We start from the raw sequence: 72,089 nt of genomic DNA on the forward strand, positions 1-72,089 counted from the left end.
GGTACCCACAAAAGCTTTGTCTCGTCTCTCCTACGTGGATGGGCTGAGAAGGAAAATTAGGAGAAGTAGATGAAGAGTTTTCATCATGTTGGAGACAGGGAAGTGTTGGCTGTAGGGACCTTGGCATATATGGCAGCCTTTATATACCGCTACCTTTTCCGTAACCCTTGTTTTACATTAATCTTGCATAAAAAAGAGTACTGGTTGTTTACCTTGCTAGACTGATGATACAAAGAGAACTTTGCATCTTCATGAGGGGGAGAGGTCTTCTAAAATGGTGCTATACCAGAAGGCCATTGTGGAAAATATGCTGAAAAATTCCCATCAAACAACGCTAGCAGCAGTGGGCAAGATTTTGCCTAGCCAAGGAAGAGAGGCGAGGGAGACACACAGCAGAGGTAGGGATACACTGTCAAAGGCCTGGGCCAATTTCATGACACCCAACATCCATGCCCTGATGACCGGGTATTTTTAACAAGGAGGGAAAATATTTAAAGATGGTCAAGCAATACCTGACCAATAAAACCAGCGTACTCCCTAATTCCTAATTCGTCTACGACCTTCAGCTATTGGGTCTCAAAGCTGGACACCTGGCATAAGCTGTTCCTCTATGCCTTGGAGGTGTTGTGCTGTCATGCCAATAGCAACTTGTCTGAGCCGGTTTTTAGTGCCACCAGGGGGGTCATAACAGACAGGCACTTTCGCCTGTCAACATGCAGTGCTGACAGGCTCACTCTGATAACAATGAACAAAGCCTGGATTAGACCCAACTTTTCCACACCAACAGATGACAGCAGTACATAAAGCGTTTTTAATGTCCAATATTTGAATGAGGCCTGCCAGTTGTTACCTTCTAGGCTCTATGGATGACTGGATGGCCCTACTGATACATTTTTCCTGGCTTTACACTTTGCAGAAAGCCTTTATGAGTATAATCAAAAGTTGATCTGTAGCTTGGTACCATAATTGTATGTGTATCTAGAAAATTTAGCATTCTGCCTAAAGTACGTATTAGAGACTATAAAAGGAACAAGGATTTAGGATGTGAACACATAAAGAAAGAAACAGACGTACAAAGAACTGATTAGAAAATTAGAAACCTTTATTTAACATATCAGTTTAAAAAATTACAAAGGGGGGTGGCAGTAGGTAAATAGTGGCTAAAAGCCAATGAGTGGAGCACCATGGGTTGGCAGAGTACAGGAAATTCAAACAGTATGAGTGTCCACTCCACTCCTCACCAGGCTGTACAAGACATAGCGACCTTGGGCTCCATCAGGGGTTGATTGGGAGTTAGTACTCCTAGTCCCTTCTGTATTTCCCGCTGTTGTCTCTGAGTGCATATTTGGTATTTTCATTTATCCCTGTACATCCTTCCTTGTTTGTCTGGTTTGTGTATACAGTACAGACCAAAAGTTTGGACACACCTTCTCATTTAAAGATTTTTCTTTATTTTCATGACTATGAAAATTGTACATTCACATTGAAGGCATCAAAACTATGAATTAACACATGTGGAATTATATACTTAACAAAAAAGTGTGAAACAACTGAAAATATGTCTTATATTCTAGGTTCTTCAAAGTAGCCACCTTTTGCTTTGATGACTGCTTCGCACACTCTTGGCATTCTCTTGATGAGCTTCAAGAGGTAGTCACCGGAAATGGTTTTCACTTCACAGGTGTGCCCTGTCAGGTTTAATAAGTGGGATTTCTTGCCTTATAAATGGGGTTGAGACCATCAGTTGTGTTGTGCAGAAGTCTGGTTGATACTCAACTGATAGTCCTACTGAATAGACTGTTAGAATTAGTATTATGGCAAGAAAAAAGCAGCTAAGTAAAGAAAAACGAGTGGCCATCATTGCTTTAAGAAATGAAGGTCAATTGTAGCGCCCCGAGGGTTCGGCCGCTACAGGGGTATTGCACCTCTGCCAGAGGTGTGATATTCCACTCCCAGGTAAGGATGGAGTATGGACCAGGGCTCAGTTAGCTGCATACAGCACACACACCCCATTTCCGAGGGACAGCTCAACGGTGCTCCCACTAGACAGAAGTGCAGGCACGACCGACTATGTCCCTGTCTGGAGTGAGGAGGGGGGTGGAACACCCAGTGCTGTAGGGGCAGATAGGGGTTGGTTCCTGAGCGTAGGTAGGAGCCCATTGGTTGCTGGTCACCTGGGCTCATGGCTAGAGGGAAGTATAAAAGGGAGGAGCCATCTTAGATCTGGGTTCAGTCTGTGAGGAGAAGTTGAGAGGAGAGCTGACAGGGAGCAGCAGCTCAGGCTGAGTGCTGCTCCAGAGGCGGGCCTAGAGAAGAGGCCAGGACCTGAGAAGAGAAGGAACAGAGGAGAAGAGAAGGAACAGGAGAAGAAGGAACAGGAAAGGAGGAGGAGAGACAGAGAAACAGAAGGGCTCAGGAACAAGAAGGTGGAAGGGACCCTAAGAACCCACGAGAATCCAGGGTGCAGGGTCAGGCAGATTAAGGGTGCCGGATCCCAAGTTGGTGGAGGAGAAACTACCCTCAGCCAAAGACCGGACGTCGTGATCATTTATTGGTGCGACACCTCATCAAACCTGCTAGGAAGGCACCATATAGGACAGCGGGGAACGGGGCCCACGTTTACCCGCACAAGTCCGCGGCAGCTGGACAAAAGTGGGTCACTGGTGAGGCAGGCCAGAGAAAGGAAAGAAGGGGGTCCTGTGCCATATTCCTGAGCTGCCTGGGAGTTGACCGAGCCCCTCACCTGGTGGACGCAGCACGGCTCAGGCAGTCATTGCCAGCTGAAGTGACTTGGATATTAACCGTGAGTAAAGACCCTGGACTGCAGTACGTTGTCTGTGTGCTTTTTCGCTCCTCCGGCACTACCAGTACTGGGACTCTCACAACCATCACTCCCACCATCCACTACACTGCCCTGGGGCCGCACTCTTCCCGTGGGGAGTCACACCATCCCAGCTGCATACATCATCAGCCCCAGCGGACTGCCTTGCAGCGGCGGTTCCTAATAACCGCAATCCACGGGTGGCGTAGTCGGACATTATCTAAAGTACAACAGCAGACTACCATTGGTCTGACCACCCTGAGCCGCGGGATCGGGCCGCCACTACTACTCCCAGCGTCTCCCTATTGCCCGGTTCCGCGTGCCCCACGGCCCAGGGGGCGAGTCACAATCAGTGCGAAAAATTGGGCAAACTTTGAAAGTGTCCCCAAGTGCAGTTGCAAAAACCATCAAGCGCTACAAAGAAACTGGCTCACATGAGGACCGCCTTAGGAAAGGAAGACCAAGAGTCACCTCTGCTTCTGAGGATAAGTTTATCCGAGTCACCAGCCTCAGAAATCACAGGTTAACAGTAGCTCAGATTAGAGACTAGGTCAATGCCACACAGAGTTCTAGCAGCAGACACATCTCTTCAGCAACTGTTAAGAGGAGACTTTGTGCAGCAGGCCTTCATGGTAAAATAGCTGCTAGGAAACCACTGCTAAGGACAGGCAACAAGCAGAAGAGACTTTTTTTGGGCTAAAGAACACAAAGAATGGACATTAGACCAGTGGAAATCTGTGCTTTGGTCTGATGAGTCCAAATTTGAGATCTTTGGTTCAACCACCGTGTCTTTGTGCGACGCAGAAAAGGTGAACGGATGGACTCTACATGCCTGGTTCCCACCGTGAAGCATGGAGTAGGAGGTGTGATGGTGTCGGGGTGCTTTGCTGGTGACACTGTTGGGGATTTATTCAAAATTGAAGGCATACTGAACCAGCATGGCTAACACAGCATCTTGCATCGGCATGCTATTCCATCCGGTTTGCGTTTAGTTGGACCATCATTTATTTTTCAACAGGACAATGACCCCAAATACACCTCCAGGCTGTGTAAGGGCTATTTGACCAAGAGGGAGAGTGATGGGGTGCTACGCCAGATGACCTTGCCTCCAAAGTCACCAGACCTGAACCCAATCGAGATGGTTTGGGGTGAGCTGGACCGCAGAGTGAAGGCAAAAGGGCCAACAAGTGCTAAGCATCTCTGGGAACTCCTTCAAGATTGTTGGAAGGCCATTTCCGGTGACTACCTCTTGAAGCTCATCAAGAGAATGCCAAGAGTGTGCAAAGCAGTCATCAAAGCAAAAGGTGGCTACTTTGAAGAACCTAGAATGTAAGACATATTTTCAGTTGTTTCACACTTTTTTGTTAAGTATATAATTCTACATGTGTTAATTCATAGTTTTGATGCCTTCAGTGTGAATGTACAATTTTCATAGTCATGAAAATACAGAAAAATCTTTAAATGAGAAGGTGTGTCCAAACTTTTGGTCTGTACTGTATACATACAGTATTCCTCCCCACTTCCCTGGGTGGGGGAGGGGACAGAAAAGGGCTGATTCAGGATAACAGCAGGGTACGTGGGCCTAGCATCTTCACAATCTGAAGTAACCTGGGGAACAGAGATAGATAGGGTGCCCCTAGTGTTAGGGATAGGACAAAACAACAGCATTGTGACAATGAATTTAAGCCGTTTGGTTCATTAGCATTGAACCATTGTAAAATATCAATAGGTAGCTAATGCTGGTCTTAATTATAAAGTAAAGTGCTTTGTGCAAAACATTTAAGGAAGGATCAGTATAGATGGTATGGTAAAGCGACTTTCTCGGCTCTCCAGAGGCAGACATAGGACACACAGTTCGGGTAAAACTTCCTGCGGGTTTATTGTGCGTCATAAACTCCAGCAGCATCCCATAAAAAATAAACAGGCCCTCTCGGGGTTAATGGGAAAACAAAAGAGAAAGTACAGCAGAGTCTATTAGCAAGGCTCGGCCTGCTCCAGGTAGCACAGCGAAGTCTTCAGCAACACCAGTCCTCCAGTGTTGCTCCCTGGCTTCAGCCCAGTCTCCAGCCTGGAGACTTCACTCTCCAGGCCACACACTACATGGAGCAAACTACTGACTGAGTATTTAACCCTGCTCAGCCACACCCTGAGGGGAGGTAGGGGAATGGCCTCCCATCCTCTTTGTCATTCCCATAAAACCACACCCTTAAAGAGAGTTAACCCCCAGCATATAACATGCTGGCAGAAATTTAGTAGGTTTTAGTTCATACAGGAGAGCAACCTAAGTGACACATACCTCCCCTCGTATATCACATATTCCCCCCCTCTGCCCAAAGCCGGGGGTTTGGACACCTTACGATACCGGACAGGGAATCCAAGAGAGGGCATCAGAGTTCCTGTGTAACTTCCTGGGCCTCTGCTCCACGTGAAAGTTAAAGTCCTGAAGACCTACAGTGGGTACGGAAAGTATTCAGACGCCTTTAAATCTTTTACTCTTTGTTTCATTGCAGCCATTTAGTAAATTCTAAAAATTTAATTTTTTTTCTCGCTAAAGTAGACTCTGCACCCAATCTTGACTGAAAAAAACAGAAATGTAGAATTTTTGCAAATTTATTAAAAAAGAAAAACTGAAATATCACATGGTCATAAGTATTCAGACCCTTTGCTCAGTATTGAGTAGAATCACCCTTTTGAGCTAGTACAGCCATGAGTCTTCTTGGGAATGATGCAACAAGTTTTTCACTCCTGGATTTGGGGATCCTCTGCCATTCTTCCTTGCAGATCCTCTCCAGTTCCATCAGGTTGGATGGTGAATGTTGGTGGACAGTCATTTTCAGGTCTCTCCAGAGATGCTCAATTGGGTTTAGGTCAGGGCTCTGGCTGGGCCAGTCAAGAATGGTCACAGATTTGTTCTTAAGCCACTCCTTTGTTATTTTAGCTGTGTGTCATTGTCTTGTTGCAAGGTGAACCTTCGGCCAAGTCTGAGGTCCAGAGCACTCTGGAAGAGGTTTTCATCCAGGATATCTCTGTACTTGGCCGCATTCATGTTTCTTTCAATTGCAACCAGTCGTCCTGTCCTTGCAGCTGAAAAACACCCCCATAGCATGATGCTGGCACCACCATGTTTCACTGTTGGGATTGTATTGGGCAGATGATGAGCAGTGCCTGGTTTTCTCCACACATACCGCTTAGAATTATCACCAAAAAGTTCTATCTTCGTCTCATCAGACCAGAGAATCTTATTTTCTCATAGTCTGGGAGTCCTTAATGTGTTTTTGAGCAAACTCTATGCGGGCTTTCATATGTCTTGCACTGAGGAGAGGCTTCCGTCGGGCCACTCTGCCATAAAGGCCCGACTGGTGGAGGGCTGCAGTGATAGCTGACTTTGTGGAACTTTCTCCCTTCTCCTTACTTCATCTCTGGAGCTCAGCTACAGTGATCTTGGGGTTCTTCTTTACCTCTCTCACCAAGGCTCTTCTCCCATTATTGCTCAGTTTGGCTGGATGGCCAGGTCTAGGAAGACTTCTGGTGGTCCCAAACTTCTTCCATTTAAGGATTATGGAGGCCACTGTGCTCTTAGGAACCTTGAGTACTGCAGAAATTCTTTTGTAACCTTGGCGAGATCTGTCCCTTGCCACAATTCTGTCTCTGAGCTCATTGGGCAGTTCCTTTGAGGTCATGATTCTCATTTGGTCTGACATGCACTGTGAGCTGTGAGGTCCTATATAGACAGGTGTGTGCCTTCCAAATCAAGCCCTATCAGTTTAATTAAACACAGCTGGACTCCAATTAAGGAGTAGAACCATTTCAAGGAGGATCACAAGGAAATGGACAGCATGTGACTTAAATATGAGTAACTGAGCAAAGGCTCTGAATACTTATGACCATGTGATATTTCAGTTTTTCTTTTTTAATAAATTTGCAAAAATTTCTACCTATCTGTTTTTTTCAGTCAAGATTCGGTGCAAAGTGTACATTAATGAGAAAAAAATGAACTTTTTAGAATTTACCAAATGGCTGCAATGAATCAAAGAGTGAAAAATTTAAAGGGGTCTGAATACTTTCTGTACTCACTGTAGGAACCTTCTAGTCACCCTGGAATTTTTACCCTTCTTTTCCCTCAACCATCTCAAAGGGGCATGGTCTGACACCAACTTAAACTTTTGGCCTTGTAGGAAATATCTTAGAGTATCTACGGCCAACTTTATGGCTAAACACTCCTTTTCTGCTATTGCATAGTTCTTCTCACAGGATGCAAGCTTCTGGCTCAGATAGAGAATGGGATGTTCTTCTCCATTTATCTCTTGATAGAGTACGGCTCCTAGACCAACCTCTGAAGTGTCTGTCTGGACCACGAACTCTTTCTTATAGTCTGGTGCGACCAGAAACGGCTGCTTACACAGTGCTAGCTTCAAATGTTGAAACACGGTCTCTGTTCCTTCCATCCACTTCACCTTGGTTGATCTGGTGCCTTTTATGAGATCAGTCATTGGCGCGGCCATCATGGCAAAATTTGGGATAAACCGCCAGTAATATCCCACCATTCCCAGGAACGCTCTTACTTGCTTCTTGGAGAGCGGTTGGGGCCAGGTCTGGATTGCCTCCACTTTATTAACTTGCGGTTTTATTTCGCCTCTTTCGAAGACATAACCTAAGTACTTGGCCTCCTCTTTTCCAACGGCACATTTTCACGGATTTATGGTAAATCCCACCTTCCTTAGAGCATCCAGAATGGCCTATAATTTAGGTAGATGACTAGCCCAGTCGGGACTAAAGACCACAATGTCGTCAAGGTAGGCTGCGGCATACTTCTTATGTGGGGCTAAGATCCGATCCATAGCCCTCTGGAAGGTGGCTCGGGCCCCCTGTAGTCCGAACGGCATCCGAGTGTATTGAAAGCACCCATCAGGTGTCGAGAAAGCTGTCTTATCCTTGGTCGTCTGGGACATGGGGATCTGCCAGTAGCCCTTCATCAGGTCAAGCGTGGCGATGTACCTTGCCGGTCCAAGTCCCTCGATGAGTTTGGGTACGTGTCACACTTGGACACCTCATTCAGCCGGCGATAGTCATTACAAAACCTCCACTCTCCGTTGGGTTTTGGCCCGAGGACTATTGGGTTTCTGACTCTCCTAGGCTTTCATACTGGTACTAGACATGTGAAGTGACGTCACGGAGGTCCTGAACATCCGCCGCGTGCATAGCGCAGGTCCTTGCACATCACAGAACACCGGCACCCGGAGAAGCGGCTTAGGAGCAGCAGTTTCCGGCCAGGACCCTGCTCCTCCCCTCTCATACTCAAGACACAACCCTGCCACAGGATTCTTTGTCCCCCTACAGACCGCGGCAATCGGCAGACCGCGACCGCTAAACAGTGAGCTACCAGTCGACTATACTAGTCAAGTGCAGACTCTGAGACTAGCGCAGTCTGCACTAGAATTGGTTTATACTCCACCAATTCAGAGACTTATTGACTATAATCTGGGGTCAATCCCTATACTACTCTTTGTGTAATTAACTCCCGAGTGCCCTCCAGGCACATACTAATACTGGACTTTATTTTATTTTTACTTTATCTTATCCTTTCCTAAGGAACTCTATTTTCTCTTGGGTAAACATCATCACCCACAACGGGTACTACCTATATCCAGGAGGTATCACCTATACTTAGCCCGCAAAATCCAAGTCTGAAGGGATACATTCCCCAAGCTATTGCTTTAATATATCTCAAGCGGCAGTCACTGCCAAACTAATACAACACAGGTACTGTGACCCCAAACTTAAGCCCCCTTCACTGTTTAACTTTTATTCTACCTTTTCCACTACCATTTGTTACTTTTTTACAGATTATCTCCAACCAAATACTTTTGCCTAAGTGGTACGCGCCCATAATTGATACACCCTTCTCCCTGCATTTTGCTGTACCTCTAGAGGACTACAACTACACAGGTACAACATCTACCCTCCAAGTTTTGCACATCCCCACTCCTAGCAAACTACAAATTCTAACCGCTAATCTAATCACCCACAGCTCAAGGGAAATCCCCACAACAGACTGGACCAAAAACCCTTCTTCTTCCACCAATTAAGGTAAATTTACTCGCCAACAACCTGAAAACTATAAATCTAAAATATCTGCCTTTATTTTTAGAAAGGAATGCCCTTCAGGCCGAACCACCATTGATCTAATATATCCCTTTGACTCCTACTTACAGGTAAACATCCTTTCCTTTTTTTTTCTCCTGCAGGTCATCAACCCTAGCATTGTTATTTACTATCCTCCTTTTCCATAGGATATTATCTCTATACAGAACCAACCACTGCAATATTAAGAAGCTCTCTGCACTTTCTTTAGGACCATCAGAATCGCCCTACACTTACCTTCAGTATTTATAAATAATTTTATCCAGTTTTTATAATTGTTCTAAATAAATTAGTTTTTTATTCAACTGACATCTCCTCTTCTCTTCCTTGGAATTGGATACAGATACGTTATATACTTTGATACTAGAGCAGGTCTATTTATATTTTTTTATATATATTTTTTATTCAAATATATGGACAAGTTTCTTGGCTATGCATTTACTCGATGAGTTTCTTAGCGGCACCGCTTCTGGATACCGGGTCTCATAGTCCATGATCACCAGAGTGTATTGGCGACCTCAGGCTGATTTGACTAAGGGCCCTACTAGGTACATAGCAATCCTCTCAAAGGGGATCTCTATCACAGGTAGTGAAACTAATGGACTACGGAAGTGGGAAGAGGGAGCGGTTATTTGGCAGTTGGTGCAGGGCCTACAATAGTTGAGAATTTCTCGGTAATACCCAGGCCAATAAAACCTTCTTAAAATCCTCTCCTGAGTTTTCTCGACCCCTAGGTTTTCCCCCCAGAAAATGTGAATGGGCCATATCCAGGACCCTCCGTCTGTATAGCCCCGGCACTAACAGTGGTTCCACTATCTCACCACCCCTTAGTTTGTCCACCAGATATACCAACTCCCCCTGAACTGCAAAGTGGAGGAACCTGGTGTCGGCCCCCAGCTCTTGGATAACCCCATTACATACAGTAACCTGGTCAAAAGCCCCCTTTAAGGTCAGGTCCCGAATTTGAGCAGTCCCAAAGTTCTCTTCGGACACATCCAACTCAGGGAGGTCGGCCTACTCAGTCACTGTCTCACCCTCATCGCCGGCAAGAACTCATCCACTTGAGACTTCAGGGGTTCTTCTCCAGGGACCTGGTTTTTACCCACACTACTTAGTACGGTTCCCTTCCCCCACAAGTCCCAAAACAAAGGAAAATCATGGCCCAGTATGACGGGATGTATTAGGTTCTTAACCACCCCGACCTCGTGGGACTGAGCACCACAGTCCGTTTCCACTGTTACTTTGGCCAAGGAGTAGTCCTTGGAGTCCCCATGGATGCACCAAATGTCCACAGTTTTGGAAGGGAACAGCTGGTGGGGAAGGGTAGCTCTGACTAAGGTCACCAGACTCCCAGAGTCCAACAGTCCAAGTACCTTTACTCCATTAATGGACACGCACACTCCTGCGGCCCCTCACCTGGTCAACAGTCCACGCTGCAGACTGGATAAGCATAATAGGAGACCCGTCTGCCTAGGCTGCAGTTCATGGGCTCAGAGGACATATGACACCGGGCGGCCACATATACAGGGTTGTGACAAAGCCAACAGACTGTATCTTTAACAACAGTCATTGTGGCACCTCCAGTGGGAGTGGGACGCCCCCCAGTGGTGGTTCTAGACCCCTTCTGTGGTGAACCCGCCCCCTTTTGGGTATTCCAGAATGGGGAAGTGACTATATTGGCTTCTCGAGGGATTTCTCAACCACCTGGTACCTCTCTACCAGGCTAAAGAAGTCATCTGTGTTCTGGGGATCGCCCTGGGCACCGCAAGTCTGTACCGACTTGGGAAGGGAGTGCACGAATCTATCAATCATCACCCGCTCGACCATCTGGGCCGGAGTGGAGGACTCTGGCTGCAACCACTTCTGAATGAGATGCAGTGGGTCAAACATCTGCGAGCGAGGGAGTTTGTCGCTGGCATATGCCCAATGGTGGACTCGTTGGGCTCTCACAGCCATATTCACTCTCAGGCATGCCAAGATCTCTTTAGTTTGGCATATTCCTTGGCATCCTGCATTGACAAGTCATAATATGCCTTTTGGGGTTCACCCGACAAATATGGCGCCAGAACCTCCACCCACTGTTCTGGTGGAAGTCTCTCCCGATCAGCCACCCTCTCGAAGACTGTCAGAAAGGCCTCCACATCATCCCCGGGGGTCATTTTCTGCATGGCCCGTCTTACCGCCTTCCTGGCGTGGGAGTCAACAGTCGGCCCTGGGTGTGGGGTGGTTGCCCTGTATTGAATGGCGTCTGCCAGAAGCTGTATCTGCTGTTGCTGCTCCTGCTGGTGCTGCTGCTGCGCCTTTTGCTGCAACTGGATCTGTTGCAGCAACAGTTTGGTCATCTCCTGGTGCTGCTGCATGCTCTGCTGGTTCTGCAGGTGCTACTGCTGGTACTGCACTTGTTGTGCTTGCTGTTTCTGTAGCTGCTGCTGGAGCTGCACTTGCTGCTACGTTTGTTGCACCTGCTGGACCTGTAACAGATGCTTAAGCAAGTCCTCCATGCTGTCGGACTTCTCTGGCTGGCTGGCGACCTTTAACAAGGACATCCACTGTTCGTTGTGGCAGGTACACATGTTCCTGGAATCCTGCCCACATTCTCCACCAACTGTGGTAAATCAACTTGCTCGGCTCTCCAAAGGCAGACGCAGGACACACAATTTGGGTAAAACTTCCTGTGGGTTTATTGTGCGGCATAAACTCCAGCAGAATCCCATAAAAAAGTAAACAGGCTGTTAGGCGGTTGCTGGACCTGAAATTGGGTCAGAATCATCTGTGGTCACCCATTACTGGTCCAGCTGGGGCTGATGCTGCTTAGCATCACCATCAGTCCCAACACCTAGCCAGTGCACAAGAAGTACAGGCTGTCTCTTGGGTCCTTGTTCCTAGTAGTGTTAAGCATAGGTTGCGGAGGGGAACAAGGGCTGCTACAGCCTAAGTCCAGGAAGCACTGCACTGAGCATGCCCGTGACATGGCGGACCGTGAGTGGTGCTTTTGTGTCAGCTGATCCGGTGACCTGCACCGCCTGATTGGCCGCGGGTGACGTCATCAGTAGTGCGACCAATAATGCGACAGTGGGCAGGGCTTAGCCTTTAAATAGGCCGCCCACAAGCATGGCGGCGCGCTCTGATCATTGAGCCAAGGGTGTGTTCATGTGTGGACGCTTGTCTGTTTGAGCTCCACATGCTCTCTTGCTGCTCTAGCTTCGGACAGGCAGATTTAGCTGGAGGGAGGTAGGTAGTTCCGTTTGACAGTCTGGCTCCGACAAGGGGGTCGCTATACACCCTGAGCAGATTGCGGACTCCGTATTCCTGGCACCGCCTGTTAGCCACGTGGAGAATTACTCCGCAGCCCGGTCGCACACCGGCAGGGAGCACGTATACGCCGGCGTGAGTCACACACACTTCTTAGCGTCTGCTGCGTAGCCTCTGTGCAGTTAACAGGGCTACGGCTACATTATTTGTCGCACATCTCTCGTGCAGTTAACGGAGATAGTGCGAACCCCTTTTCCCGTCTCGGTGTGCAGTAACACTGGAGGAATTTATATATTAGTTGGTTGTTTTACCTTCTTACCCGGAAGGTGTTCGGCCCCAGTCTTCTAGGCTGCATCGCGGACCCCGGGTTTGGTTGCTTTCCATTAGTAATAAAGTTGTTTGCAACCGTCCCCATAACAGTATCAAAGTGCCAGGGTCTTGCCGAACATGGCTGACAACCAGCAACTGCAGCGCTATATACAGCAATTTGAGGCCAGACTTAGGACTCTGGAACAAGCTGCCCCGGTGGCTGATATCACTGCAGTAGTTACCCAGCCAGCTTCTCAGGCTGCCAATCTGGTCAACACGGCCGCGGTGAATGCTGCGGCAGCTGCAATTGCCCCATTACCCCGCTTTGCTCTCCCGAAAAATTTTTCTGGTGACATCAGATCCTGCAGAGGTTTTATTAATCTGTGCTCCATTCAGTTAGAGATGATAGAAGCACGGTTCCCCTCCGAAACGGCCAAAGTGGGTTTTGTCACAGGGCCTTAGAGTGGGATAACCCTCTGTGGGAGCGGAATGACCTGGTAGTGGCTAATGCGGGTCTCTTTCTTAGAGCCCTAAAGACTGTTTTCCTAGGTCCTCAGGTCACTCATGATACAGCTCTTAAGCTTCTTGCATTGGTCCAGGGTTCGGCCGCCACCACCAGCCACTATGCCATCCAGTTCAGAACCTTAGCGGCTGAATTGGATTGGTCTGAGCGGTCATTAATCCCGGTGTTCTGGAAGGGTCTGGCTGGGCATATTAAAAATGCTCTATCTACCAGAGAGATTCCAACCTCCTTGGAGGAGTTAATCTCTCTCGCTAACCGAATAGATTTGAGTCATGCAGAACACAAGTTAGAGCTGGAGGTCTCCAGACCTCAGTTTTGGTTGGCACCTTCATTCTCTAGACCAATTTCCAAACCCGCGACTCCCGACCCAGAGCCTGAGGCTATGGATATATCTCGGACTGAGTCTAGCCCCTCTTGTTCCCGACCTGCACATCCCTTGGAGTACCCCATTAATAAGGGTTCTGTTAGAACTCTCCTGTTAGGTTTTTTCCATTTTGCTGGTCACATGACCTTTTTGCCTATTTAATCCTGCTCCGCCCTTCTGGCCATGCTGGACTTCATTGTAATTTCTACTCTTAAGCTAGCCAGGTGCTTTGTAACCTTTCTCAGTCAGTTTAGATAGGTCTTTTGACCTTTTTGTTCTATGTTGTGTGTTTGTCTTTTTACTGCTACAATTTCTGCTAGGAGGTGTCCATCTTTCTCCCAGTCCCTAGTTCTTGTAGGGATCCCTCCCTCACATCTATAGGTCTTTGTTCAGACTAGCTGAGGACTTTAGCGGGTCTGATCGCTTGTAGCTTGTAGCCTATCATAACAGTAAGTCCAGCCCAAAAATATCTCTAAGGAATGACCTCCAGTTTCCATCATGGTGTTGGTTCAGGATTTGGCTCAACGCCTGCAGGGACTCTCTCTGGAGGTGGCCGAGCTCCAACAACACGTGAGTAGCTGTTCTGGAGCGCATTTTGTGGAGCCAAAGGTACGATTGCCTGATTTATTTTTTGGTGAACAACAAGATTTTTTTTCCTTTAAAAATGCTTGTTTATTGTATTTTCATTTGAGACCCAGATCCTGGTGATGAATCACAGCGCAAAGGGTTCATAATGTCACTTTTGCACAAAGAACCTCAAGAATGGGCCTTTTCTCTCCAACCTAGTGATCCATGCTTTAGATCAGTGGATAGTTTTTTTTCTGCTTTGGGGTTGTTGTATGATGATCCTGATTGTGTCTCATCAGCTGAGACGGAATTGAGACTTTTGAGACAGGGATCAGGTAATGTGGAAAATTATTGTACTCACCTCCGTTAATGGTCTGCTCAAGTGGGGAGGAACGATTCAGCTCTGAAAAGTTTGTTTCTTGCTGGGCTAGGTGAAAGGGTTAAGGATCTTGCTTATCCTACACCTGGAAACTTGCAGGAGGCAATGCAATTAGCTATACGGGTGGACAGGAGACTGCGTGCAAGGGTTAATGAGAGTAAATCCTTTGCCATGTCAGCTCCTAGTCTTGAGAGGGTCTGTACTGACATTGGAGAGCCAATGGAGATTGGGGCGATGTCACCACGCTCTCAGGAAAAAGACCGCAGGTTTCCTCAAGGTTTGTGCTTTTATTGCGGAAAATCTGTCCATTTCATTAAGAACTGTGTGCTTCGTATGAACAAAGAAAAAAAAAAAAGGTCAGTTACGCCCGTATAGCCTGTTTAAACACTAAGGGGGTATTTCTTTCTGCTACTACTGCAGCTCAGGAAGAATTAATTGAATTTCGGGTATTTGTGGATTGTGGTTCTACTCTGAATGTGATTGATGGGGGATTCTTGGAAAAACTTAAATTAAAACCCAAACCTTTCTCATCCTCTATTGCCGTGATTTCTGTCGATGGCTCTCCCTTGAAATGTGTTACTCACAAGGTTTATGAATTTCCCCTCACTATTAATGGTATTCACCAAGAAAATTTGGATTTGGTAGTATTAAGTAATTTGCCTTCTCCAGTAATTTTGGGGTTACCCTGGTTAAAATTGCACAATCCTGTACTGGATTGGTCTACTAATGAAATTAAGTCCTGGAGCCCTAAGTGTTATGACAAGTGTTGTAACGGGCGCATTGCTGCTGTGGATAAAGGGGAATTACCTATACCTATTCAGGATTTTTGGAAATTTTTTTCTGAGGAGGAGTCGCAAATTTTGCCTCCCCATAGAGACTATGATTGCACCATTGAATTTGTCCCTGGAGCGACTCTTCCTAAAAGTCGTTTATTTAATCTTACTATTCCTGAGAGAAAGGCTTTGGAGGAATACATACAGACGAGCTTGGCCGCCGGTCATATCAGACCCTCTAAGTCACCTGTGGCTGTTGGATTTTTTTTTGTAAAAAAAAGGACGGCGGTTTACGTCCTTGTCTGGACTTTCGCCAGATTAATAAAATTACTGTACGTAATCCCTACCCACTGCCATTGATTCCTGATTTGTTTAACCAGTTAGTGGGGGCCAAGTGGTTCTCTAAAATTGATCTCCAGGGGGCATAAAATTTGTTGCGCATGAAGGAGGGTGATGAATGGAAGACTGCTTTTAACACTCCTGTGGGCCATTTTGAGAATCTGGTTATGCCTTTTGGTCTTACCAATGCACCAGCATTTTTTCAGAATCTTATTAATGACATCCTTAGACCTTTTGATCGGCAAAAATGTGGTTGTATATTTGGATGACATTTTGATTTATTCGACTGATCTGGAGTCTCATTGGCGGAGTGTACGTGAGGTATTACAGTTATTAATTGACAATTCGCTTTTTGCTAAGCTAGAGAAAAGTGAGTTCGCTGTACAGAGAATTAGTTTTTTGGGCTACATTATCTCAAGCGAGGGCTTTGAGATGGACCCGGTGAAAGTTCAAGCTGTGCAGGAATGGCCTAGGCCTATTGGTTTGAAATCGATACAGAGGTTTTTGGGTTTCGCCAATTATTACAGAAAATTCATTAAAAATTGTTCTAATATTGTTAAACCACTGACCGATCTCACCAGGAAAGGTGCTAATACGGTTCAGTGGCCATTGAAGCGTTTGTGTTTCTAAAGGAGAGGTTCAGCTCTGCCCCCATCCTTATGCAGCCTGATGTGACTAAGCCGTTTTTGGTTGAGGTTGATGCTTCTTCTGTGGGGGTCAGTGAGGTGTTGTCTCAGGAAAACAAGGATGGAGTACATCCCTGTGCCTTTTTTTCAAAAAAATTTTCTGAGACTGAACTTAATTACGATATTGGTAATCGGGAATTGCTGGCTATTAAACTCGCATTTGAACACTGGCGTCATCTCTTGGAAGGTGCTGAATTTCCCCGTTCAGGTTTTCACTGATCATAAAAATCTGATCTATCTTGATGCTGCCAAGCGCTTGAATGCCCGTCAGGCTAGGTGGGCACTTTTTTTTTCGCGGTTTAATTTTACTTACATCCCGGGTACCAAGAATGTTAAAGCTGATGCGTTGTCTCGCAGCTTTCCTCCCATGGTCGGTGCTGAGGAGGAGGAGAGCATTTTACAAGAAGGTGTTGTGATTGCTGCATTGGACTCCGTTTTGGAAGATGAGATTCTGAAAGCACAGGAGAATGCCCCATCTAACACTCCCCATGGGAGGTTGTTTGTGCCTAGGACCTTTAGGAGAGATTTGTTTGTTGAGTGTCATGAGTCTCGGTTGGCAGGTCATCCAGGAATTTCTGAGACCAAGAGACTTGTGGGTCGCAGTTTTTGGTGGCCTGGATGGCAGAAGGAAGTCATTAAGTGGGTGCGTCAATGTACTGTGTGTGCTAGATCTAAGTCTTCTCATACTCCTGCTGCGGGGTTGCTTTGCCCTCTGGAGGTTCCTAGTGCACCTTGGACACATCTGGCTATGGACTTTATTACTGACCTTCCCTCCTCTGAGGGTTTCACGGTCATCTGGGTGGTCGTGGACCGTTTTAGCAAGATGTGTCACTTGGTTCCCTTCATCAAACTGCCCTGCGCTAAGACACTCGCTAAGGCCTTTGTCAAGGAAATTGTCAGACTCCATGGTGTTCCTACTGACATTGTTTCTGATAGGGGACCTCAGTTCGTGGCTCGTTTTTGGCGTGCCTTTTGTGACAGGTTGGGAGTTCATTTGTCGTTTTCATCTGGATATCATCCTGAGTCTAATGGCCAGACAGAAAGGAAGAATCAGCATGTTGAGCAGTTCTTGCATTGTTTTGTGGCAGACAATCAAGAGGGGTGGTCTGAGTTTCTGCCGCTTGCTGAATTTGCTCTTAACAACCATACATTCTCTTCTGCTGGGTGTTCGCCTTTTTTTTGTTGTTCTGGGAGACAGCCGTCTTTTGGGTCATTCTCCAAACTGGTATCGGCTGTGCCTGAGGAGGAGAGTTTTTCCGGTGATTTGGAGAGAGTTTGGACGGATGTGCGTGGTAATCTTCAGGAGGCTAACAAAAAATCTAAGAGGTACTTTGACAGGAAACGTCAAGAGGTTTTTTTTACGGTTGGTGACATGGTTTGGTTGTCCTCTAAGAATCTGCGGTTGAGGATTCCTTCTAAAAAATTGGGTCCCAAGTTTGTAGGGCCCTTTAAGGTGCTTCAGGTAGTTAACCAATCTGCTGTTAGGTTGGAGGTTCCTACCTCCTGGAAGATTAATCCGGTGTTTCATGTTTCTCTATTGAAAAAAGCTGATGTATCAGATAGAGACGCCACTGCCACTGTTCCTCCGGTGGTGGAGGACGGGGAATATGACATTTCCCGCATCCTTAATTCTAGACGGTGTAGGGGGAGTTTGCAGTATCTCGTCGCTTGGAAGGGTTTCGGTCCCGAGGATAACTCATGGGTGAAGGTGGATGATGTTTCTGCTTCCAGACTTGTCAGAGCATTTCACAAGAGGTTTCCTGATAAGCCTGGGCCTAGGGGATCCGGAAGATCCTCTTAGAAGAGGGCGTACTGTTAGAACTCTCCTGTTAGGTTTTTTCCATTTTGCTGGTCGCATGACCTTTTTGCCTATTTAATCCTGCTCCGCCCTTCTGGCCATGCTGGACTTCATTGTAATTTCTACTCTTAAGCTAGCCAGGTGCTTTGTAACCTTTCTCAGTTTAGCTAGGTCTTTTGACCTTTTTGTTCTATGTTGTGTGCTTGTCTTTTTACTGCTACAATTTCTGCTAGGAGGTGTCCATCTTTCTCACAGTCCCTAGTTCTTGTAGGGATCCCTCCCTCACATCTATAGGTCTTCGTTCAGACAAGCTGAGGACTTTAGCGGGTCTGATCGCAGGATCAGGTTCCCCGTTACATCGTAGGGATCTAGCTTAGTTCTATTGTAGGGACAGATCTCCTGTCTTTCCTTAGTGCTTGTAGCCTATCATAACAGGTTCCAAGCGGTCGGGAAAACGAGTGTGTCTAACCGCCATTGGAGGAGGTGTGTTAGATTCCGGGGCTTCTTCCTCCAAATTATTGTATAAGGTGACGTTGCTCTTCGAAACAACCATGGTTACTGCCAAGGCGTGGGTGGATTCTGGCGCCGATGGCAATTTTTTGTCATCTACGTTTGCCTAGAAGCACGCCATTCCTATGGAGTTACTGCCAAAACTAATGAACATTAGGGTAGTCAACGGTTCACTGCTGGACACGCAAATCACTCACCAGTCGATTCCCCTCACCATGTCGTTCCCTCAGGGTAACCGGGAGGTTGTCTCATTTCTTATTATTCCCAGTGGATTGGATGAGGTGCTATTGGGTCTTCCATGGTTACGTTGTCACACTCCACACATTGACTGGAATACGGGGAGAATTTCTTCCTGGGGTGAGATTTGTGTGTCTCAGTGTATGGTTACAGCCACCCGGAGGGTAGTCTCTGAGCCTTCTACCGACTTGGCCGCTCTCCCTGTGCAATATCAGACTTTTGCGGATGTCTTTCCCCAAAAGGCTGAATACACTTTACCTCGCCACCGTCCGTATGACTGTCCTATTGATTTGGTCCCCGGCACGGATCCTCTGTCTGTCCCCGAGACCCAGGTCTTGTCAGATTATATCAAAAAGAACCCTCGGGTAGACACTTTGTCCCGGTCCATGGATACGGCTGAGGACGATGACGAGCCCAGGCTTACCATTCCTTTGGGAAGTAGGCGGATGGTGGCTCCAGTGTCCCTAAAGCAGGTTCCTTCTGGGAGGACGTTCGTTCCTCCTAATCTACAAAATGAGTTGCTCTCCTGGGCACATGCCTCTAAGATCGGAGGTCATTTTGGGGTCAAACGTACCACGAAGTTGTGCAAGAGATAAATCATCCCATCAAAGTCCGGCTGGTCTTCTCCATCCGTTACCCGTGGCGGATTCCACAGATCAGACTCCGCTTCTTCTGAATAATGGCCAACATCCACACATTCCAGTTCCTATGACAGTTCCCTCTGTGGAACCTAGGGTCAGAGATTGAGCTCTGGAGGCGCGGGAGGTTTGGGACCATAACCAGGATGCTATATTGGCCTCCAAGAATCGGATGAGAGAGTCGGCTGACAATCTTCGTCGTCCAGCCCCCGTATTCTATCCGGGCGACAGAGTGTGGCTTGCGGCTCGCAATATCAAAGTACGCGGGGAATCTGCTAAGCGTTTACAGTTACCATGACACCTGAGGAGTCACAAGACTTTTCATGTGTCGCTCCTTAAGCCTGTTCGCCTGACACAATTCGCTAAACCCCAACCTGCTACAGACACCAGGGGTGATGATCTCGAGGTGCAGGCTATTGTGGGGTCTAAAATGGTTCGTGAAAAAAAAATATTTCCTGATACACTGGAGGGGTCATGTTTCTAAGGATCGCTCCTGGGAACCGGTGGACCACATTCATGCCCCCCTGCTCATTGAGGAATATGAGCGTCAAGTGGAGGGGGATGTTAGAAGGGGGGTTAATGTTAGGCGTCGGGTGGTTGCTGGACCTGAAATTGGGTCAGAATCATCTGTGGTCTCCTATTCTGGTCCAGCCGGGGTGGATGCTGCTTAGCATCGCTGTCGGTCCCAACGTATAGCCAGTGCATGAGAAGTATAGGCTGTCTCTTGGGTCCTTGTTCCTAGTAGTGTTAAGCATAGGTTACGGAGGGAAACAAGGGCTGCTACAGCCTAAGTCCAGGATGCACTGCACTGAGCATGCCCGTGACATGGCAGACCGTGATTGGTGCTTTGGTGTCAGCTGATCCAGTGACCTGGCACCGCCTGATTGGCCGCGGGTGACGTTATCAGTAGTGCGACCAATAATGCGACAGTGGGCAGGGCTTAGTCTTTAAATAGGCCGCCCACAAGCATGGCGGCGCGCTCTGATCATTGAGCTAAGGTTGTGTTCATGTGTGGACGCTTGTCTGTTTGAGCTCCACGTGCTCTCTTGCTGCTCTAGCTTCGGATAGGCAGGTTTAGCTGGGGATAGGCAGTCTTAGCTGGAGGGAGGCAGATAGTTCCGTTTGACAGTCTGGCTCCGACAAGGGGGTCGCTATACACCCCGAGCAGACTGCGGACTCCGTATTCCTGGCACCGCCTGTTAGCCACGTGGAGAGTTACTCCGCAGTCCGGTCGCACACCGGCTGGGAGCACGTATACGCCGGCGTGAGTCACACACACTTCTTAGCGTCTGCTGCTTAGCCTCTGTGCAGTTAACAGGGCTACGGCTACATTATTTGTCGCACATCTCTCGTGCAGTTAACGGAGATAGTGCGAACCCTTTTTCCCGTCTCGGTGTGCAGTAACACTGGAGGAATTTATATATTAGTTGGTTGTTTTACCTTCTTACCCGGAAGGTGTTCGGCCCCAGTCTTCTAGGCTGCATCGCGGACCCCGGGTTTGGTTGCTTTCCATTAGTAATAAAGTTGTTTGCAACCGTCCCCATAACACAGACCCTCTCAGGGTTAACGGGAAAACAAAAGAGAAAGTACAACAGAGTCTATTAGCAAGGCTCGGCCTGCTCCAGGTAGCACAGTGAAGACTTCAGCAACACCAGTCCTCAGGTGTTGCTCTCTGGCTTCAGCCCAACACAGCCTGGAGACTTCACTCTCCAGGCCACACACTACACAGAGCAAACTATTGACTGAGTATTTAACCTTGCTCAGCCACACCCTGAGGGGAGGTAGGGGAATGGCCTCCCACCCTCTTTGCCGTTCCCATAAAACCACACCCTTTAAGAAAGTTAACCCCCAGCACATAACATGCTGGCAGAAATTTAGTAGGTTTTAGTTCACACAGGAGAGAAACCTGAGTGACACATACCTCCCCTCGTATATCATACCAGTGACTCTGTCACATTGGTCAATAAACAACAAAGTTCAGCTAGAACTGGTGCCATATAGGGAAATAAGATTGTACATGAGCTAAGAGATGGTGTGACTCGCACATTTCAGCAGGCGTGCCTTCTTCTTGGGGAGAAGAAGAAGGCATGTCAGCCGAAAAGTGCATAGGGGAAGTAGCAGCATCGCTTGGCTCAGGTACAGTGTCTTTTCTAGCCTTATTTCCCTATATTGCACCAGTTGTAGCTGAACTTTGTTGTTTATTGACCATCTATAATCTTGTCCTTATATAGTTAGCACAAAGCATTTTACTTTATAATTAAGGCCAGCTTTAGCTACCTATTGATATTTTACCATGGTTCAATGCTAATGAACCAAACAGCAAATACTTAGACTGTTTTTTTCTTTTTTGTGTTGTTCCAATTCACAAAAAGGAAAATAAACATGTGTATAACAAAACATGTAATTGAAATAATTCTCTGGGAGAAATACTTCATTTTCTGGAACAATTTGAACACTTTCGGCCGTGAAAGACAGAAATAATATGTACAGTACAGACCAAAAGTTTGGACACACCTTCTCATTTAAAGATTTTTCTGTATTTTCATGACTATGAAAATTGTACATTCACACTGAAGGCATCAAAACTATGAATTAACACATGTCCCCAAGTGCAGTTGCAAAAACCATCAAGCGCTACAAAGAAACTGGTACACATGAGGACCGCCCCAGGAAAGGAAGACCAAGAGTCACCTCTGCTTCTGAGGATAAGTTTATCCGAGTCACCAGCCTCAAAAATCGCAGGTTAATAGCACCTCAGATTAGAGACCAGGTAAATGCCACACAGAGTTCTAGCAGCAGACACATCTCTACAACAACTGTGCAGCAGGCCTTCATGGTAAAATAGCTGCTAGGAAACCACTGCTAAGGACAGGCAACAAGCAGAAGAGACTTGTTTGGGCTAAAGAACACAAGGAATGGACATTAGACCAGTGGAAATCTGTACTTTGGTCTGATGAGTCCAAATTTGAGATCTTTGGTTCCAACCACTGTGTCTTTGTGACGCAGAAAAGGTGAACGGATAGACTCTACATGCCTGGTTCCCACCGTGAAGCATGGAGGAGGAGGTGTGACGGTGTGGGGGTGCTTTGCTGGTGACACTGTTGGTGATTTATTCAAAATTGAAGGCATACTGAACCAGCATGGCTACCACAGCATCTTGCAGCGGCATGCCATTCCATCCGGTTTGCGCTTAGTTGGACCATCATTTATTTTTCAACAGGACAATGACCCCAAACACACCTCCAGGCTGTGTAAGGGATATTTGACCAAGAAGGAGAGTGATGGGGTGCTACGCCAGATGACCTGGCCTCCACAGTCACCAGACCTGAACCCAATCGAGATGGTTTGGGGTGAGCTGGACAGCAGAGTGAAGGCAAAAGGGCCAACAAGTGCTAAGCATCTCTGGGAACTCCTTCAAGATTGTTGGAAGACCATTTCCAGTGACTACCTCTTGAAACTCATCAAGAGAATGCCAAGAGTGTGCAAAGCAGTCATCAAAGCAAAAGGTGGCTACTTTGAAGAACCTAGAATATAAGACATATTTTCAGTTGTTTCACACTTTTTTGTTAAGTATATAAATCCACATGTGTTAATTCATAGTTTTGATGCCTTCAGTGTGAATGTACAATTTTCATAGTCATGAAAATACAGAAAAATCTTTAAATGAGAAGGTGTGTCCAAACTTTTGGTCTGTACTGTAGATTCTACCAAACATTATTATAATGTATTATATCATTTATATTTCACACCCTTATTATCTGTTCTGTTTATCTAATAGTATAGTTTGTCTCTATATTACATGTAACTTTGTTGTGCTTTTTTAATGTATCACTATTACTGATGGGCGAGCACTAAAATGCTCAGGTGCTCGATGCTCGGGTCGAGTACATTGGAATACTCGGGTGCTCGACCTGAGCAATGAGCCCAATGTAAGTCTATAGGACACTCGAGCATTTTTCAGGCGGCTCCCCCCGGCGGTCTGCAGAGGGCCTAAAAATTGCCCAAATCGATGGGAACAGTGCTCAAATGATATGGGAACAGCATGGTGAAGACCCCTGGAAGCATTTCTGACTCCCAGGTCACTTCTGTTAACAACGCTGTCAGAGGTATTACGCCACTTTTACAGACTCACAAAAAACATACAAAAACGAAACGAAAATGGATTTTCCTGGGAAATATGTTAAGGAACATCCTTTCCAGGGTAATGACTTGTATAAAAAGCAAAATAAATAACCAAAAACAAAAATGCTCCTCCACACCTTGGGCTATGTTCACACGTAGCGTTTTTGATACATTTTTGCACTTTTGAATTGCTTTCAACCATGACAAATGCATTCACCAGGAAATGTAATTTTAACATTTTACAACCTTATCTGGCCATGTGCTGTGTGAGACATGATCAGACACATCCTGTTTCATTTATGAAGGAAGAACTCTGAAAGTCACAAAGCCTATTTTTATAGCGCCATCAGATGGCCTTTACTATTCTTAAAGGGCCAGCAGTCGGTCCTCACTATTCTTAGAGAGCCATCAGCCGGCTATGTTTTATTCTTCCCATTACTAAAGAGTAGGTCTCCTATACTGTTATTGCGTATGCAATGAGTGGCAGGGCTGCCCAAAATTTGGACGCTCCCCAATACCACTTTGAAAATTTTGATGCACCCCAATACCCCTTTGAAGAGACTTAGAGGAGGGCCTCCTGAAATAAAATGTTCCCATTATTAGGAAGCGGGTCTCCCATTGTGTTTGCCCATGCAGTGAATGCAAGGGTTGCCAAAATTTTGGAGGCACTCCAATGCCCCTTGGAAGAGATGTGGAAGTCAGAGGGTCTCCTGAAAACAATGTTCCCATTATTAGGAAGTGGGTCTCCCATTATGTTTGCCTATGCAGTGAATGCAAGGATTGCCAAAAATTTGGAGGCACTCCAATGCCCCTTGGAAGAGACGTGGAGGTCAGAGGGCCTCCTGAAAACAATTTTCTTATTATTAGGAAGTGGGTCTCCCATTGTGTTTGCCTATGCAGTGAATGCAAGGGCTGCCAAAAATTTGGAGGCACTCCAATGCCCCTTGGAAGAGACGTAGAGGAGGGCGTCCTGAAAAAAAATGTTCCCATTATTAGGAAGTGGGTCTCCCATTGTGTTTGCCTATGCAGTGAATGCAAGAGCTGCCAAAAATTGGGAGGCACTCCAATGCCCCTTGGTAGAGACATGGAGGAGGGCCTCATAAAAAAAATGTTCCCATTAGATAGGAGCTGGTCTCCTATACTTGTAATGCCCATGCACTACATTTTTTTTTACGGGCATCATAAACACCCTTTAAAAAAATTATGTGGGTGTTGCATCACAGACCACGGTCACCCTGGTGATATGGTGGTGGAGGATGAGGATGAGGTGAAGGAGGAGGACAAGAGCAAATAGCCCAAATCAGGAAGCGTATACCCATGTGTGGGTGTGAAGAGGTGCATTGGAATACACCTCCCAAAAAAAGACACTGGATTTGAGTTTATGTTACGCTGCTATCATTTGGTGGTGTTGAGAAGTCTAGCCCAATCCAGCCCTTGTTCGTTTTTATAAGAGTCAGCCTGTCAGCATTTTCAGTTGACAGGCAGATGCGCTCATCAGTTATAATTCCACCAGCGGCACTAAAAACCCGCTCTGATAAAACGCTAGCGGCAGGCCAGGACCTCCAAGGCATAGAGAGCCAGTTCATTCCACGTATCCACTTTGGATACCCAATAATTCTGAGGCACAGAGGAATCACGGAGGACGGTAGTACGGTCAGCAAGGTACTCTCTCAGCATCTTCCCAAACTTTGCACTCCTTGTGAGAGTACACCACGCCTCAGGGCTTGTGCGCTGGGAGGGGCTGAGAAAATTCTCCCAGAACTTTGACAGTGTTCCCCTGCCTCTGCTGGATTGAAGTTGTGTCTCTCTCGACTGTACTCCTTGGTTGTCCAACGAACTGTGACCTCTGCCGCCAGTGTTTTCAGATGGGAATTTTTTTAATAGTTCCACAACAAGGGCCTTCTGGTACTGCCCCATTTTTGAAGACCTGTCCGCCTCAGGAATAAGAGATATAAAGTTCTCCTTGTAGCATGGGTCTAGAAGTGTCACCAACCAGTAATGACTGTCACCCAAAATTTTGAGAATGCGAGGGTCATGGGAAAGGCAGCTAGCATAAACTCATCCATGTGTGCCAGACTGCTAACAGGCAGGACTTCCGTGTCCTCACCAAGAGGATAACTGACCATGCTCTACTCCTCCTTCGCCTCCCTGTCCTCTGGCCATCCACGATGAACAGACGGTATGACAGTTGGTCAGGTAGTACCGTCTATAGCGCATGAAAATAGCTCCTGTTCTTCCTCCTTCTCCTCCTCTTCCTCATTGTCACCCAATCCATGTTGGAATGAGATGAGGCTGGGCTGTGTGTAATCACCCTGTATGGTTCCTTGCTCCATCTAATCGTGCTCTGCCTGCAATGCATCCTCTTTGATTGTGAGCAGAGAGCATTTCAGAAGACAGAGAAGCGGGATCGTGACACTAATTATGGCGTTATTGCCGCTCACCATCTTGGTGGAGTCCTCAAAGTTTTGGAGGATGGTACATATGTCTGACATCCATGTCCACTCCTGAGGTCTTATGTGTGGAGTCTGAACTGAATACCGACGGCCTTTTTGATGCTGGTAGTCAACAACTGCCCTCTTCTGCTCACAAATCCTTCCCAACATCTGCAGTGTAGAGTTCCAACGCGTGGGGACATCACACACCAATCTGTGAACCAGAAGCTGCAAACGCTGCTGAAACACGGCAAGGGCGGCAGACGCTGTAGGTGATTTTCTAAAATGGTGGCATACTTTAACAAGCAGATCCGGCAGCTCCGGGTACGATTTGAGAAACCGCTGAACCACAAGGTTAAGCACATGGGCCAGGCATGGTACGTGTGTGAGCTCGCCTCGCCTCAGAACCGCCACCAGGTTCCGGCCATTGTCACACATGACCATGCCTGGCTGTAGGTTCAGCGGTGTGAGCTAAAGATCTGACTGCTCTTTCAGAACTTTCCACAACTCTTCAGCATTGTGCGGGTTGTCACCTAAGCATATTAGCTTCAGCACAGTCTGTTGCTGCTTGGCCGTGGCAGTGCTGCAGTGCTTCCAGCTTGTGACTGATGTGGTCATTTCGGAGATGGAGGCTGAAGAGGAGGAGGAGGCTGAAGAGGATGAGGTGCAGGAGCTGTAGACTGTGGGGGCAGCCCTGATTGACCTAGGGCCCGCAATTCTTGGCATCGGGAGGACATGTTCCGTCCCAAGGTCCAACTGGTTTCCGGCTTCCACTATGTTAACCCAGTGTGCCGTCAGCGAGATGTACCGTCCTTGCCCACAAGCACTTGTCCACGTGTCCGTGGTTAGGTGGACTCTACCGGTAACTGCGTTGTTGAGGGCATGGCTAATGTTTTGGGACACATGCTTGTGTAATGTGGGGATGGCACACAGGGAGAAATAGTGGCGGCTGGGGACCGAGTACTGAGGGACGGCCGCCGCATTCAGGTTGCGGAATGCTTCCGTCTCCACCAGCCTAAAAGGCAATATTTCGAGCGCAAGTGTGGCGCCCCTGAGGGTTCAGTCGCCATAGAGGTACTGCATGTCACCCAGAGGTGTGGTATCTCACCCTCAGGTAAGGAAGGAGTACAGCTCGGGACCCTAACACCTGCATTCGCTACACCACAATACCGGGGGACAGGGCGAGATTGCTTCTACGGGAGAGCACAGTCCCTGGTCCCTGACTGGAGTCGGGGGAGAACCACCTAGAGAGGGGGAACCATGTAGTGGATGGGGTGGAGGAAGTAGAAAAGGGGAGCACTTGCCAGGAGCTGTATAAAAAGAGGGAACCATCTTAGAAAGTCGAGTTCAGTCAGAGAAGGAGAAGTGACAGGAGCAGAGGCTCTGTATGAGCTCTGCTCCAGAGGCGGGCCTGGACAGTGAGGCCCAGGACTGGAAGAAGAGAGGAGAGGGAGCAAGAAAGGCTCCAGGAACGAGGAGTGAAGGGACCCTAGGGGTACGGGCCGTGCAGAAGGCCACCCATACGCCCGCTGCTACCAGGAGGTAGAGGGGTCAGGCCAGATAAGGGGAACCGGTCCCTCAACTAGTGGAGAACTGCAAGGCTCAGCTAGAAACCGGAGGCTGCAGCACTTTATGTACCATAAGCCGAAAGTCCACACCAGTCCCACTAAGAAGGTAGCCACATAGGACACAAGGGAATGGAACACACGTCGCCTGCCAAGGCCCGAGGGTACCGGATAGAAGTGTCACTGGGTGTGAGGTGCAAGGAGGAGGCCAGAGAAAGGACACACAGAAGGGGGCCCTGCTAAGTACTCCGGAGCTATCTGGGGGTGGACTGAGCCCCTCACTGAGTACGCACAGCACGACGAAGGAGATTGCTTTGGCCCTTGTAATCTGGACAACAACTGTGAGTAAAGACCTTGGGACTGCATCGCACGGACTCTGTGTTCATTACTGACTCCCTGCACTACAACCTATATCATCCACCCACACTGCCCTGAAGCTACACTCTTCCTGTGGGGAGTAATGATACCCTTGCTGCAATATCACCAGCTTCAGAGGACTGTTCCGCAGCGGCGGCCTCTATTAGCCGCACTCCACAGGTGGCGTAGTCGGACATTATAAAACCTATACATATAAATTCCCCTTGGATTGACCGCCCTGGGTCACGGACCGGGTCACCGCCACAGTGACTACAACCCCCACCATCTACCGGCACGGCTCCGGGTACCCCACGGCCCAGGGGGCGCGTCACAAGCAGTCGTGAAATGTGGGAATTTAGTAGTGTAGCCTGTGCGGCGTTGGCTGCGTATTTGCGCTAGTGTTCCAAGGACTGGGGTATGGACAACTGAACACTGTGCTGGGACAAGGACGTGGACGTGCTTCCTGATGCTGCTACTTGAGAGTGTCCAACGACAGGTGCAGGGCAGGAGGTATCTTCACATGCACCATGGACAGAGGATTGGCTTGCATGCACAACAGTGGAAGAAGCAATGGTGCCACCCGCAGACACTGTTCCTGGACCCTGGGGTTCGGCCCACAAAGTCGGGTGCTTTGCTGCCATGTGTCTGGTCATGCTGGTAGTGGTCAGGCTGCTAGTTTTGCCACCCCTGCTGATTCTGGCCTGGCAGGTGGTGCAAATGGCCTTTTTGGGGTTATCGGCAGAGTCTTTAAAAAACAACCAGACTCGGGAAGACCTAACAGTTGTACTGGCAACTTCCTTCGTGTTGGTGTTACGGGGAACGGTTGCCTGCCTTCTGTCTTCGGCCACCACACTGCTTCTTCCTGCCTGTTGGGGTGCTCTGCCTCCCTCCCCCTGTGTGCTGCTGTCCTCACTCTGCATGTCCTCCTGCCAGGTTGGGTCAGTTACTATATCATCCACCACCTCGTCTTCCACTTCCGCACCCTGGTCCTCCTCCTGACTTTCTGGCAATTGTGTCTCATCATCATCCATCTTTTTTGACACTTTCCCACCGTCACCTTCGTGTGACCGTGGCTGCTCAAATATTTGGGCATCTCTACATGCGATCTCCTCTTGCCCCACTTCAAGTGGACCGGACAGGAAGGTCGGGCGAGAAGATGTGGGTGTTTGTTGTGGCACAATTTCAGCTTGCCCATGGCCTCGGCCTCTGCATGAACCATCACCATCACGTCCACTTCCCCGTCCCTTTCCATGCGCCAAGCCCATTTTAAATGGAGGACCATATCTTCCACGCTCACTACAAATGGCTGAATTTGGAGCAAAATTATATGTAATCTGTGTGATGGAGAAGCCACAGTTTTAAATACCTGGCCAGTAAGTAACTATTTTAAAAAGCAAACCGGTGTCGAAAACTTTGCTGACACACTGAAAAAAATTAGAATGGAGGCCAGAAATGGCAGAATTTTCAGAAAACGTATATGTGATCCGTGTGACGGACAAACCACAGTTTTAAATACCTGGCCTGTAGATAACTATTTTGAAAAGCAAACCGGTGTCAAAAACTTTGCTGACACACTGAAAATTTTTTTTAATGGAGGCCAGAAATGGCAGTATTTTCACGCAATTATATGTGATCCGTGTGCACTGTAATATGGAAAGGACCTGGCTGTATTCTGCAGTGCCAACAAGCAAATGGCGCAGAAAAACGGTGTTCTCTGGATTGCTTTTTAAGCAAATAATGAGGATTAAGATCCAAAAAAATTATTCCTGGCCCCTGAGACCTGGGCCTTTGTCTAGAAATATCTAACAGCAGCAGAAGACAGAACTAGAATGGAGCCTCTTGTGCTATATGCACTGCAGTCTGCTATATACCTTGCCCGTCTGCCTTTATACACTGCCTGCCTGATATCTCTGCAGATGGATTAGTCCTCAGAAGGACTGTTTGTTGAGATCTATATGTGTAATGTACTTGTTTTCTCCCTACACTACCTAATACACAACCAAATGTCTCCCTAGCTCAGCAGCACCTCTCCCTACACTGCCTGATTGCGGAGTAGACTGACGAGCACTGCGTGCCAGGTCTGATATAGACCTGATGACGCTGTGCGGCCAGGCAATCACTGTAATGCCACAACCAACATGGCTGCGGCATTACAGTGAGTGGCAGGCAATCCCTGTAAAGAGCGCCAAATATGCAGAGAGGGGACCCGAGCATTTGCCCGACCATCTCGCAAGTATTTGGCGAGCTCCGGGCATCTTGAGTACTGAGATGCTCGGGCAAGTACCGAGTACTTGCGAGTATGCTCGCTCATCACTAATCACTATATTTTCTTTTTAACTTAAAATACAAGGAAATTATTTAATAAAAGGATACATATCACATGTGAAATAATATAATTCTCATGATGTTTATATCACGTTTGTTTTTTTGCAAATTACTCATCTTTTATTAGAAAGGAGGCCCCTGATTTTAGGCAACTCTTCTGGAACAACACCAGGTCTTGTTAACCTCAACATCCTTCTATTCTACCAACTCTCTTTTTATACATGGCTGCTAGTCTAGCTGGAAGTACTGTGCAGATCTTGAACAATTTTGGCAGTACTGCTTGTAATATCAGTATATCCATCTGTAACAGCCTTCTTCTCAGTGTAGAGAACAGATGCAGAGACTGTTATATGTATGAGACAAAAAAAAAGAAAGATTAAACAGTATAAACATTGTTTTCATTGTACTAAATGGAAAAACTATTCCTCAGTTTTCAAATATGGTTGTTGAATTATAAAGCATTACTTTACAGTTACTGCAAGAAACTTTGGTGCACTTTAGTACTCCAAAAACAGCAAAATGAAAAATAATCTGTCAGCAGAAGGGGTGGACTGGACACATTGCTTTATATTCAGTGCAGCTGCACTGGGGCCCAGAGGTAGAAGGGGCCCGCTGACAACAGCGACTATTTCAGCTGGATGTACAGCCAAGGATGCACTGGGGTCCAATGGCAGTGAAGTCATGCACACGCCGAACACAGCTGCCAGCTCCGGTCCAGGCTGTAGAAGAGGACCCATGTCTGTAGTGGGAGTGTGGGGGAAAGTGAGAATAATCTTTTTGTGTGTGGGTGTGTATGTCTTGGAGAAGAACAGTACCTTACACCGGGAAGGGGCCCATGTTGGGGTACATTAGCCCATAAATGGGAACAGAATGGGGCAAATTAACTCATGAAGGTGACAAAGATGGGGCACCAAAATCCATGAAGGGCTCAAGAATAGGACACATTAAATAAGCACTCCCATCAGAATTTTTATCCTATTAATATATTGCAGTCATCATATTATATACACTGTGAACTTACAATTGCTCATTTTGCCTTTCTACTCAGCTAATCTTTCTGTTTTCCATTAGGTCTATGACATCACATGGTTAAAAACTGACCAGCTGAATCCTTCTAAGCTCTATGTAGTTACAAGAGGTAAATTTTTCCTGTATGAGTCATAAGTCACTGCAAAATTCTCTGGTAGGGGGAGGAAGGGAACAACTGTGTCAGGAGTTGAAGAGGGCCTCGCTACACAACATGTTTCAGGAGTGATGGACTGGGACTGTAACTCAGTACTGGCATTTGGAAGCACACAGGTCCATGCAGTTCTCACCCCCAAGCCTCAGATGGGGATATCTATTACTAATATTACCCTGCCTGGAGATAATCAAGATTTGCTACCAATATTTCTAATAATACTGCTATATACTATTGAATAATAATACCACAATAATTATATTGAAATATAACAGACAAATATTGCCAAACCATAACCAAATATTGCCAGCATATACAGTATTGAGAAGACCACCATACTAATCGTTAAAAGGGGCTGTCCAGGCTTAAGGTTTAAGTCTGTGTGACTTCAGACTTCTGAATCCTCACAACGCACACTGTCAGGATCCTCCTGTGCCGACATAAGGAGCGGGCAGTCATGTGACACACCTTCAACCATTCCGACTAAACGAGCAATGCCTTGCTAAATTCACTTATATTGAGTGAGGCTGCTCACGTCTAGCTGACATGGGACCGCATGTATTCAAATTGCATACTTGCATGTGCACCGCTCACTGTGATTATTTCGAAGTCTGCAGTCACACAGAGTGACTACTGACTTTAACCTCAAGCCTGGACAAAGCCTTTAAACAAAACCACTGTAGTAGAACTGATATCACCCCTGTACACAGACCATAGCATGGTAATATTAGATCTACACCAGTGCTCTGCAGACCATATAGTGTATGTGTTTACTGTACAGGTTTTCACCAGTGACGTTTTCCGCTAATTGTTGTCATTCATTTTCTCTCTTCCTTTCCATTCAGCCCAGACCGCCATGACCCCTTCAATTGAAAACCCTTATAATAATGATCCCGTACCTCCTTATAATAATAAAAACACCTCCCTGTGCTTTCTTACAATAATGCCTCCTTGCTTCCCCTATAATGATAATGATCCCCAAGTGTGCCCCCTTATAATAATGACCCTCAGGGGCATACATAGAAATAACAGACACCCCATAGCAAAAAACCTATCACATCACAGTCAAAGAAAGACATACCTCCCAACTTTTAAAGACACCGAGAGGGATTTGTACTCTGGCATTTACACAGTTATTTTGCCCGTACTGAAGCCCCTAAGTGGTTTTACCCACTAGGGTATCCCAGTAGAGTATGATGATCCCATATGATAACCCCCACATATTTATGATTGCCCCACAAACCTCACACAAAGTATGATGCCCCACAGCACCTCATACAGTAAGATGGCCACAACAGCCCCTCATGCAGTATGGTATTCATCACAGCCCCAATATACAGTATGATAGTATGATGTCCAACATAGGCCCCTATATAAAGTATGATGTCCACCAAAGCCCCCAATACTGTACTATGTCGCTCATAACTACCCACACATAGTGTAATGGCCACAATAGACCTCCACACAGTATGATGACCTCCACAGCCACCCCATACAATATAATGTTCACAACAGCCACCACGTACAGTTATAATGTCTACCACAGCTACCTTACACAGTTAGAATGGTCTTCCACAGCCAGCCCACACAGTATGATAGTTCTACCATAGTCCCTCATACAGTATGATGGTCCCTCCACAGCCACCCCACACAGTATGATGATATCTCATAGCATGATGATCCCCTACAGCCCCAATACAGAATGATGATCCCCTATAACTAGTGTTGAGCATTCCGATACTGAAATATCGGGTATCGGCCGATATTCGCGGTATCGGAATTCCGATACTTAATTCCGATACTATTGCAATATCGTATACCGGAATCGGAAGTTCCCATAATGCAATGAGACATTTTCATTTTATTCAGCCAATGAGGATCCTAAGAAGTGTGGGCACATCCTGTTAGGCATGTAGGCATCTTAACTAATGGCATGGCTGTGATTGGCTGCTGAAATGATGTCATGATGCACTATAAAAGCCACCGCCGCCATTTTGAGCTCACTCTGCTGTGAATTCAGTTAGGGATAGGACGCTGTTGTTCTGAGGGACAGTTTTAGCTACCTATTTGCTCTATACTGCTTTACCCAAGCTACTTTCTAAATCACTGTGCCTTGCAGTGCTAGTGCACAGTTCCCTGTGCTGTTCACCGCTATCTGCAAGGTCTGTGTGTGTGAGTGCAGCTCACCCTGTAGTGTGTGCTTCAGCCAAGTCTGGTTGTAGTGCACTCAGTGTGTGTCACTGCCTCATACATTGTCCTTTTTTGCCAATTCATAATTTTTCCTGATATCTCCTATTAGTGTGGTGGTTCCATCTGTATTCAGCTAAATTGGTTCCAAACACACTATATAGGAGTAGATAGAGAAATTTTTTTCCGTCTTGCAGCACTAGTGCACAGTGCTCTGCATCTGTACTGTTCACCGCTGTCTGCAAGGTCTGGTGTGTGAGTGCAGCTCACCCTGTAGTGTGTGCTTCAACCCCATCTGGTTGTAGTGCACTCAGTGTGTGTCACTGCCTCATACATTGTCCTTTATTGCCAATTCATAATTTTTCCTGATATCTCCTATTAGTGTGGTGGTTCCATCTGTATTCAGCTAAATTGGTTCCAAACACACTATATAGGAGTAGATAGAGAAATTTTTTTCCGTCTTGCAGCACTAGTGCACAGTGCTCTGCATCTGTACTGTTCACCGCTGTCTGCAACGTCTGGTGTGTGAGTGCAGCTCACCCTGTAGTGTGTGCTTCAACCCCGTCTGGTTGTAGTGCACTCAGTGTGTGTCACTGCCTCATACATTGTCCTTTATTGCCAATTCATAATTTTTCCTGATATCTCCTATTAGTGTGGTGGTTCCATCTGTATTCAGCTAAATTGGTTCCAAACACACTATATAGGAGTAGATAGAGAATTTTTTTTCCGTCTTGCAGCACTAGTGCACAGTGCTCTGCATCTGTACTGTTCACCGCTGTCTGCAAGGTCTGGTGTGTGAGTGCAGCTCACCCTGTAGTGTGTGCTTCAACCCCGTCTGGTTGTAGTGCACTCAGTGTGTGTCACTGCCTCATACATTGTCCTTTATTGCCAATTCATAATTTTTCCTGATATCTCCTATTAGTGTGGTGGTTCCATCCATATTCAGCTAAATTGATTCCAAACACACTATATAGGAGTAGATAGAGGAGCCTTTCTGCAGCATTGGGCCCTGCAGCCCCAGCCAGATTAGTATTAGCCTATTTTTTGCAGCCTCATCTATTGCATTGTAGGTTACCTTCCTACATTGTAATAGCTACAAAAAGTTTGTGATACTATCGTTATTACATCTTTAGGCACATCCAGTGTCTTTTTGTGACAAAAAAAACCTAAATAAAGTTCACCAAACACTCCACTTTACAGTTGTGTAGGCCACATTAGCTCATATTAAAGTCTAGTCCACACTTTATAAAATTAGTGTTTCTTATACCTGTTAGCAGCTGTTCAGGAATAAGCACACTAAGCCCTTAGTACTTTTCTGCCTATCTTTATCAGTCTACCAAGATGAAGAAGGCAGGGAGTAAGGCATGTGGTCGTGGTCGTGGGCGTGGGCGTGGAGTTTCTGCAGAGAGAGGACGTGAGGATTCTGTGCCTGCAGGGAGAGGACGTGGGGATTCTGTGCCTGCTGCGGGCACCAGTGACTCAGCATCCCCCAGTTTTACCAGGGAACAGTCCTTTATGCGCAGCTTTGTAGGAGCTAGCCGTACCCCACTGCTGCGCGAGGACCAAATTGAAGCCGTTGTCGGATGGATGGCAGCTAACGCATCGACTTCAATTAGTTCCAGATCCTCTCAGGTCCTGAGCACTGAAGAGCACCCGTCTGTCTCTTCACCACCTGCCAAATTGCCCAGGCAGTCAGAGAGCCCTGGACAGGAGCCATCTCTACTTCTGTTCTCTGAATCTCTTGGCTTGGAAAGAGGGGGCCAGCCAAGCAGAATTCGAGAATTTGAAGAAGAGGTAGTATGCAGTGATGCGCAACCGTTTTGTCTCTCTGAATCTGAAGAGGCGGGTGGGCCAGTGCCTATGGTCAGCAGCACACCTCAGTACGCATCTGATGATGAGACTCAGGTGCCACTTTCTGGTGCGTACTGTGCTGTCGAGACTACCCAGGAGAAGCAGTTGTTTGAAGAGGGTGGTGTAGATGATGAGGTCCTTGACCCATCATGGCGTGAGGGACAGGAAGGTGGTGGGAGCAGCTCTGAGGAAGAGATTCCCCGAACGGCCCAAAAAGGAGGGAGAGGGAGGGGGCAGACTTGGTTGCCTGTAGCCTCCACTTCGGCACCCATTAGGAGCATGGCTCTTCCAAAATCCAAAGCGGGCGCTCCCAAGACTTGCAGTGCCTGGTCCTTTTTTGACACAGTTGCAGATGACATTTGCTTTGTCAAATGCAAGCTGTGTAATCAGAAGGTGAAAAGAGGGAAAAGTGTCAGCAACCTCAATACCACAAATATGTGGAAACATGTGCGGACCAAGCACGTGGTGGAGTTACACAAACACACTGAAGACCTAGGCCAACCTACAGCGCCACCTACCACCTCTTCAGCTCGTGTTGTAGCCTCTTCCTCCAGCTCACACACAGCTGGTTCGGCTTCCTCACAGGATCGCCATGGAAGAATCTCTGGCACTGTTGTACAGAGACACAGTGTAATTCCACCCACAGCACCACTTTCCCAGTCATCCTCACACTCCCAGGCCAGTCTACAGCCATCGTTAGCACAGGCATGGGAGAAAAGGCGCCCATACTCGGCAAACCACCCCCGAGCACAGGCTCTGAATGCTGGCATTGCTAAACTACTGGCCCTTGAAATGCTATCATTCAGGCTGGTGGAGACTGACACATTCCGTAACTTTATGGCATTGGCAGTCCCACAATACAACGTGCCCAGCCGCTTTTATTTCAGCAGGCAAGCCGTACCTGCCCTGCAACATCATGTGGAGGGAAAAATTAAACATGCGCTACAAAACGCCGTCAGTAGCAAGGTCCACCTGACCACTGATGCGTGGACCAGTAAGCATGGACAGGGACGATACCTTTCCCTCACTGCCCATTGGGTAAATGTTGTGGAGCCGGGTACAGATCTTGAGAGTGGCGCTGTACGTGTTCTGCCAACTCCAAGGATTGCAGGAATCCAGTCTGTACACATTGACTCCTCCTCATACTCCAGTTCCTCTGAATCAGCGCTGCAGGAGCCGTCACGGTCTACCTCCACATCGACCCGTGAACGGTTACCTGTTATGATGACCGATATGAGCACAGCCGTGGCCAAACGTCAACAGGCCGTATTAAAATTAATTTCTTTGGGGAATCGAAGCCACACAGCGCAGGAGCTCTGGAATGCCATCAAGCAGCAGAGTGACGTGTGGTTTGTGCCAGCGAATCTCCAGCCAGGCATGGTAGTGTGTGACAATGGCCGAAATCTGGTGGCAGCTCTGGGCCTAGGCAACCTCACTCACATCCCATGTCTGGCACATGTGCTCAACTTGGTCGTGCAGAGTTTTTTGAGGGACTATCCGGATCTTGATGCACTGCTTCACAAGGTCCGCATAGAGTGCGCTCACTTGCGGCGTTCCAGCAATGCAAGATCACGCATTGCAGCTCTGCAGCGCCGATTATGTCTTCCGGAACATCGCATCATATGTGACCTACCCACCAGGTGGAATTCAACGTTACATATGTTGGAGAGGTTGTGTGAGCAGCAGGCAGCAGTAATGGAGTACCAGCTGCAGCAGGCGCAAACAAGTCGCAGTGCGCGCCGTTCACACTTCACCACCACTGAGTGGGCCTCTATGAAGGACATTTGCCACGTTTTGCGTGCCTTCGATTATTCCACGCGGATGGCGAGTGCAGATGATGCACTAGTCAGCATGACTATCCCCCTTATCTGCCTGCTTGAAAAAACACTGCAAGCACTAAGGGACGAGGTTTTGGAAGAGGTGGAGGATGAGGAGTCACAAATGCCATCTGCTTCTCTACAGTCTGCGCAACGTGGTTCCTCACAAAGGCCTAGGCAGGGGACACTTTGTGAGGAGGATGAGGAGGAGTCAATGGATGAGGAAGACATCTGTCCAGAGGAGGGAGGTACACAATGCTCTAGTAGTCAGTATCTAGAGCGAGGGTGGGGTGATGCAGAGCAGGCAGAGATCACGCCTCAAGCAGGGGACAGCGTTTCTTGGCCAGTTGGCAGTCTGCAGCACATGGTTGATTTCATGCTGCAGTGCCTCAGAAACGACCGCCGCATCGCCCACATTCTCAACACGGCTGATTATTGGGTGTCCACCCTCCTAGATCCTCGCTACCGGGACAACTTACAAAGCCTCATAACACCATTGAACCGGGAGCGTAAAATGCGGGAGTACCAAGACGCACTGGTGCATTCCATCATGTTCTCCATTCCAACCGAGAGCAGTGCTGCTAGTGCTTTACAAAGCAGCTCAGTGCGTCGAGGCAGTGGAGGAAGCTCTGCACAAAGAGGGAGCAGAAGCAGCGCCTCAGCACAAGGCAAGACCAGTATGGCCGAAATGTGGCAAAGTTTTGTGTCCCCGCCGCCACAAATGTCTACACCATCACAGACAGCTCCAGTCAGCAGGAGGCAACGTTTCCGTCAGATGGTGACAGACTACATGTCTTGCCCTCTTAGTGTACTCCCAGACGGCTCTTCTCCCTTCAAGTTTTGGGTCTGTAAGCTGGATACATGGCCAGAGCTTAGTCAGTATGCACTGGAGGTGCTAGCTTGCCCTGCTGCTAGTGTATTATCGGAACGCGTCTTTAGTGCCGCAGGTGGTGTACTAACAGACCGTCGCATGCGACTATCCTCCGATAACGTTGACCGGCTTACTTTTCTCAAAATGAACAAGGCCTGGATCTCTCATGAATTTGCCAGTCCTCTTCCAGAATAAATAATTGGTTGGCAACAGTATCCAGGTCTCCTGTTCTGTTCATGTTTCTACCACCTGAACTGTAATCCCTGAGCTCCAACACCGCCAGTTGGCGCTCGGAAGTGCCGTCTGCACAGTCAACACTTGCTACCATGTTATTGGGGTTCAGTAACGTCAGCTGTTCCCCTGCTGTGTTCACGGCAATTTCTCCTGCTCTGTCCATATTCACTGTGCTACTTATTTAAAACTTGCTCCAATTACACCTCTGGCTCCTCCGTTTTTAGTATTTACCCTGGGCTCCAACACCGCCAGTTGGCGCTCGGAAGTGCTGTCTGCACAGTCAACACTTGCTGCCGTGTTATTGGGGTTCAGTAACGTCAGCTGTTCCCCTGCTGTGCGGACGGCAATTTCTCCTGCTCTGTCCACATTCTCACTACTACAGATTTTAAAGTTGCTCCAATTACACCTCTGGCTCCTCTGTTTTCATTCTTATCCCTGGGCTCCAGCACCGCCAGTTGGCGCTCGGAAGTGCTGTCTGCACAGTCAACACTTGCTACCATGTTATTGGGGTTCAGTAACGTCAGCTGTTCCCCTGCTGTGCGGACGGCAATTTCTCCTGCTCTGTCCACATTCTCACTACTACAGATTTTAAAGTTGCTCCAATTACACCTCTGGCTCCTCTGTTTTCATTCTTATCCCTGGGCTCCAGCACTGCCAGTTGGCGCTCGGAAGTGCTGTCTGCACAGTCAACACTTGCTACCATGTTATTGGGGTTCAGTAACGTCAGCTGTTCCCCTGCTGTGCGGACGGCAATTTCTCCTGCTCTGTCCACATTCTCACTACTACAGATTTTAAAGTTGCTCCAATTACACCTCTGGCTCCTCTGTTTTCATTCTTATCCCTGGGCTCCAGCACCGCCAGTTGGCGCTCGGAAGTGCCGTCTGCACAGTCAACACTTGCTGCGGTGTTATTGGGGTTCGGTAACGTCAGCTGTTCCCCTGCTGTGTTCACGGCAATTTCTCCTGCTCTGTCCATATTCACTGTGCTACTTATTTAAAACTTGCTCCAATTACACCTCTGGCTCCTCCGTTTTTAGTATTTACCCTGGGCTCCAATACCGCTAGTTGCTGCTCAGAAGTGCCGTCTGCACAGTCAACGCTTGCTCCAGTGTTATTGGGATTCAGTAACGTCAGCTGATCCCCAGCTGTGTGTCCGGCAAATTCTCCTGCTTTGTCCACATCCACTGTAGTACGGATTTAAAACCTCCTCCAAATACACCTCTGGCTCTTCTGTTTTTAGTATTTACCCTGGGCTCCAGCACCGCCAGCTGGTTCTCGGCAGTTCCATTGGCTCTTGTACCTTCTGCTACCCATCCGGGTTCCAGTACCGTCAGCTGGTTCTCGGCAGTGTCTTTGGCACGGGTACTCCCTCCTGCCCAGCCTGGTTCCAGCACGCCAGCTGTTTCCGGGTAGTGTCAACGTCACTTTGCCTCCAATGCGTTGTCCTGTCGTGTTGCGGTCGGGTTAGCCGACTCTATGGTGCCTGCAGTTTAGGTGACTCCTATGTGGGCTGCGGGATCTGGCAATGAAGGCTGGTTCCATAGTGCCAATAGGACAAGCACCCTCTGTAGGACTGTGGGTTTTGGTAACTGCGGCCGGCTCGCGGCCTTGAACTTTTTTTTTACATGGGTACCTTCTGCTACCCATCCGGGTTCCAGTACCGTCAGCTGGTTCTCGGCAGTGCCTTTGGATTAGGTGCCTCCTTCTCGGTATCCAAGTTCCACCAACGTCTGCTGGTCCTTGGTAGTGCTTTCTGGCACAGGTACCTCCTGCTTAGTAACCGAGTTCCAGTAACATCAGCTGGTCCTCGGTAGTTCCATTGGCTCTTGTACCTTCTGCTACCCATCCGGGTTCCAGTACCGTCAGCTGGTCCTCGGTAGTTCCATTTGCTCTTGTATCTTCTGCTACCCATCCGGGTTCCAGTACCGTCAGCTGGTTCTCGGCAGTGTCTTTGGCACGGGTACTCCCTCCTGCCCAGCCTGGTTCCAGCACGCCAGCTGTTTCCGGGTAGTGTCAACGTCACTTTGCCTCCAATGCGTTGTCCTGTCGTGTTGCGGTCGGGTTAGCCGACTCTATGGTGCCTGCAGTTTAGGTGACTCCTATGTGGGCTGCGGGATCTGGCAATGAAGGCTGGTTCCATAGTGCCAATAGGACAAGCACCCTCTGTAGGACTGTGGGTTTTGGTAACTGCGGCCGGCTCGCGGCCTTGAACTTTTTTTTTACATGGGTACCTTCTGCTACCCATCCGGGTTCCAGTACCGTCAGCTGGTTCTCGGCAGTGCCTTTGGATTAGGTGCCTCCTTCTCGGTATCCAAGTTCCACCAACGTCTGCTGGTCCTTGGTAGTGCTTTCTGGCACAGGTACCTCCTGCTTAGTAACCGAGTTCCAGTAACATCAGCTGGTCCTCGGTAGTTCCATTGGCTCTTGTACCTTCTGCTATCCATCCGGGTTCCAGTACCGTCAGCTGGTCCTCGGTAGTTCCTCAGCTTTCTTGTACCTTCTGCTACATTTCCAAGTTCAAGCTTTTTGAAATGGTTCTTGGTAATCACTCTGGATCTCCCTGACGAGGACCCTGAAGACGAGGACCCTGAAGACCAACCCTAAGAAGACGAGGACCCCGAAGACAATGACCCTGAAGACGAGGACCCTGAAGACCACCCCGAAGAAGACGAGGACCCTGAAGACCACCCCGAAGAAGACGAGGACCCTGAAGACCACCCCGAAGAAGACGAGGACCCCGAAGACGAGGACCCAGAAGACCAACCCGAAGAAGACGAGGACCCCGAAGACGAGGACCCCCGAAGACGACGACCCTGAAGACCACCCCGAAGAAGACCAAGAAGATGACCCTGAAGAAGTTGACCAAGAAGACAAAGAAGAGAAGACAAGCACCAAGATACAGAAAAACAAGAGACAGAAAACCAAGAAGCAGAAATACAAGAAGCTGCAGAACAAAAAGCGGAAGAACATTAAGCATAAGACTAAAAATCAGAGCAAAAGATAATATCTAAATTATAAGCAGAAGATGACTAAGCAGTGTATGGGGGTGAGTCCGTTCCTCCTCGTGGTGCCCCTGGAAAAGACCTGCTGCTGCAGGCCAAACTGAACGCGGACAAATCCTGTTGTAAATCTTTTGTGACGGGCAGAACGAAAGGTGTAATGTCCAACCTTTTATAGATAACAACTACAGGAATGCCTGTCACAAATAAGAATATGATGAAGAAGAAGAATATGAAGAAGATGAAGAAGTAGAATATGAAGAATGTAAAAAAAAGAATAATACGAAGAAGGTGAAGAAGAAGAAGGTGAAGAAGAAGTGGATGAAAAAGATGCTGAGGATGATGAAGGAGAAAGTGTGGGAGAAGTAAAAAAGAAGGTGAAGAGCATGGAAGTAGTGAAACATAAATATCTGACAAAATATAAAAATACTTAACATAGTTAATATTTCCGTAACTCAGAACATAATAAAAAAATATTAATTCCTGCTATTCCATTTGACTGGGCTAAACCTCTATGCCTTTATTGTCTCCCCCACCTCCCCCAATACATTCTACATTATTCTTAGTTGTTTTCCTTCATGTAGAAATAACCTACAAGGAAAGAAAGGGTTTATTTTAATTCCGATATTTATGTCCCATTGACTTGCATTGGTTTCCGGTATCGGAATCGGCGATATCCGATACTTTTTCGGTATCGGTCCGATCCAATCCGATCCGATATTTCCCGATATCGGAAGGTATCGCTCAACACTACCTATAACCCAACACATAGCATGATGGTTCCCCCACACAATTTCATTACAGTATGATGATCCCCCCACAATCCCCTATATAGTATGATGGTCCCACCCACAGCACCTTACATAGTATGATGGTCCACCTCACAGCATCTGATATAGAATGATGGTCCACCTCACAGTTTTTTGCGTACTGAAAAGATGAACACTGCCAAACAGAGGCAGAGGCAGAGTCCATAGTAACTGTCTGAATCACATATTTATAAAGAAACACTGATGTAAGTGCTCAGGGCAGCACACAGGATCAATCTGAACCAAGCTTAAAAATTTTCTAAATTGTTATGTAGCCAAAATGCTGCCAATAAAAACTTCAACATAGCCAACATAAAGAAGCCCCCACTCAGGTCTGTCATCTGTTAAAGAGGTATTTTCAAGTTTTCTCTTGAGCAGCAAAGAACAGTGCAGTTTCTTTACTTACCGAATTCTAGCAGGGCAGGCTCTCCTCCTTGAGTAACATTTATGGTGGAGAGTGAAACTACAGTATTAGTAAAACTATAAAGCTGAGCATAACTTTTGTGTAAAACATTCAGCTACCAACAGTTTGTTCAAAGTCTTCACTGCAATCGCTATATTTAGGCTATGTGCCCACGATGCAGAATTAAAGCAGAAAATTTCTGCAGCATTTCTGCATGTCCTTGCCAGTAAAAACGCATGCGTATTTTACACGCGTTTTTTAAGCGTTTTTTAAGCGTTTTTACTTGCGGATTTGCCATGTGTTTTTCAAATGCATTGTGAAGTCAAATCCGCATGCAGAAACGCACAAATAATGGACATGCTGCGGATTTTTCCGCAATGAAAATCTGCAGCGGAAATTATTGGGGACCATGGGGCACGTATTACCAAGCATTTTTAAAGCTTTTCCGCTGCAGAAATTCCGCATCAAAAACGCTAGAAAAACGCATAGTGGGCACACAGCCTTACACATGGAGATAACAAGGCATTTGAACAAGCATACAACTCCAGTCAGGAAGCAGATCTGCTCTGAGTGATGCCCAGCTAGTAATGTTGTAAGAGAGAGTAGGAGGGGGAGGGAGTTGAGCAAAACTACTGTGGAGATATTAAAGGGATTGTCCGGTCAAAAGTGATAAGTCTGCAGTCTTTCTGTGTGACTGCAGACTTATGAATCCCCCCAGCACACGCCCTGTGCACTGCGGGAATTCGCCTGTTTTAGACCCGGTAATGGAGGGTATGTATAAGTTATACATACTCCCGGCCAGTCGGCACCACCTTGCTCCATAACATGTATTGAGCAAAGCCATGCAGTGACGCAGATAGCAAGTGGGCACATACGACTAGAAGGTGCGGCCTTGCTCAATACAAGCGAGGCCACACCTACTGGTCTGAAACCAGTGAATCCCCGCAGTGTACAGTGCGTGTGCTGGAAGGATTCATAAGTCTGCAATCACACAGAGTGACTGCAGACTTATCACTTTTGATAGGACAACCCCTTTAATGAGTTGGAGAGAGATGGCTAGTATGTTAAGTGTTAACATTTCTCCTGAAATGTAGCTACTGCACTCTCTCATTGCAAGAGAATGATAGCAGGTAGAAAAAGCAAGTTAACTACAAACTTGCTTATGTTCATGCTATCTTAACTAATAAAAGCAATTTAAGAACTTGAAAACTCCCCTTTAATAGAAATATAGGGGATTTCCACATTACTGATAGCAGAAAGGCTCTGGAAAAGTGACATGGCTCTGCCCAAAAGATCCAGCAAATATGTGCTTATAAGTCCAAATGCCCCCCTTTCTTCTGAGGCCTACACTGTGCCTAAACCATAGTAAGCATCCACATGTTTGACATTATTGTAGCAAGAAGGAGATATGTCACCCGCAAACCATTTCAGTAAAATCTGCACTCCAACATGGCACTCCTTCCCGTCTGAGCTTTGCACTGTGCCTGAAATGTAATTTCTAACCATAGAATCATAGAATCATAGAATGGTAGAGTTGGAAGGGACCTCCTGGGTCATCTGGTCCAACCCCCTGCTCAAAGCAGGATTCACTAGATCATCTCAGACAGATGTCTGTCCAGCCTCTGTTTGAAGACGTCCATTGAAGGGGAACTCACCACCTCTCGTGGCAGCCTGTTCCACTCATTAATCACCCTAACTGTCAAAAAGTTTTTTCTAATATCTAATCTGTGTCTCCTCCCATTTAGTTTCATCCCATTGCTTCTAGTCTTTCCTTGTGCAAATGAGAATAAAGATGATCCTTCTACAATGTGACAGCCCTTGACATATTTGTAGACAGCTATTAAGTCTCCTCTCAGTCTTCTTTTTTGCAAGCTAAACATTCCCAAATCCTGCAACCGTTCCTCATAGGACATGGTTTGCAGACCAGTCACCATTCTGGTCGCTCTTCTCTGAACTTGCTCCAGTTTGTCTATGTCTTTTTTAAAATGTGGTGCCCAAAACTGTACACAGTATTCCAGATGAGGTCTGACCAAAGAGGAGTAAAGACCGATAATGACTTCACATGATCTAGACTGTATGCTTCTGTTAATACATCCCAGAATTGTATTTGCCTTTTTTGCTGCTGCATCACACTGTTGACTCATGTTCAGTCTATGATCTATTAGTATACCTAAGTCTTTTTCACATGTACTGTTGCTTAGCTCTATTCCTCCCATTCTGTATATGCTTTTTTCATTTTTATTGCCCAGATGTAGTACTTTGCATTTTTCCCTGTTAAAAACCATTCTGTTGGTTGCTGCCCACTGCTCCAGTTTATTTAGGTCTTTTTGAATCCTCTCTTTCTCTTCTCTAGTATTAGCTATCCCTCCTAGCTTTGTGTCATCAGCAAATTTAATCAGTTTACCCTCAATTCCTTCATCTAAATCATTGATAAAGATGTTGAACAATACAGGTCCCAGGACGGAGCCCTGTGGTACTCCACTTGAGACATTCATCCAGCTGGATGTGAAGCCATTTACAACCACCCTTTGAGTCCGATCACTAAGCCAGTTATGAATCCACCTAACAGTTGCCTGGTCCATTGCATACTTGGTCATTTTTTCAATAAGGATGGTGTGAGATACTTTGTCAAATGCTTTGCTGAAGTCAAGATATACTATATCTACAGCATTTCCCTGATCCACCCAGTCAGTGATTCTGTCATAGAAGGAAATTAAGTTAGTCTGACATGACTTGTTAGTTACAAACCCATGCTGACTCTGGTTAATCACTTCATTCTTATCCATGTACTTACATACATGTTGTTTAATAATTTGTTCAAAGATCTTTCCTGGTATAGAAGTCAGACTCACCGGCCTATAGTTCCCTGGGTCCACCTTCTTCCCCTTTTTGAAGATAGGAACAACATTTGCTCTTCTCCAGTCTTCTGGGACTTCTCCTGTTCTCCAAGAATTTTCAAAGATTATGGAGAGTGGTGATAAAAATTTCTTCTACGATCTCCTTCAGTACTCTGGGGTGTAATTCATCTGGACCTGGAGACTTGAACTCATTTATGTTAGCTAAATATTCCCTCACAATCTTTCTGTTTACAGATAACTTGGATTCCTCTATTCCTTTAAAAGGACAGTGAAGATCAGTTGATGTTACATTTTCTTTCTGAGAGAAAACAGATGCAAAATAGGAATTAAAAAGTTCGGCCTTCTCAACATCCTCTCTTACCATTTCTCCATTTTCATCCTGTAAAAATCCTATAGCATCTTTGACTTTTCTTTTACTTTTGACATACCCCCAAAATCCTTTTTTATTGCTTTTGACATCTCTTGCAAGCCTTAATTCATTGTCAGCTTTAGCTAACCTGATACGTGCCCTGCAGGATCTGCAGACTGCATTATAATCTTCTTTAGATATGCCTCCCTCTTTCCATTTAATAAACATTTCTTTCTTTCTTTTTAGCATGTGTTTAAGTTCTGTGTTCATCCATCCTGGTTTCCTTAAATGCTTCCCATTCTTCCTACTTTTCGGGATTGTTAACGATTGTGCTTTGAGAATCTCATTTTTAAAAAATTTCCCATCCTTCCTGGACATTTTTGTCCTTAAGGACATCCAGCCATTGGATCCCTCCTATTCTCTTTCTGAGTCTCTTAAAATCTGCCTTTTAAGGATAATGAATTGCTTAGGTGAAAATGGACCACACAATTTAATTTGTAATTCCTCCTATTAGCCCTATTGAAAACTGAAAACTTGGGGCTAAAACATCTCAGTAGAAAAAATGGCAAATTTTAATTTCCACAGTTATATGTTTTACAATTCTGTGAATCACCTGTGGGATTAAACTGCTCACTATATGCATAGATGAATTCCACAGGAGATATATTTTCCTTAATCAGGTCATATGTGGGGTCTTCTGTTATTTGGGATCTCATGATCTCTCCTGACAATCTATTCTAGCAAAAATTTTGCTCCAAAATTTAAAAGGTTCTATTTCCCTTCCGAGCCCTGTCATCTGCCTAAGCAGTAGTTTCTGTCCACAATATCATCCCACTCAAGAAAAATTAAACAACAAATTGTGTGGTCTATTATCTTCTGTTACTTTAGTGAAAATGAAAAAATTTGGGGCAAAAGCAACATTTTCACGGAAAATAGGATAAGATTTCATTTTCATGACTCAATATTCTAAAATTCTGTGAAGCACCAGTGGGCTTTCTAAACTGGGGTCACTTGTTAAGAGTTTCTGCTATTTTTGAACCTTGGGGGCATAGAAAGTGCGACATAGTGGCACAATCTATTCCAGACAAATTTGCACTCCATAAATCAAATAGTACACCTTCCCTTCTGAGCCCTGCTGTTCCAAACAGTAGATTCTGACCACATATTGGGTTTCATCGTACTCAGGGGTATTTTCACAACAAATTGTGATGTCCATGTTTTCCAGTTAACCTTGTGAAAATGAGAAATTTTGAGCTACAGTAAAACTTTTCATAGTAAAAACTTAATCTTTCTATATCACAGCCCAATGTTACAAAATTTCTCAAATCGCTTGTTGGTTTAAAATACCCACTACACCCCTAGATAAATCCCATGAGGCGTGTAGTTTCTTAAATGGGGTAATTCGAGAAGTGTTTCTTTTTTAAGCACCTTGGGGGTTTTCCAAATGCAACATGGCAATCTGAAACCTGTTCAAGCAAAAATTGCATTTTAAAGGTCTCCTCCTTGCCCTGCCATGAGCCAAAACAATAGTTTCCAACCACATGTTCAACCACATCCTGATGCTACCCTGGCCACCAAAAACGATGAGAAAGGAGGTCCGCAGTTACCTTACCTCCTGGATGACCAGCAAGCACCAAGTTGTGATGTTCACTAATTATTTTACAGTGCAGATTAGATGGTACAAATAACCTCCCCGAAGGGCAGGAGGCAAGGGTGTCCCCCTGAGCCTCCATCACCTCTCCCTCCACGCCAGGGTACAAAGCCGAAATTACTACCCCCTTCTGCAAGATTGGGGCAGGGTTCTCATGGCCACCACCACCAGGAAAGCTCCGGGACAAAGCATCAGCCTTCATGTTTTTAACCCCTGGACAGAAAGAGACAACAAAATTGAACCTAGAAAAAGCAGGGACCACCTAGCCTACATAGGGTTGAGACGTTTAGCAGACCGAAGATATGACAGATTCTTATGATCTGTGATAACAGTAATAGGATGGACTGCCCCCTCCAACCAATTTTGCCATCCTTTGAATATCAACTTCATCGCCAAAAGCTACCTATTACCCACGTCATAATTTCTCTCAGCCGAAGATAATTTTTTGGAAAAGAAAGCACATGGACGCCATTTACCGGGGGACGGTAAATGTCAGTAAGGGTTTCACAATTACCAAATAATATTGGATACATTTCCAATAAAAATGAGTAAAGCCCAGAAAGCGCTGTAATGCCTTCAGGTTCTCGGGATGCTCCCTATCAAGTACAGCACGGATCTTCTCCGAACCACTCCGAAAACCCGATGATGACGACAGGTACCCCAAAAACTGCACGTCCTGGAAAGCAAAAACACATTTCTCTAGTTTGGCATATAGTTTGCTATCCCTAAATATCTGTAATACCTGTTTAACATGCCCCCGATGTATCTCAAAATCAGGTGAGTAAACCAAAATATCATTCAGATTGACCACCACAAACCTGCCCACTCGTTGATGGAAAATATTGTTTATGAAGTGCTGGCAGGGCCGGTCCGAACGTATAGGCGAACTAGGCGGCCGCCTAGGGCACCGACCCTAAGGGGGCGCCAGAGAAAAAATAGAAAAAATTATAAAAAATCTTTTCAAAAGGCAAAAAGTTTTAGGGATGGAAAGAAAAGTGTACATAAATTTTTTTACCATATTTTTAAAAGAAAAACCGTTGAGCTTCAATTTACGCACGGAAAGGAGGCGCTAAACTACGGACGTGAGTCGTTTGCATCGTCTGCTGACTGGTGTTTGATCCCGCGCGTTTATTTTGCTCCTAAGTTTTCAAATGTTGGCAAAGCAAACAACCAAACATGCACACACTACACTAAGGGGGCGCCCGAGAGAAAAAAATATGTATACTTAAAAGGTAAGTGTACCATATGGCCTATTTATACGTAGTTTTGACTTTAGGTACTAGGTACTAGTTGGCGATTATATTGATAGATGTCATCAGCAGTCGATGCGGCTAGTGGGAGGAGTCTGTTTTGACGCATTGGCGTAGACTGCCTGGACTGTCAGTCAGGCCAGCTAAGGCAAGGGAGATAGTATCTACGTTTTTTGCATATCGGTGCGCGCGATTATAATATTTTCGAGGTATGTCTCTACTGTTTGCATGCTTTATCATGTGAGCCATTGCTGTTATTTTGTATATTCATTAGATTCATTGTTCAATGAGGTTTCATGAATGCAAATACAAAATAGGAGGTTTTTAGTAAATTTTTGGCCTAGGTTCTAAAGTGTTAGGCGCTGCGAGGTAGGTATATTGTTTTGATTTTCAAAAATATTGGAAACATTGGAAATTGTTAAAGAAATTTGTGGTTTTTGTCTTAAAAGTAAAATCATATTATATAATGTTCAGATAACAATTTTAATCGGCGCGTTAACTTTTAGGTAAATGCTGTGTGTTGTAACGAGTCATGGCTGATAAGAAGAAAAAACTTTCGGGGTTTCAGAACCATAAAAGAAAAGCTGAGGAGGAGAAATCACTTTCAAAAATCAAAGGGTCATTTTTAAAATATCTAAGCAATAGAAATGAAGACGCGGAATTCCAAACGTTGGAACAACAGGCTTCTGTTGCCTCGGAAATATCGAATGTGGAAATAGAATTTGTTTCTCATGCTGAAAATAGTGAACTACAACCATCAATATCTGGTGGTAGATCTGATCAAAGTACCAGTACTGACATGGAGGCTGGTACATCTATAGAAATACTACGCATAGACTATTCGGACGATCCCGCTACGTGGACCGTAATCAATGATGACTTACGCCTAGATGTAGTAAAACTCAGCCCCACACAAGTTAAAGATTTCGATTTTCCTTTGGACACTAATCGTAGAAAATTTCCTTGTGTTCACTATAAACGTCGTCTTGTCAATGGTGAAAGTCTTGAACGCAATTGGCTAACGTATTCTATTCAGAAAAATTCAGTTTTTTGTTTTTGCTGCACGTTGTTTCCAGACTCATCACTTCAACTAGGAATCATCAAACGCTCAGCCTTAGGTACTGATGGTGTAAATGACTGGAAAAGCATATCTGCTATTTTAGCCAGCCACGAAAAAAGCAAAGATCACATGATTAGCTTTCAAAAATGGAAGGAACTCGAAAATAGACTTAAGATGAACAAGACCATTGACGAAGAACACTTACGCAAAATTGAAGAGCAAGAAAAATACTGGCATCAAATTTTAGAAAGGTTGATAGCTCTAGTGAGGGTACTAGGTACGCAAAACTTAGCGTTCCGTGGATCAAATGATGCATTGTTTGCATCTAATAATGGGAACTTTTTGAAATTTGTGGAGTATTTGGCTATGTTCGATCCCGTCATGTGTGAGCACATTCGGAAAATCCGGGACAAAGAGATTCATGCACATTATTTGGGAAAAACAATACAGAATGAGATGATTCAACTGCTAAGTAATGGTATTCAGGAAAAGATTCTTGACGATGTCAAAACTGCAAAATACTTTTCTGTAGTGCTGGATTGTACTTCTGACGTGTCTCATGTTGAACAAATGACTATCATTGTTCGGTTTGTTTCCACATCAGAAGACAAAAAGTTTGAAATTAAAGAGCACTTCTTGGGATTCATTCCTGTTTCTGATACAACTGGAGGTGGTTTGACAGCCGCTGTCTTGAACAAATTTGAAGAACTGTCGCTCTCTGTGGACAACTTACGAGGGCAAGGCTATGACAATGGGAGCAACATGAAGGGAAAAAACATTGTACTACAAAGACAAATTTTGGACACAAACCCACGTGCATTCTTTGTGCCTTGCAGCTCCCATTCTCTAAACTTAGTCATCAACGATGCCGCTAAAAGTTGTTTTGGAGCGACAACTTTTTTCCTGTTAGTTCAAAATCTCTACGTATTTTTCTCTTCGTCAACTCAGCGTTGGGAAGTACTCGTGCGTCATTTGCCATCTCTGACTCTAAAACCTCTAAGCGAAACAAGGTGGGAAAGTAGAATTGATGCTCTGGCCCCCCTCCGTTACCAATTGAGCGAAGTCCATGATGCCCTAATGGACATAGCAGAAAATATTAGTCTCACAGGAAGCTCTGGAAATGTCTCCCGGCTAGAAGCTCAAGGTCTTGCTAAACAAGTTGGAACCTTTTCTTTTGTTACATCTGTTCTAGTATGGTTCAACATTTTGTACGAAATCAATTTGACAAGTAAGTTACTTCAGTCACAAGAATTCGATTTAGCTGCTGCTTCTCAACACCTTGACAAAACAAAGAAATATCTGCAATCATTAAGAAGCGATGAAGAGTTTGAGAAGCTGTTAGTTGATGCGAGGGAAATCGCAGAAGAGCTTGGAATACCAGCTAATTTTGAGTCAAGTTCTGCGCTAAAACGTTTAAAGAAAAAGTCCAGACAGTTCTCTTATGAAGGGAAACATGAGCCCATAAGAGATGAGAAACAGAGTTTCAAAATTAACTTTTACTTTGCGATCTTAGATACTGCTATAAATTCAGTTGATGAGCGGTACACTCAGCTGAAAGAAATGGAATTGAAATTTGGATTTTTGTACCACATCCGTTCACTTGAGGGAAAACCAAGCAAATTTGTTCTGGATAAGTGTAAAGCTCTGGAAAAGTCTCTTACACACAACGAAGTAAAAGACATCGATGCCATAGAGCTATGTGGTGAACTGCAGGCAATGTCAAGACGTGTTCCAGAAGATTCATCACCAAAAGACGTTCTTGAACTTTTGCTTAAATCTGACTTGAAAGAAAGTGTCCCCAACCTGGTGGTGGCTCTAAGAATTCTTTTGACTCTGCCTGTGTCCGTGGCCTCAGGAGAGAGAAGCTTCTCAAAACTAAAGCTAATTAAAACATATTTAAGGGCAAATATGACGCAAGAGAGGTTGGTTGGGTTGGCAACAATTTCGATAGAATCTGAAGTTGCTAAACAAATTAATCTCGGTGACTTAGTGTCATCCTTTTAAAAAAAAAAGGCAAGGAAACAAAAATTTTAATTACCTATGGTCGTTTTTGTTTTGTGTTATTGATTACTTTGTATATATTTGTCCTATACAACTTCTCAGAAGATTAAAGAGTTAGGAGAGAGTTAATTAATCATTGTTGTTGTGGTTTATTTTGCTCCTAAATTTATATCCCAAGTTTTCATCTACTGCCAAGAATAGTAGGGGCGCAACAAAATAGTTTCGCCTAGGGTGCCGTAATCTCTCGGGCCGGCCCTGAGTGCTGGAGCATCGCAGGTGCATTGGTCAGACCAAAAGGCATAACCAGACTCTCAAAATGATCCTCAGGTGTATTGAACACCATTTTCCATTCATCCCCCTCTCTGATTCTAACAAGATTGTAGGCTCCTTTTTTTCAACATCATTTTTATTTGATTTTTTAAAACACAAATACATAACATACATCTAATCTGTTACATAGAGAGGTAAGAGTGCCCGTACGCAGACTGGGTCTATGTAGGCTCCTCTTAAATCCAACTTGGAGAACACCTTAGCTCCCACAACCTGGTCGAAAAAATCTGGAATCAGAGGAAGAGGGTAAGGATCTTGGACGGTAATTTGATTAAATTCTCGGAAATCGAAACGGGGACGTAGACTACCATCTTTCTTCTTCATGAAGAAGAACCCTGCCCCCACGGGCAAAGAGCCACGGACGAAGATGAGGGTCTGATATGTCCCTTTTCCAGACTCGCAGCAAAGAAATCCTTCATAGCTTGTCTCTCAGGGCCAGAAAAATGATACATTCTGGACTTTGGTAGTTTAGCTCCGGGAGTCAGGTTAATAGGACAGTCATATGCACGATGAGGAGGCAAATCCTGACACCCCTTCTCCGAAAATACGTTTTTCAGAACCAGACAAAAATGCAGGTAAGATCTCCATAGAGACTGCAGAAAGGGAAATGTTTAAGCAGTTCTCATGACAGTAATCTCCCCGTTCAACAATTTCTCTGTATTGCCAATCCACTATCGGATTATGTTTCATCAACCAGGGTAGACCCAGTACAATTGGAGTGGGAAGGCCCTCCAGGACTTAACAAGGAATTACCTCATAATGATAAGACCCCACCCTCAGTCTTATATTATGTACAATCTGAGTCAGAGCTCTCTGTGCAAGTGGCACTGAGTCAATGGCATAAATATGGATGGGCTTAGTTTACGTACAGCAATTAAGCCCATGAGTTCTCACAAACCCAGCATCAACCATGACTTCAGCTCCACTATCCACAAACACAGAAATTTTCTCAGTCCTGCTCTCTAGCGCCACCTCTGCCGTCAGGACAAATCGAGAACTGGATGTTGAAGACAAACACACCCCCTAATTATCCAACTCCACACTACCAAGAGTTAATGGAGTTTATTTTTGCTTAGGAATCGAGAGACAAGCCCCAAATAAATGTCCCTTTTTACCACAAAAAAAACACACACCGTTTTTCTTGTGGCTCTCAGGGGAAACTTGTGACTAGAGATGAGCGGTGTTCGACTAGAACTGTTCGCCAATCTCAAATTCGAGCTGTTTTGGGCGGTGTTCGAGTTGTTCGACGAACCCGAACGATTTGCAAAAAATTCGGCTGTTCGAGGTTATGTTCGATAACTGTTCGTGCACCAAAAGCGTGTCCTGCATGTCTGGCGCTATTTAGAGCACCAATCATGCAGGGATTGTCTGCCACTCACTGTAATGCCACAGCCATGGTGGTTGTGGCATTACAGTGATTGCCCAAATCGATGGGAACAGTGCCAACAGTGAAACATGAAAAGCCGGCAATTCAGCAGCGGCATACACCTGTACCCGACAATTTAGAACCGAAAGAATAGAGCTTCACACATAGATTAGATAGATATAAACATGTCAGTCACATATATACGAAGTACAGTGAAAGTGCTGCTTACTGTACTTGTCATTTAGCGTAAAGGATTTATCAAAAAAAATAATAGTGTTTTCATGCACCGTCTCTTTAAAAAAGCCGGCCGGCAATTCAACAGCGGTACCCGACAATTTAGAACAGACAGAATAGAGCTTCACACATAGATTAGATAGATAGAAACATGTCAGTCACATATATATGAAGTACAGTGATAGTGTTGGTTACTGTACTTGTCATTTAGTATTAAAATAAAGGATTTATTATTAAAAAAATTGGCGTGGGGTTCCCCTTAATTTTAGGCTCTAGCGGAGGTTAAGCAGACGGCTGGGGCAGATGTTTGAAGCCTGGGAAGGGGGTAATACCCACGGAGCTTCCCAGGCTACTAATATCAGCCCCCAGCTGAATACATAGCCTTTACTAGCTATTAAAATGGGGGACCCCCCCAAAAAAATGACGTGGGGTCCCCCCTAATTTAATAGCTAGCAAAGGCTAGGCAGACAGCTGGGGGCTGATATTAATAGCCCAGGAAGGGAGCCATGAATATTGGCCCCCTCCCAGGCTAGAAACACCAGCCGTCAGCCGCCCCAGAAATGGTGCATTCATAGGATGCGCCAATTCTGGCACTTAGCCTCGCTCTAGTAAAGTATTTAAAAAAAACACAACACCCAGAAAAAAGTCCTTTAATTGAAATAAACACACAATTCTTTATTGTTCTAAATTAAACCATACTTACCATCACACCCATTCCAGCTGAAGCCAACGATCTCCTGAAATAAAAGAAAAATAATAAAGCAACATCATCCTTACCTTTCCATGGTTCCCATGACAGCTTCAGCTCTGCTACATCGAGATGACAGGCTGGACCGCAGCAGAACGCTGCCATCCAGCCTGTCATCCCGCAGACACTGAGAAGCGCAGGCTTGCTTGCGCTCCACAGTGTCTCTCTGTGAGGGCATCCAGATGAGCCGAGTTAATGTCCAATGAACTCGGCTCACCTCATGCACGTCACTGACAGCGTGGGAAAATTCTCCTGCACTCAGCGCTTCAGCGTGGGAGAATTCTCACACTGAAGCGCTGAGTGCAGGAGAATTCTCCCACGCTGTCAGTGACGTGCAGGAGGTGAGCTGAGTTCATTGGACATGAGCTCACCTTATGCACGTCACTGACAGCGTGGGAAATTCTCCTGCACTCAGCGCTTCAGCGTGGGAAAATTCTCCTGCACTCACCGCTTCAGCGTGAGAATTTTCCCACGCTGTCAGTGACGTGCATGAGGTGAGCCGAGTTCATTGGACATGAACTCGGCTCATCTGGATGTCGTCACAGAGAGACGCTGAGTAGCGCAAGCAAGCCTGCGCTTCTCAGTGTCTGCGGGATGACAGGCTGGATGGCAGCGTTCTGCTGCGGTCCAGCCTGTCATCTCGATGTAGCAGAGCTGAAGCTGTCGTGGGAACCATGGAAAGGTAAGGATGAGGTTGCTTTATTATTTTTCTTTTATTGCAGGAGATCGTTGGCTTCAGCTGGAATGGGCGTGATGGTAAGTATGGTTTAATTTAGAACAATAAAGGATTGTGTCTTTATTTCAATTAAAGGACTTTATTCTGGGTGTTTGTGTTTTTTTTAACTTTGACTATGGGGTTAGTAATGGGGGTGTCTTATAGACGCCTCTCCATTACTAACCTGGGCTTGATGTCAGCTGGCATTATAAGCTGACATCAACCCCAACCCTATTACCCCCTGCCACCGCACCAGGGCAGCGTGGAAGAGCGAGGCTAAGTGCCAGAATTGGCGCATCCTATGAATGCGCCATTTCTGGGGCGGCTGACGGCTGGTGTTTCTAGCCTGGGAGGGCGCCAATATTCATGGCTCCCTTCCTGGGCTATTAATATCAGCCCCCAGCTGTCTGCCTAGCCTTTGCTAGCTATTAAATTAGGGGGGACCCCACGTCATTTTTTTGGGGGGGTCCCCCATTTTAATAGCTAGTAAAGGCTATGTATTCAGCTGGGGGCTGATATTAGTAGCCTGGGAAGCTCCGTGGGTATTACCCCCTTCCCAGGCTTCAAACATCTGCCCCAGCCGTCTGCTTAACCTCCGCTAGAGCCTAAAATTAAGGGGAACCCCACGCCAATTTTTTTAATAATAAATCCTTTATTTTAATACTAAATGACAAGTACAGTAACCAACACTATCACTGTACTTCATATATATGTGACTGACATGTTTCTATCTATCTAATCTATGTGTGATGCTCTATCTTTCTGTTCTAAATTGTCGGGTACCGCTGCTGAATTGCCGGCCGGCTTTTTTAAAGAGACAGTGCATGAAAACACTATTATTTTTTTAAATAAATCCTTTACACTAAATGACAAGTACAGTAAGCAACACTATCACTGTACTTATTATATATGTGACTGACATGTTTCTATCTATCTAATCTATGTGTGAAGCTCTATTCTTTCTGTTATAAATTGTCGGGTACAGATGCTGAATTGCCGGCCGGCTTTTTTAAAGAGACGGTGCATGAAAACACTAATATTTTTTTTGATAAATCCTTTACACTAAATGACAAGTGCAGTAACCAACACTGTCACTGTGCTTCTTATATGTGTGACTGACATGTTTCTATCTATCTAATCTATGTGTAATGCTCTATTCCTTCTTGTCTAAATTGTCGGGTACCGGTGTATGCCGCTGCTGAATTTGCCGGCCGGCTTTTTTAAAGAGAGTGTCTTCTGAGCAGTTTGTCAGCTTTTGGACACCTTTGCAGGTGTTTTCTATGTGTTTCTATGTGTTTTTGTTTGCCTGCCATTGGTTTTAACGGTGTTCGACGGTGTTCGACGAACAGTTCGACGAACAGTTCCTCGAACATCCCGGTGTTCGACGAACCGAACCCGAACACTACGGGGGTGGCTCAACACTACTTGTGACACATAAGCACCCCCTAACTGCATGGGTTCCTCCAACTCCACAAATACAGGTTCAACCTCTGACAGACCCCCCGGCAAAGGGGCATTGCCCCGATAAAAGGGCTCAGGAGAAGGTGGCCTCACCCACCTATCCCGAAGGCGTCTATCCACGCGTATAGCTAAAGACAGGGCAGCCTCCAAGGACTCCGGGGTTACGTAAACTGCCAAGGCATCCTTCAATCTTTCAGTAAGGCCCTGACAAAATTTGCTGATAAGAGCTGGGTAATTCCATTTGCTATCGGTTGCCCATCTACAGAATTCGGAATTATAAGACTCTACTGACTGATTTCCCCGCTGAAGGCGACTCAGCCTGGATTCAGCCCAGGAGACTCGGTCAGGATCATCATAGATGAGGGCCAGAGCCCCCAAAAACCATTCTATTGACTGGAGAAAAACAGAACCCTGTGGCAAAGTGAATGCCCAGAATTGAGGATCTCCTTGCAACAGTGAGATCACAATCACTCATCTTCATGTGTCTACAACTATAATATGACCTACATATTCGACAAGGAACTAGGACGTCATAAAATATAACATTTATTGATGAATAGAAATACTATAAAAATATGTGTACAGGTGTACAGGAAAAGTAACACAACAAAAAGGTCAAATGGGGGTAGTAACTACTGCATTATGTTCATACATTCATAAATAAAGAGGATACCGAAAGATCCAATACCAGACCAAAACATATACAGTACAGACCAAAAGTTTGGACACATCTTCTCATTTAAAGATTTTTCTGTATTTTCATGACTATGATATATGTGTTTTGGTCTGGTATTGGATCTTTCGGTATCCTCTTTATTTATGAATGTATGAACATATGCCAAATTCGATGCAGCAGAGGCAGGGGAACAGTGTCAAAGGTGTTGGACAGTTTTCTCAGACCCTCCCAGTACCCAGGCCATGATGTGCGGGGTACTCTGACAAAGAGGGAAAAGTTTTGGCACATTTGGATTCGTGATCGGAAAGGCGAGCAAAATTTGTTAAATTTGGGAAAATCGGTAACGTTCGACGAATTTACGTGGTTACGTGATTGCGGGGCAACTACTGTGTTTTTTACAGTTTTGCTACCATAGTGCTTGCATATGATTAGCGGGGAGTCATGGCAGATGAGTGGAGGGACTGGTGATAGCTCAGGTCAGATTAGCGGCACACTGTTTTTTTTTTTCCTTTCTGTAGGCGATAACTTTAAGTCAGGAAAGCGCGGCTAGCCAATAAGAGCACAGGAAGCAGCCACAGTGTCCCAGACACAAGGGCTTCTGCAATTGGCTGCTGAAATCACATGTCCTCTCCATATAAAAGCAGGCCATGTTCCCTCAGCACCATTTTATGCATGTCACTGAAAGAGATAGATGCTGCTGAGTGTGCTGTGTCCTGTCTAATGAGAGATATTAGCTATATAGATGGGTGCTTCTGTGGAAGTCAGATAGTGTAGATAAGTCCTGTGCTGTGTACCTGTTCAATCAACCTTGCAGACTTTTTTTTTTTGTTTTTGTGCAATTACTGAGATTCTCACAGAAAGAGCAGGGTCTTTGGCTCAGAACAGTGCTGTGCATACACTTTCTGTGCTCCATGCGACCTTCAATCTATTTTTGCACTTGCAAGCAAGCAAGCAAGCCCTTGTAGGCCACTTTTTGATTTTGTGGGGTTGAAATTCAGCTATCTGAAGAGCTTGTCAGTGCAGAGCTTCTGAGTGCAGAGTACAAAAAACTTTTTTTTTTTAATTTGCTAATACGATAGTGCAAGCTGTGTTAGCTCAGTTTGTCATTTTTTTGGTGGATGAACTTCAGCTTTATGCACAGTAAAGCAAATGTTTTTTTGCTGTTGCTAGCCACAGTCCACCAAAGATTTTTTTTGTGTCTCAGACATGTTACACTCTGCTATGAGCCACCTAGTGGTTTTAGTGGTGGCGAAATTCAACTGTTTTCAGAGTGAAAAAATAGATTTTTTCTGTTGCTAGCCAAAGTCTACCAAAGATCTTTTTTGTGTCGCAGATGTTTTACACTCGGCTATAAGCCACCTAGTGCTTTTAGTGGCGGTGAAATTCAGCTGTATTCAGAACTTGTGCAGAGTCACAAAAAATATATTTTTGCTGTTGCTAACGTTATACAGCGGTCGATATTATTATTATTATTTATTATTATAGCGCCATTTATTCCATGGCGCTTTACATGTGAAAAAGGGGTATAATACAAGAACAATTACAATAACAATAATCTTGAACACAATGTGACAGCGACTGGTACAGGAGGAGCGAGGACCCCGCCCGCGAGGGCTCACAATCTACGAGGGATGGGTGAGGATACAGTAGGTGAGGGTACAGCTGGTCGTGCAGCGGTATGGTGGAGCGGTGGTTACTGCAGGTTGTAGGCTTGTCGGAAGAGGTGTGTCTTCAGGTTCCTTTTGAAGGTTTCCATGGTAGGCGAAAGTCTGATACGTTGGGGTAGAGAGTTCCAGAGTAGGGAGGAAGCACGGGAGAAATCTTGTATACGGTTGTGGGAGGAGGAGATAAGAGGGGAGTAGAGCAGGAGATCTTGTGAGGATCGGAGGTTGCGTGCAGGTATGTAACGGGAGACTAGGTCGGAGATATATGGAGGAGACAGGTTGTGAATGGCTTTGTATGTCATGGTTAGGGTTTTGAACTGGAGTCTCTGAGCAGTGGGGAGCCAGTGAAGAGATTGACAGAGAGGAGAGGCCAGGGAATAGTGGGGGGACAGGTTGATTAGTCCAGCAGCAGAGTTTAGGATAGATTGGAGGGGTGCGAGAGTGTTAGAGGGGAGGCCACAGAGCAGGAGGTTGCAGTAGTCAAGGCGATGATGAGGACGTGCACTAGTATTTTTGCAGATTCATGGTTTAGGAATGTGCGGATCCGGGAGATATTTTTGAGTTGGAGTCGGCAGGAAGTGGAAAGGGCTTGGATATGTGGTTTGAAGGAGAGTTCCAAGTCCAGGGTTACCACAAGGCAGCGAGCTTGAGGGACTGGGGAGAGTGGGCAGCCATTGACGTTGATAGATAGGTCAGTTGGGAGGGTTGAATGAGATGGAGGAAAGATGATGAATTCTGTTTTGTCCATGTTAAGTTTTAGAAATCTAGAGAAGAAGGATGAAATAGCAGACAGACATTGTGGGATTTTGGTTAGTAAGGAGGTGATATCGGGTCCAGAGAGGTAGATCTGTGTGTCATCAGCATAGAGGTGATACTGAAAGCCATGAGACTCTATGAGCTGTCCAAGGCCTAAGGTGTAGATGGAGAAGAGCAGGGGTCCTAGAACTGAACCTTGGGGGACACCGACAGATAGGGGGCGAGATGAGGAGGTGGTCTGTGAGTGGGAGACACTGAATGTCCGGTCTGTTAGGTATGAGGAGATCCAGGATAGGGCCAAGTCTGTGATGCCGAGAGATGAGAGAGTCTGGAGTAAGAGGGAATGGTCCACTGTGTCAAAGGCAGATGACAGGTCTAGGAGGAGGAGGACAGAGTAGTGTCGTTAGTAGGCGGTTAGTAGGTCGTTTGTGACTTTAGTCAGTGCAGTTTCAGTAGAATGGTGCGGTCGGAAACCAGATTGTAGGCGGTCGAAGAGGGAGCAGGAGGAGAGGTGTGAGGACAGTTCAGAATGGACGTGTTGTTCCAGTAGTTTTGAGGCATAGAGGAGAAGTGATATGGGGCGATAGCTAGACACGGAGGATGGGTCAAGGGAGGGCTTTTTGAGGATGGGTGTGATTGAGGCATGTTTGAAGCATGAGGTGAAGACACCAGTTGTTAGTGACAGGTTGAAGAGGTGGGCTAGGGCAGGGATGAAGATAGTAGTAAGGTTTGAGATGAGGTGGGACGGGATTGGGTCAAGTTTACAGGTGGTGAGGTGTGATTTGGAGAGTAAGGAGGAAAGTTGATCTTCAGAAATGGTGGCGAATGTGGTTTTGGAGGAGGAGGGTTGAGTAGGTGTGGGGGGGGCTGTGGGGGCTTTAGGCAAAAACTTTGTCTGATGGTGTCAATCTTCTGCTTGAAGAATGAGGCAAAGTCTTCGGCTGAAATAAGAGGAGAGGGAGGAGGCACTGGGGGACGGAGTAGAGAATTGAAGGTGTTGAATAGTTGTTTAGGGTTGTGAGACAGGGAGGATATGAGAGATGCAAAGTATGTTTGTTTTGCTGCAGTGAGTGTGGACTTGAAGGTAGTGAGGGACTGTTTGAATGCGATGAAGTGCTCATGGGAGTGGGACCTTTTCCATCTACGTTCAGCAACCCTGGAGGCCCGTCGCAGTTCTTTAGTTAGGCTGGTGTGCCAGGGTTGTCTGTTGGTTGTGCGAGCCTTGGTATGCATGAGGGGGGGCGACCGAATCGAGAGCTGCAGCTGCTGTGGTGTTGTATAAAGTGGCAGCAGCATCTGCATCATGTAAGGAACTAATGTCTGTAAGAGGGAGGAGGGATTCAGAGAGAGAGTGTAGGTCAAGGTGTTTGAGATTTCTACGAGGGTATGCAAGTTTGTGGAGTGGGGATTGTTGCCCCGGGGAGGAGAGAGAAGAGAATGTGAGTAGGTTGTGGTCAGAGAGAGGGAGAGGTGAATTAGAGAGGTTAGATAGGGAACAGAGGCGGGTGAAGATGAGGTCCTGTGTGTGGCCATCTTTGTTGGTGGGTGTGGAAGACCACTGAGTAAGACCAAAGGAGGAAGTGAGGGATAGAAGCTTAGAGGCAGCTGAGAGGGAAGTGTCAATGGGAATGTTAAAGTCGCCCATGAGGATAGTGGAGATGTCAATGGAAAGGAAATGAAGTAGCCAAGTGGTGAAGTGGTCAAAGAAAGTGGTGGTTGATCCTGGGGGGTGGTAGATGACAGCCAGTTGGAGGTTGGAGGGGGAGTAGATGCGCACGCAGTGCACTTCAAAAGAGGGGAGAGTAATTGCGGGCGGCAATGTGGGTGAAGGAGCACTTTTCTGAGAGGAGGAAACCTATTCCTCCACCGTGCTTGCCGGTGGGGCGGGGGGTATGGGAGAGGTGGAATCCGCCATACGAAAGTGCAGCAGGAGAGGCTGTGTCGGAGGGGGTGAGCCAGGTTTCAGTGATGCCGAGGAAGGAAAGCTTGTTAGTGATGAAGAGATCATGAATGTAGGAAAGCTTATTGCAGACCGAGCGAGCATTCCATAGAGCTCCTGTTAGTGGAACTGGGGAAGCGGGGGCTGGGCGTATAGGTCTAAGGTTAGAAGGGTTACGAGAGTTTGGGATAGATCGTGGGTAGGAGGTGGAAGTGATTGTAGGGATGTGGTGAGGAGGGCCGGGATTTGGAGAGATGTCGCCGGCAGTAAGGAGGAGCAGAGAAAGCGTTAGTAGGTGGGAGCAGGAGAGGGCATGAGGTGGCTGTGTGTGTTTGGAGACAAAGGATTGTATATTGAGGAATAGCTCTGAGGAGAAGGTGAGATGGGTGGGGAGAATGGAGGGAGAGATGAAGAGTTCCTTACTAGGTGTAGGGATTAGGGGTGGTTGTAAGAAGTGAAGGATTAAGGGGGTGAGAGTGAAAACAAAGACAAACATTGTTTACTGTGACTTAGTATCCAGTTACCTTCGGTTCACTTCAGATTCAATTCAGGATTAATTCAAATTTCGGACACTTCAGCTCAGGGACACAGACTGAAGTCTGACACAGACTCCTAGTTCTCAATATATGGCCTACTGAATGCATTCAGCTGTGAAGCAGATGGGAATGATCTGTGCTCATCTTGATCAGCTGATTAGATTGAATCAGATGCTGGATGCTCAACACAAAGTAAACAAGGCCATAAATGAAAGTGGGGGTGGCTGGATCACATACCAGTGGGACATAGGGGTAGAGAAATATAGAGAAATCTGCATGGGAGTCAAGACGGAAAAGTTGGGTGACGTACCATTAGAGAATTGGAACAGAACGGTATAGGGAAGACAGCATGGAATTTAGCATAGGAAAAGTTGGGTGACGTACCATTAGAGAATTGGAACAGAACGGTATAGGGAAGACAGCATGGAATTCAGCATAGGAAAAGTTGGGTGACGTACCATATCTGAGTTTGAAATAGTTTGGAGAATATCTCCTATGTTATACGGCATCATCCACAGTAAAAAAATACTTTGTTTGGTTCCTAATGTTATACATCAGGGGACATCTCAGTTTGAAATAGTTTGGAGAATATTTCCCATGTTATACAGGCCTCATCCACAGTAAAAAAATACTCTGTTTGGTTCCTAACGTTAAACAGCAGGAACCTCTCAGATTGAAATAGTTTGGAGAAAATCTCCTATGTTATACAGGCCTCATCCACAGTAAAAAAAAATACTTTGTTCGGTTAGTCACGTTATACAGCAAGCCATATCTTACCTGGTCATTTAGTGTAGCTGAAATTCAGGTGTGTGCAGAGCTGTTGCAGAGGAATAAATCTATCTTTGTTTTGCTAATAGCGTGCTCCTACTACAGTATCTGAGTAACATAAGTGGGAAAAGGAGAGGTCGTGGTGGAAGGGGGAATAGGCTTGGTGTTCAAGGTATATGTGGTAGTAATGTTAGGGAAAGCACTAGTGAACCAACACCATCATGTCCTATCCAAAGACAACTGACAACTTCTGTTACTGGAGGGGCTACGCCACTCCCTTTCTTTGGCAGCCGCACAGTGATACGCCTTGTTGATAAGGGCCAGAAAGAGCAGGTGCTCCAGTGGATGGTAAATGCTGCTTCAAGTGGCCTCTCCTCTTCTTCCTCCAACCTACAACATCACACACAGTACAGTCCAAAGAGGTGGCATCCCAATTACCCTTGCTTCCCCCCCGTGTCACAATTGTCCAAGCGCCAAACTGACTGTAGCGAACCACAGATGGGCGAGTCTATAGAGCTGTTCACCCATTCTATACCATGGGCATCAGAAGTGTACTCCAAACATTCACAGAGTCAAGAAGAGGAGGAAAGCATCAGCACCAAAGCCCAAATTTTTTTTACTTTGGATTCGGGGCAGGACGGCGTAGGATCTGAGCAGGTTCCTGATCCTCGTCTCCAGACGTTAACCACCGGGGAGGGAGGTGATCCTGATGAGACTCAGATACCTGAGGCTCATGCGGACTGTACTGTGCTGTCAGGGCAACTAGAAGAGAAGGGTCACTCTGAGGGCGAGGAATGGGATAACACATTAGATGATGACGAGGTTGAAGATACTACTTGGTGTGAATCCAGAGTCATGCAGTCAAGTAGCTCATCTGAGGAGGTGGAGGAGGAAGACGAGGAGGTTACCTTCTGCCCTACGGCCCAGACACGGAGTGATGCAAGCACAAGGAGCACTGCATCCTTAGCCACAACTGTGGCTGTGGCCAGCAGCGGCCGCGGGTCTGCAGCTCGCAGTGGTGGCAAGGGTTGCCTAGCCTGGGCCTTTTTTGAGACCGCAGAGGATGAGCCAATTCACGTTATCTGCACACTCAGTAGAGGGAAAAAGTGCAATAATTTGACTACTACATGCATGAACCTTCACATGCGCACACAGCATTCGTTACGTTGGGAATCTGACTGCGCTAAAATGAAGACCAGCGAACCTCAACAACTATCAGCTGCCCCTTCAACCGCATCCGCTGCTTCTTTCTCCTCCTCTGTTACCGTGTCAAGTATTGGCATGCAAAACTTCTGGTTCTCTACCTGCTCCAGTCAGGCTGAGTAAGAGCCCATCAGCTGTAATGGAAGTGGACATGCCTGCTGTGTTTGTTTCACCGAGCACACCATACGTTTCTCAATCCACCTTAACATGTGCCCCTACACCTCACTCACAGTCCAGCAGTTTGCCCGTTTTACCGTACTCCTCTCTCTCTCAGCACCGCAGCCAGTCCTCGGTCCCGCAGTTGTGGTCACATAAAAGATTGTTTCATCCTACACATGACAAAGCTAAGAGGTTGAACTCCACCATCTCAAATCTGTTGGCCACGAAAATGCTGCCTTTCCGCCTGGTAGATACAGACGGTTTCCAAAAGCTTATGGCCGTCGCAGTCCCCCAGTACCAATTTCCCAGTCGCCATTACTTCTCTAAGAAAGCTGTGCCTACCCTTCACCAGCATGTCCCAGACAACATCACCCGTTCCTTGACTAAATCTATATCTGCCAGGGTGCATTTCACCACAGACACCTGGAAGAGTAAGCATGGCCAAGGGAGTTACATCTCGCTGACTGGGCACTGGGTGACTCTGGTGGCTGTGGGGACAGGCGGGGAAGTGGCTGCTCCACAAATCTTGGAATCCCCAAGGCTTGAAGAACAAACCTCTGTATTTCACACTTCCTCCACTGCTTCTGCGTCCTCCAACTCCTCTAGGGCCTCCACCTGTGCAATCAACCTCTGCATTAACTAGACACACATTGCAACAGTGCAGAGCGAATCCACACCACCTCCGTACTGCACAGCCAGGGCTCACCGCAATCAGGCAGTCTTCAAATTCATATGCCTTGGAGATCGCAGTCATACAGCTGTAGAGTTGTGGACAGCTTTCCAGACTCAGTTTCAGCAATGGCGGTCTCCGCTGAACCTGGAGCCAGGGAAGGCAGTGTGCGATAGCGGTGCAAGCCTGTTGGCAACCCTATGCCGAGGTGAACTCACACACGTGGCTTGCATGGCTCACGTCCTCAACCTGGTGGTACAGCGATTTCTCCGCCACTATCCCGGCCTGGATGAGCCTCTTCAGAAAGTATGGAACCTGTGTGCTCACTTCCGCCATTCGCATCCCTCATGTCATCGACTTGCATCGATACAGAGGTCTTTCTCTATCCCAGTTAACAGGTTGATATGCAATGTGCCGCATGGTGCAATTCCACTCTGAACATGTTGCAACGACTGTGTCAGCAGCAACGAGCCCTGACGCAGCATGTCATGTCGTATAGCCTAAGCCAACGTAGTACGGACGTGGGGCATATCACGTTTAAGTGGGAACAGATTAAGGACCTCTACACCCTTATGCACACTTTTGAAATGGCTACTAAAATAGTTAGCACTGACAATGCCATCATCAGCATCACTATTCCAGTCATCTACATGCTAGAGAAGACTTTGAATAGCGTACTGCAGGAAGTGGTTGTCCCAGAAGAAGAGGAGGATGCGGAAGGGATAAGAATGTTTCAAAGTTTCAGACTGTCGTCACACAGGCTTATGCCAAGTGACGGTGGTTTCCTGTGATCGAGGGGGTTTGGTGATACCAGACATACTGTTAGTGAAGGTGCAAGAGCCGAGGAACAAATGGAGGAGGAAGAGATGATGGGTGAGCAACCGTCAGAAGATGAAGACGATAATCATCCCCTCTCTGTTGAACGCGGTTGGCAGGAGGGGACGGAGGAAACATGCATCAGTGTTGCGCAGCCAACAATAGAGTCTGGCTTTGGACCACCTGGTAGAGCCCGACATATGAGTGCCTTCCTCCTCAACTTTCTGCAACATGATCCCCGTATAGTTAGGATTCTAAATAATGCTGACTACTGGGTTGCCACTCTGTGAGATCCACATTATAAGAGTAAATTTTGCCAGATGCTTCCCACCCTAGAAAGGCTAATTTTGGAGTATAGAAACAAGATTTTAAGCAACCTTAACCCCTTTACCCCTGAGGGTGGTTTGCACGTAAATGACCGGGGAAATTTTTACAATTCTGACCACTGTCACTTTATGAGGTAATACCTCTGGAACGTTTCAAGGGATCCCGCTGCTTCTGAGATAGTTTTTTTGTGACATATTGTACTTCTTGATAGTGGTAAAATTTCTTTGATATCCCTTGCGTTTATTTGTGAAAAAATCTGAAATTTGGCGAAAATTTAGAAAATTTTGCAATTTTCACAATTTGAATTTTCATGCTCTTAAATCCGAGAAATATGTTACACAAAATAGTTAATAAATAACATTTCCCACATGTGTACTTTACATCAGCACAAATTTTGAACCAACATTTTTTTTATTAGGGAGCTATAAGGGTTAAATTTGACCAGAGATTTTTCATTTTTACAACAAAATTTACAAAACCATTTTTTTAGGGACCACGTCACATTTGAAGTCACTTTGAGGGGCCTTTATGACAGAAAATACCGAAAAGTGACACCATTCTAAAAACTGCACCCCTCAAGGTGCTCAAAACCACATTCAAGAATTGATTAACCCTTCACGTGCTCCACAGGAATTTTTGGAAAGTGGAAGAAAAAAATGAACATTTAACTTTTTTCACAAAAATGTTATTGTAGACCCACATTTTTTTATTTTTGCAAGGGTAACAGGAAAAAATGGACCCCAAAATTTGTTGTGCAATTTCTCCTGAGCACGCCAATACCCCATATGGGGGGGGGGGGCGTAAACCACTGTTTGGGTGCAGGGTTCGGAAGGGAAGGAGCGCCATTTCACTTTTTGAATGTAAAATTTGCTTAAATAATTAGCAAACGCCATGTTGCGTTTGGAGAGCCCCTGATGTGCCTAAACAGTGGAAACCCCCCACAAGTGACCCTATTTTGTAAACTAGACCGCTCAGGGAACCTATCTAGGTGTGTGGTGAGCATCTTGAACCCCCAGGTGCTTCACAGAAGTTTATAACATTGAGCCGTAAAAATAATAGTTTCATATTTTTCCCACAAAAATGTTTTTTAGCCCCCAATTTTGCATTTTCATAAGGGTAACAGGAGAAATTGCACCATATCATTTGTTGTGAAAATTCTCCTAAGTACACCAATACCCCATATGTGGGGGCAAACCACTGTTTGGGCGCACGGCAGGGTTCGGAAGGGAAGGAACGCCATTTGACTTTTTGAATGTAAAATTTGCTTGAATAATTAGCGATACCATGTTGCGTTTGGAGAGCCCGTGATGTGCCTAAACAGTGGAAACCCCCCACAAGTGACACCATTTTGGAAACTAGACCCCTCATGGATCTTATCTAGATCTGTGGTGAACACCCTGCATCCCCAGGTACTTCACAGAAGTTTATAACATGAAGCCGTGAAAATAAAAAAATCAAACTTTTTCCACAAAAATTATGTTTTAGCCCCAAATTTTTTATTTTCACAAGGGTAAGAGGAGAAAATGGACCCCAAAAACTTTTTTACAATTTCTCCTGAGTACACTGATACCCCACATGTGGGGAAAATACACTGTTTGGGTGCACAGCAGGGTTCAGAATGGAAGGAGCACTGTGTGACTTTTTGAACGCAAAATTGGCTGGAATTGAGAGCGGACGTCATGTCGTGTTTGGAGAGCCCCTGATGCGCCTAAATAGTGGAAACCACCCACAAGTGACCCAATTTTGGAAACTAGACCCCTCAAGGATTTTATGAAGTGATATAGTGAACATTTTGAACCCAGAGGTACGACACAGAAATTGATAACATTAGGTCATCATATTGAATAAGTTGTCATTAGTCTTGAGTAGAGTTGAGCCACCCCTGTAGTGTTCGGGTTCGGTTCGTCGAACACCGGTGTGTTCGCCGAACTGTTCGTCGAACACCGTCGAACACCGTTAAAACCAATGGCAGGCAAACAAAAACACATAGAAAACACTTCAAAGGTGTCCAAAAGCTGACAAACTGCTCAGAAGACACAACTAACACATGGAAAAGTGACAAGTACATATAGTCATGCGAAAAGAAAAGAGGTGGAGGAGTAAAAGGAGGGGGAGACACAGATATAGGCATGTCATGCCCTTCTAAAATCAAGAAAGGCTGAAGTAAAAATCTAAAATCAGCCTACCAACACCCAGATGTCGTGACAAGAAAATTAAAAAAAGAAATATCTTTAGGTAGAACGGCAGTTCCATTCAGAACACTTTCCTTACAAGACTTAGTGGTATCCCCGTTGTGAGTTGTGCCATAAACGGAACCCAATACATTTGGACTAATGCACCATTTGTCATATCCAAGGGGCAGGTCAGTAAACGACAACATCGACGCGGAACAAAGTACTGTAGCATATACTGTACATCCTTTGACAAGGCAATCAGGCGGATCAAGAAGTTGGGAAGGGTCTCCCTAATGGCCAAAACAGACATTGATGCGGCGTTCCGGTTACTTACTACCTGTGCCTCCAAATAGTGTCTACCTATAGGGCTGCTTCTGGGAAGGAGCATACTATATAGATCGCTGTTTGCCCATGGGGTGGTCCAGATCCTGCTCACTATTTGAGGCGTTTAGTTGCTTCCTTGAATGGGTTGTAATGGACGTTCTAAGGGGGCACATATTATCCATTACCTCGACAACTTCTTATGCCTGGGCCCAAAAGATTCGCCACAGTGTGAATACACGCGGTAGTCAACCTGTGAGAAGGAGAGAGCTAGAGGGAGAGCGGACACCACAGAGCCGAGGGGTTAGATGGAGAATAGAAGAAGGAAAGAGGGCGAGGGAGGTATGGGAGTACAGTGGAAGGCCGACCTGAGCTCCCCCACGTTCCTGCTGGGCGGGGAACAGCCCTGGGAAGAAAAGCCGCTTGCGCATCCCTTTGAGGTTACGGGCGCGAGCGGGCAGAGGGACTACGCTGGAGTGTGAAGCCGACACGGCCCGTCCGTTCCTGCCCGTGCGACCTCCGTGTCGCCGGGTTTGTGCCAGAGCCACGGTGGACCCTGACGGCCAGCCCCCCTCTCCTAATACTGGTGCCTGTCTGCTGGTGGGTCGAGCCCCCCCGCGGTGGAGGCAGGTCTAAGCTCTGTAATTTAAATTGGCTCTGTAATTTGAATGAGTACACTTTAAATCCTTTTACAAGGATCTATTGGAGGGCAAGTCTCATGCCAGCAGCTGCGGGAATTCCTGGGTGTGTCAGTGTGTGGACTGCAGCTGAGGAGAGAGGTGGTGGACTGAGGAGCTCCTGGGCCGTGAGGCTTGTTTTTCACCTGGAAGGACCCCCCCTCTTGGATCCAGGAGAGGGAGGGTGGTTGAGGACAGCAGTGGGGCTTGTCCCCGTCTCCCACCCCTCGGTTGATACCGGGGGTGGGAGTCCTGTTTTTGGACTTTATTTTTGAACTTTATGGTGACTTTATTTTGTACTGAGCCCCTACAATGAAAGGCAGCACCTCTAAGGCCAAAAAGGCCAAGGAAGGAAAAGCCAAAGATGTGAGAGCGATGGAGGCTAAGGCCAAGGAGGCTAAACAGGCAAAGAGGAGTGGCAGGGTACCGGCCGGGGCCGTAGCCGGGCCGCAAGTGGGACAGATCTCTCCTCCTGGGGAAGAGCCTGGTGCTTGCCGGGGTACAATGGCCGTCCATAAGGACTGGGGTGTCCAGGCTGAGGGGGAGCCAACTTCCACCTTCGGCTCTCGCCTGGGCATGTACCTCAGTGAACACGGGGAAGCCATAAAGACCTTGAGGCGGCTTCGGGAGGAGCTGCGGTGTGCTCAGCTAGCCGCAAACAGCGCATCTCGTGGCCCTAGGTTGGCCCTGTCAGCTAAAGTAAAGGAGCTGAAAAGCTCAATAAAGGCCTTGGAGAAGAGGAAGCAAGAGATTCTGGCTAATGCCGGTCCCTTCCAAGAGAAACTTGACAACGATGAGAGGTTCTTGGGAATAACCACTACCACCACCACCGCCGCCAGAGGGGCGCTAGAGGGGTCTGGCCGCTCGACCTAGGCAGAGGAGGAGGAGGCTGGGGAATCTGCTATGGAGGAGGAGGAGGAGGAGGAGGAGAAGCCGGACAGCCTGCCTGGGGACCTGGTAAGTGATCACCAGGTCACACATAGTGGGCAATTAGATCATCACCAAGTCGCGCTCCCATCGGACGCCAGCAGTGTGGAGGATGATGATGGGAGTAGTGACAGTGGTAGCGAGGGGGGTTGCCTCATGCGCCAGATCCGGCAGCTCGAGTCCCCGGGAGTGGATTTCTCCCAGCTTACATTTGGGGACGAGGGCTGCCTGGAAGAGGCAACTGGGAAGGGGATGAATAAAAAAGGGAAGAATAAGATCAGAATGGAGGAAAAACTTGTCTATGTCCCCCTTCCTGGGACCCCCCCGGTCCCACTATGTGCCCGCTTCCCACCCCGGCCTGGGTTCTGGTGTGGGCCCAGTGCAAGGGGGCGGGAAGAGAAATGTAATCACGGTGAAGGCTACCATCCATGCTGATCGTAGCATGGATGGGGGAAAGGGACCTAACATGAGGATGGTGCCGGAGGTCCGGCTGACCCGCGACCCCACCTTGGTGGGGGAGGTTGTGCTGCCGGGGTCCCTGGCAAGTGTGTCATCTACTGGGTCTGCGGGGGCCCTGGGGCCAACTAGTAAGAGCAAGGGGTCGGCCGTGATAGCCGCCGCCATCCTACCCCCGCCCGCACCCTCGGCGAGGGGGGGGGGCGGCCAGCCGGGGCCTCCTGTGAGCCCGCTTCCACCTGGGGCTGCGGGGGCCTCGGCGCCGGTAACATCAAAGGGTGAGAGGAGTGTCGTGGCTGAGGTACAGCCGGCCGTGTCCCGGACCGCATCACCGGCGGTGGGGGCGGTGTTTCCGGGGTCCCCTGTGTGCCTGCCACCATCTGGGGCCGCAGGGGCCTCGGCGCCGACAATATGTAAGGGCGGGAGCTTAAGAGTTAAAACCGTGGCAATACAGCTGGCCGCGTCCCTGATTGCAACCCCGGCAGGGGGTGCGGTGCTGCCGGGGTCTCCTGCCAGCCTTGTATCACCTGTGGTGGCAGGGACCCCGGTGCCGGTTAAAGTAAAGGACATGTGCAGTGCAAATGAGGTGAAAATAACATCAAAAACATCCCAAAAAACATCCAAAGTAGTAAACATGGAAGCCCCAGCCACAGGGGGGGGGTCGCACCGTCGGGGTCCCCTGTTGGCATTTTGTCACCTGGGTCGGCAGGGTCCTCGGCAGTGGCTGCTCCCTCAGGGCGCGATGTCCTGCAGGAGGAATGTTCTGCTGCTGAGCTGGCTGTTGCTGCCGCATGCTCTGCTGGAAAGCTGGGTGTACCTATTTCCAGCAGTGGCTGTGAATCCCTTAAAGTGGCAGTACGCGAGAAAAATCTTAAAGCGGCAACCAGCCAGAATCTCCCAAGCAAAAGTCCAGGAAGTAACAACACCGGCAAGGGAAGAGCAGAGAAAGGGGCTGCACCTGTAAGTGGAGCAGGGAGAACGCAGGGTGTGAATAATATGGGGGGAGGGGAAAAAACTCATGGTGTGAATGATGGAGTGGGAGGGAAAAAAGCGCATGGTGTGAATGAGGGTTTAGGTGGAAGTGTGATTGGAGAGAATGGGGAGTGTATAGAAATGGAGGAATGGCCAGCCCTGCCAGGGGGGGGCAATGTGAGAGGTGATACAAGAGGGGTGAGTGGTGACAGTGGGGGGGCCAGTCCATCGCCCCCTGCAGGCAATGTTTTGAATTTTTCTGGGGCTGTGGTGGGGTCTTCCTCACCTTCAGGCTCAGGAGACGGAGATTTCCATCGCTGTCTCGTGCAGGCCCTGAGGCGTGGGGATCGGACGATCTCAGTAGAGGGGAGGGATGTGGACCTGTCCTTTTGGTTGGACAAATTCGGACAGGCCGCCTTCCAAGAGAAAAGGGGGGGAGAGACTGTATGGTCTCTCCCTACAGCCGGGCGGGGGGTGTCCAGGAGGAATGTGGTCCGTCTCCGGTGGAGGGGTGATGATGCGTGCCCATCAAGATCA

Source organism: Phyllobates terribilis, unplaced genomic scaffold, assembly GCF_046119375.1.
Source record: "Phyllobates terribilis strain yellow unplaced genomic scaffold, ASM4611937v1 Scaffold_3__8_contigs__length_932513732, whole genome shotgun sequence".
Taxonomy (NCBI): Eukaryota; Metazoa; Chordata; class Amphibia; order Anura; family Dendrobatidae; genus Phyllobates; species Phyllobates terribilis.